The sequence below is a fragment of the Vombatus ursinus genome, unplaced genomic scaffold, assembly GCF_900497805.2.
Source record: "Vombatus ursinus unplaced genomic scaffold, bare-nosed wombat genome assembly UNPS02014799.1, whole genome shotgun sequence".
Lineage (NCBI taxonomy): Eukaryota > Metazoa > Chordata > Mammalia > Diprotodontia > Vombatidae > Vombatus > Vombatus ursinus.
Genome location: NW_020954577.1, coordinates 39933149 through 40005237, shown reverse-complemented (window position 1 = coordinate 40005237; position 72089 = coordinate 39933149). Strand labels below are relative to the sequence as shown.

General features: G+C 41.0%; 1 pseudogene; it reads right to left on the bottom strand.

Moving 5' to 3' along the window:
- Nucleotides 1-14857: 14857 nt before the first annotated feature.
- On the bottom strand, nucleotides 14858-42177 carry LOC114050339 (annotated as a pseudogene).
- Nucleotides 42178-72089: the final 29912 nt, after the last annotated feature.

Genomic DNA, 72089 nt, shown 5'->3' with positions numbered 1-72089 from the left:
AAGGGTTTTTAACCTGGTTGGGTGAACATTTAAAAAAATTGATGACTGTATTTCAATATACATATATGTGGTTTTCTTTGTAACCATCATTTTTTTTTGTTTCATAAATTTAATTTGTTATTTTGAGGAGTACATTGGCTTCATCAGACTGTCAAAAGGATTTATAACGTTAAAAAAAACATTAAAGATCTCTATTCTGTAGAGTTTATCAGTTCACAGGAACTGGTCTCATCCCTAGATGGTGGCCATGAATCAACACAGTGGTTTTCTTTTTGGAAAGTGAATATGCAAGAGAATTCAAGGGCATAAGCCACCTTCTCATCCAAATCAACCTCTTAATTAGTAAAATATATTCAAAGTAACTGGTTCCTCATAAATAGAATTATCAGCCAACAGAGCACTTATTTTTTGTTTTTAAAGTATGTTTATCTTTTTTAACTAGTATTTTATTTTTTCCCAATTACACGTAAAGACAAATTTTAAGATTCATTTTTTAAAATTTTGAGTTCCAAATTTTCTCTCTCCTTCCCCTGCCCTTTCCTAAGAATGGTAAGTAATTTGATATAGGTTATGTATACGCAATTATATAAAACATTTCCGTATTAGTCATGTTGTGAAAAAAGAAACAGATCAAAAGAAAAAAACATGAAAGAATAAAAAAAGTGTAAAAAAAGTATGCTTTGATTTGCATTCAGGCTCCATCAGTTCTTTCTCCAGATGTGGATAGCATTTTTCACCATGAGTCCTTTGGAGTTATCTTAGATCATTGTATTTCTGAGAAGAGCTAAGTCATTCATAGCTGATCATTGTATGACATTGCTGTTCCTGTGTACAATGTTCTCCTGGTTCTGCTCACTTCACTTTGCATCAGTTCACATAAGTCTTTCCAGGTTTTTCTGAAGTCTGCCTATTCATCGTTTCTTATAGCACAATAGTATTCCATTATATTCATATATCACAACTTGTTTAGCCATTCCTCGATTAATAGGCATTCCTTCAATTTCCAATTTTTGCCACCACAAAAAGAGCTGCTATAAATATTTTTGTACATGTAGGTCCTGTCTCCCCCCTTTTTGTAAATCTAACTGTACTTCTAACAAATAATCAATCAGCCCAGATATATCCATGATATTTCATATTTTCCCCCACAAATAAATTCCCTGATTTCCATTCAGAGTTAGTTCATTCATTCAATTAATCAATAAGTTTTATTAAGCACCTGCTACATGCAGGCACTGACCTAGGTGCTGGGGAAACAAAGTAATAAATAAAAATATATACACATAGGTAGAAAATAGTTTGGGAGGAAAGGTCCTGGAAATTTGGAGAAGAGGAAGATTCCATACAGTAACTTTGATGCTTGAAGTGCTATGGGTCCGATTTCTGGGCATTTCTCTGCCTGAGAAACTTCCCTGTATGTTCCAGTGACTTATAAAGTTTCTCCATATATCCTGAAGCTGGCTCTTCATGATACCAATTAGTATTTGTTCTTCAAACTGAATGAAAAAAAAAATGGAAGTCTTCACAGTCCCTCTGCCTTAGCTCCACTACTCTAACATTAAACGGAACAGTAAAACACAGGCGCCTCCTGGTTCCTCTTTGCTTCTGTGATCCATTCTCAAGTCCAGTCAAGGGAAGATGGGAACAGAGTCAAGAACTCAACTCATCGCTGTTTTGGTCAGACAAGTTTTAGTTGCTCAGTCTGAAGCGGAGTTACTTAGTGACTTCTGGTCCTTCCCAAATTGACAAGAAAATTGGTTACCTAGAAACCACACAGATTTCCTTTGACCCACACAGGCGTACCCATGCATCAACATTTTAGCAGATAACGATCTATAGTTTTGTCTCATCTGCCCTGACCCTTGCATTAAGATGTTGCTGCAATCCTAGGCACACGGTCTTCATTTCCACTGACACTAACAAGAACAATGACGCCAGCCAAGACCCACCTTGGAAAAATAGTTCAAGGTCAGGAGTCAAGTTTCCTTCAGTATTTCCAGGCTTGGAGCATAGGCTCTCTATGTCTTAGTTTCCATATCAGTAAAAGAAGCTATTTTCTAGTTCAAATTGGGATCTATTTTAAGCCCAAAGAGCAGCTTGTGTCATGTCTTCAAGTTATTTTCTTCTTCTTCCCAAGATACCCTTGCCAAAGAGTTTCTTCTTTTAAAGTACCCAAGACCATCCCTGTATAAGTCATTTCTTTTCATCGAGATGGTGATTTTGGTGAATTATTTTAAAGTCTCTGAAGTGAAATTTATCCATTAGGCCCCGGGATGTTTCCTGGGATGCAGTTTCCAGGGGTGGGACGGCAATGCCTTGTGTTCAGAAAGGATTGAGATGTTCCAGGTGTGTGGATCTGTTTGTACTCTCTGAATTAATGAGGCCTTACAGGAGAGCTTCACTGTGTCCGTGTAATTATCAAAGGTTTTATAACTCAGGAAAGAGTTATGAAAAATGGACATCTATGCCTATAGGCAAGAGGGTCCTTGCTCTAGAACTGGAAAGGAGTGCTGAGTTCAACCTCTCATTTTGCAGGTGAGGAAACTGAGGACCAGGTGAGGAAGTGACTTGCCCAAGGAAAAGCGTCCTGCAGAAGGTAAGACTTTAGCTGAGACTTGAAGGAAGCCAGGGAAGATAAGGAACACATATGAGAAAGGAAGGACATTCCAGGTATGGCAGGCAGCCAGTGAAAAAGGCTGGACATCAGGTATCTTGTGTGATGAACTACAAGGAGGCCAGTGTCACTGGATTGTAGAGGATGTGGAGGAGAGGAGAGTATAAGGAAATTGGAAAGCTAGGGAGGAGCCAGATTACAAAGGACTCTAAAAGTCAAACAAAGGATTTTATATTTGACCTTGGAGATAAGAGGGAAACACGAGAATTTATTGAATTGGGGGAAGAGGGTGACATGGTCAAACCTGTACTTTAGGAAGATCACTTTGATAGCTGAGTGGAAGATGGACTGAAGTGGGGAGAGGCTTGAGGCAGGGAGGTTAACCAGAAGGCTAATATTACAAGTCTCGAAATTAGATGATAAGGGTCTTTACCATGGTGATGGCAATGGCAGAGGAGATAAGGGGGTGTAATGAGAGATGTTGCAAAAGTCCATTGGATATGGGACATGAGAGGGAAGAGTCAAGGATGATACCTTGGTTATGAGCCTGAGAGACTGAGAGGATAATAGTGTGCTTAACAGTAAACAGGAAGTTATGGAGAATGGAGGGTTTTGGAGAAATGATGAATTCAGCGTTGGACTTGTTGAGTTCAATATGTCTATGGGACATCAAATTCAAGATGTCTGATAGGCAGTTGGAGATGTGATCCTGGAGGTAAGAAGAGAGGTTAGGGTAAACTAATTCATAATACCTTCTATAATATGCACATTTAGAGGCTGAATCACTTCTGAAAAGTTCTGATGGTGAGTTGCTGTTTACGCACATTATCTATGATCTTCATGATTGATAGAGGCCCCAAAGTATAGACTGTTATAAGCCTATCCCCATGTGGAAGGACCGTTCTCAATTTATTTGGGTCTTTCTGCTATATAATTGTTGGCAGATAGCTCTAACCAACTTTCCCCAGGCTCTCTCCTATGGTTGGAATACTCCTTATCCTTACTTCCACCTCTTATAATCCCTAACTTTTTTAGAGCTAAGCTCAGGGGTCATTTCCTACATGAAATGTTTCCTGATTTCTGGATACAAAGTAATGAAAAGTAGTGTTTCCTTCGTGTGTATTTTACATTTACATATTTGCATATCTATTCTTCTCTTGAAATCAAATGTAATCTCCATGATGGCAGGAACTATCTTTGTTTTTGTCTTTGTGCCCAGCTCATGGTAGGTTTTGTAGAGGCTTATTTTACTTTAAGTTGTCTCAGTTTTATAGATGGAACACTGTGGTCTAAATGACCTCAAACATGGACTTTGATAAAATGCTTAGATTAGAAACAAATTTTGCTGATTTGCTTTTTAGCTCTAGATCCAGGACTGGAAACCCTACCAGGTATGATGGAGAGCAGCATGTGAAGCCATCCTGCTTGGCTAACAGGCTACCTCCAATATCAGAAGAGACCTGGATTGTTTTCTTCCACCCATGTAAATGAGTCCAATTTCTCTTTAGAAGGAATGTAGGGGATCAATGTTGTCTAGCCCTAAAAGTGCATCCAGCCTACATTACTGAAGCATTGGGAGGATTCATGAAAGAACATGCACAAATCAGCTGAACTTTTCGAGGTTAGGATGGGGAGCAAGGAGGAAGATTAACAAATCTAACGGTTTCAACATAGGCCTGTTCCCTCCATGGTAAAGGGCAGAAAATTATTTATTTCTATTTCAAATTGGAGAAAACAAACAGTAGAATAGGGAGTCTCCATGTCCCTAAAGACCTAAAGAAAGCTGGCACAAAAGAATAAGGCAATCCTTTCCAGGTGGCATGGCTACCCAGCACTGTCTGGACTGTCTGCACAGTGGAGAGATAAATGGATATTGTGTGAGGTTGATCTGTAAGCTTTAATGGTCAATTATGTTCTGCAGTGCTTGAAATTGGCTAACAAATGAATTGCCATATAACTACTGAAGCCAGAGGAAACAGAAGGGAGAAAGTTGCCTGGGAATGTTCAGGATGAAAGGAAAAGTTTAGGGAAGGGAGAGTAGAATTCCCTTCCAAACAATGACATTTCTCTTGCCTGGCAAATGCTTTGCTCCTTATGGAGTCACTGAATCTTAGCTGTAGCGTGGGAAGGACCATAGATTAGGGAAGGAAAGGACCTTACAGATTATCTAAGACTAAGCCAACCTCCTCATTTTATTAACAAGGAAATGGAGACCTAAAGAAATTAAGTGACTCGCTCAGATCCACATAGTAAACAATGAAGTCAGTATTTAAACCTCCATCTTCTGACTCCTAAGCTAATACTTGATCACTTGGCTACTTGCCAATTTAGTTCCCCTTCCTAAAATCTTGGTGAAAGGACAGAAATCCCATTGTCCTTACCATTCCAAGATTGAAAAGTTGAGTCCTTTTCTATTGTTTTGGACATCAAATGTAGAGTAGCCTTGGATAAGAACTGCATAGCTTGGAAATATGCTAAACACTTTACAAATATGTCTCATTTCATCCTCACAACATCTGTGGAGAGTAGATGTTATTCTCTCTGTCTTACAGTTGAGAAAACCAAGGAAGGCAGAGGTTAAGTGACTTGTCCAGGGTCATACAGCTAGTAAGTGATTTGAACTCGTCTTCCTCACTCCAGGCCCAGGACTCTATCCACTGTGCCATCTACCTGCCTCTATCATGTTGATCTCTGTGTGTTGTATGTCATTCTCCAAGGGTTCTACTCCCTGCCTTCCAGACCCATCCAGTGATCTTGGACACGATAATTTTGGGTAAAAATGGCTAACTGCATCACATGCAGTTATATATATATGTATATATATATATGTATATATATATATATATATATATAACTTATTCTAAGATAACATTGAATCTTACAGGCATCTCCTTCAGACAGCACCTGGACCTGAGGGAACATCATTATTTCAGGGGATTTCAGGCCATGATGGGGCTACTGGGGGAATAATTTGGGATAAGGCATTAGTTTGGAGCTATTACAAATTACAATGCATAGGTGATCACATGATCAGAGTGGGAGAATAATGGGAGAAAATGGTCATGGCCAACCCTCCAATTTGTAGCCACATACCCAGGGCTACCTGGTGCTCTCAGCACAGTTTTGCATGAAGTTGGTTATCCAAAATGATTCTGAATCTTTGTGCCTCTACAACCTTTTCTTCATGTTATCTTAAAGCAGAATCTCCAACAATGAACTTGGCCTAAGGAAATATCTGGGTTCAAGGGTAAGCTCCTTGAAGGTAGGGTCAAGTTCACAAAGCTGTCTTTGTATCCCAGGTTCCTAGAACAATGCTTGGCACATAGTAGGTGCTTAATAAATACTTTAAGTAAATCCTGCCTGTTATACTTACAGACTGAAACAAGGAGGAAGTCACTTCAAAGAAGTGAGCCTCATTATCCTCACCTGTAAAATGGGTATAACAGCACCTACCTCACAGGGTTGTGAAGCTCCGATAGAATGTAAAATGTTTTTCCAATCTTAAAGTATTATATAAATGTCAGTTGTGATTATGTTTATTTTATTCCTTTTGTTCTTTTTCTCCTTTCCCTTCTTCTTCTCCTTCCTCCACCTCTTCCTCTTCTTCCTCTTTTTCTTCTTCTTTCTCTTACTCCTTTTTACTTTTTCTATTTTCCTTTCCCCTTTTTCCGCCTTCTCTTTTTCTGCCTAGGTCTCCCTATCTTACCAAAGCTGGAATGCAATGGCCTTTCATGGCCTTAACCCCACTGCTGATCCTTATGGAAGGTTTGACCTGCTTCATTTATGACCAGTGCTTCTCCTTAGACATACTAGTGACCTCCCCCACATTCCCAAGGGATCGCCATATAAATGCTAAACTGAGTTCAGACATCTGATCTTTAAAGCTGATATTTTAGCCCTACTGTAGCTCAGAACTCCCAAACTCAAGGGATTCACTAGCCTCAGCCTCCCCAAGTAGCAAGGAATACAGTTATTAGCCACCGTATTTGACTTCTTCTGGTTTTTGATGAGATTCATACAGAAACAGTGCTGAGACAAATCCTGCTATTTTTCTTTACTATTTGATGGTCTGCACTATTTCACATCTGGTTGAAGTAACTGGTTTTTGTAGTATAATAAAAGGATTAGGATTTAAGTTTATTCTCAATTGGCTCCTTGAAATCATCCTTGAAAGCACATACACCAAGAGGACAAGAGAGGTGAGACATACCTCCCACTGCTTCCGTAAGACTTTGGCAGCCTTTTCTCAACCTCCATATTCTGAAAGCTTCTCTTTCATTGTGTCTTGCAGATTCTGAGTAATTGCTGTGGTGATATTTATGGAAAACATTGTTCTTAAGTTTTTATGGATCTCCACTCTATCAAGGCCTTCACTGGCAACAGTTCAGTCTGTAATAATGGTGCAATTCTAGGATTCTTTACTGATGGAGTGTGGGTTTGTTATCTATCAGTCCATGAAAGATAATGAGAGCCTGGTGTATAAGTCTATAAGATCATGTCTTCCTTAGTATTCAGCAAGTGCTAAATGTTTATAGACTGTAATACTGGGTGCTTATAATGTATAAGACATTGGACTAGACTGAGAAGACCATTTGTTTTTAGGATCTCCCAGATAGAACCCAAGCGTTTTGTTTTTCTAACTTTGAAAATCCACAGAATTTTGACATAGAGTAGGAAGGATGGTGTTTCCCAGTTTTACATTCTGTTTGCACCTCTAATTCCTTCAAGGATCTTTTAAGATTAGAAATAACTCATCAAAGCTTGGAATATTAGAGAATGCTTGGATTACATTAAATTGCAATTGACTTTGATTTGAGCGAGGGAGAGCTGGGCAAGGTCACCAGCCTCACTTTCTCCTCCAGGGCTATCTGATCCAGTGGCCAGATTTTCATCAGGATGACTGGAGATGGCCCCAGTGAGTCTCCAGCCTTTCAAAGAGGACATAGTATGAATATACCATCATTCCTGCTACAGTGCTTGCTCCTCTCCTCCCATTTTGGTCCCAGAACCAAGGCAATGGGTGAGAACTTCTAAACAGCGGCAGACAAACTAACCCCTATTTTCTGTGAACAGAATCTCTGGGTTTCTGGCAAGAGCTCCTTGCAAACTTGGAGGTGCTTGATGAAAATCATGTTTATGCTGCTGACTTGGAGGAGCAGGATGAAGATGGTAGCTACTTCCTGGCCAAATTAGAGGCTAGAGTAATAAGTACAATGTTTCCCAATTTTTACATTCGGTTTGCACTCCTAAGTCCTTTTAAGATCTTTTCTCAACAATAAGATTTTCTAAGATCTTAGGATTAGAAACAACTCATCAAAGCATTTTATCCACAAAATTTATGGATAAAACCCAGGTCAGTGAATCCTCTCCAGATCCCTTTGATCTAAGCTAAAGGTTTTTCCAAAATAAGCTTTAAAGTCCACTAAGACTTTTACTGGTAATTATAATAAAAAAGAAAATTCATAGTACTTTGTATGCTTAACTTTTTTTAAACAAAAACCACATTATATTTCTTAAAATAATAAACAAACTTGCTTTCATCTTATTCAGCTAAGCAACTTTTGAGACATTTTCAATCCTCAAATTGCTAGAGGTAGGTTATTTGGAAACTGCAGGGAGGATGGCTTAGGGAGAAAGGAGACAACAGGGAGACTGATGTGGGAGTCACTGTGGAAGCAACAAAAATTCCACAAAGCCATTGGCAAACCATGAAAAAACTTTATTAACAACTTGGAAAGGCTGGGTGTCCTATGTGTAGGCATTCCTTACCGATGGGAGACAGAGCTTTTTATTCCTAGACCCAAATCGCAGTTCCCTCCTCTGTTTCCCTGTTGGCTGGGTAATGTAGGCTTTACAGCCTATCCAGAGCTCCTAATTCCCCACCCCCCCCTTGAGTCTCTGCCCCTAATTACATCTCCCACTCCCTACATTTCCTTGTCAACAGCCTGCAGTTGTCAATACCCCAGCAGCTTCTCATCACCTTGATGAGTGATATGCAGAATCAATATTCCCAATCACATTTCCTACAATCTGCCCTTTTATTTTTATTTACTCTGTTGCACCTGCATCTTAATTCATTCAACATTTCATCAAGTGGTTTTGGGGACATAAAAATATGGGAGATGGGAAGGAGAAATTGATCGATGCATTGACAAACCCAAAGGGAAAAAGTTACAATAAATAGTTCATTTCAGGCATCTCATGCAGCAGTCTGGTTGGTGTTCTGGACATCATTCAGTGAAGTTTTCTGGTCTAAGTGCTGTTCAATCAGTGTCCAGCTGACTGTCTTCTTGTAAAGATCCTATTTCTTGTGTTCACTCTCCTACAAGATTGATCTTAACACAATTTTAAATTACCTTGCCCTTATGTCTATATAAGATCAAAAATGTTGTATATGAGATCAAAATTGGAACCTCGACCAATTGTCATGTTTAAGAATTATTCATTCTTATTCATATTCTCCATCAGGAGGATGAGATTCCACTAAGAAATTAATAACAGGCTCCAATATATACATAACAAAACAATTCCAACTTCTGGTCATATACAAATAGATAACCCTTAATTAAAATGAATGCTTCTTTTAAGGCATTTACAAGATAGACCACAAGCCATTCTTCTTTTAACATTAACTAATTGTAACAAACTGAGACAGGTAAGATATTATCTAAGTAACAAAATAATATCTTGGTTTCACAAGCCCTTGGCCTAATTATCCCCATACCATTATGAGGAAATAAAGAACCCTAACTTATTTAAAATTCTAGGCCAAATAGCTCAATCTTATATTTACATCTTGTTATAAATAACCTCAGATGTTTCCATATTAATCTTACAAAACTTAGGAAATTTGTCATAACTAAAGTAAGGGAACAAAGCTTTCCTAAATTCATGTCAATCCCAGGCAGAAGTTACATAATGGTCAACTGCGTTGAGCCAGGCTTAAAGTCTGCCAGGTATCACAGCAGGGAAATTGAGTCAGGAGAATCCTACCTCAGCTCATGCAGAATAGTCATTCTCCCCACCTTCCCATGAGAACACCCTCTGCAATTCATAGATGCAGCTCATAGACCGCCCCCACCCCTACAGGATTGCTAGCATCAAGGGTCAGTAGCTCAAAAAGTTCTTTGATAACCATGCCTGGAGTTAGACTCAGAATAATAGTTATCTTGGACAGCAAATTGCCGTCATCAGGACTTCAGGTGTGACTATAATCTCACAACATCATGGTCAGATAGAATGACCTAACAGCTTCTTAAAAATGCTGAAAACATATAGTACCCTAAGGGTTAAGAGAATATTAACGTTGCTTTTGCAGTACTTTGAAATCCCAATTTACTCTGTTAAAATCCTTCTTTGACCCATTTCTGATCTTTAACCCCCATAAAAAAATGAGACAAAAAAAAAACCTTCTCAAACTACATCATCCTTTTGAAACTTCTATATAAGCATAATTTCCCCAAATATCAGGGTCTTAGCCAGTTTTCTGGCTAAGGAGACCAGTGAAGCTTTCACGAAATAAAGCTCCCATTGGTTAAGAGTTAAAGTGAGCTCTTATGCACCTGCAACATTAGCCCAATTCTTCTCTTTTTAATGATAAACATTTTAAAACTTTTTTAATCCAATACTTTTGCCCCTTTAAAAGGAAATATTCTCACAAATTCACATATTCCCTTTAAAAGACACGTGGTGACAATTCCTGGCTCTAATTAATTTACTTCCTTAAGAGAGCTGAAAAGTCTCCTTTTTAAAGCTTATCAGATAAAAACTACCCTAAGCATTTCATCCTGCTGGGAGTTTCAGGCTGATACATATAAATTTTACAAACAGCTTAAAATCACCTGTAATCATTCAGGTTAGCTAAGAGTTTGACTCAGACAACCTTAGGAATTTGAATCAATGCTGACAGACTGTGGTCAGTTTTCCCCCTCAGGCAGCAAACCTCTAGAGCTCCAATAATTAATTGCACCTATTGAAATCTGGAGGGAATTAATGCCTAACAATTTACAAATCAATAGAGCTGTATTTCCCCCATACCCTTCACAAATAGCTTTGAGATCTGATTAAACCTGAATTCAAACCCTTAGCTTTTCCCTCTCTCAGTTCTTCCTATTTCAGGCTGTAAAGGCTATTTGCTACACCTTCCACTAACCTCTGAGAGAGTCTTTCCCTACTTTTTGATTCCAAGTGTTCTCTCTAATCACAGACCATAGTTTTAAATCTTTCACCACAAACATGAAGCATTTTACAAACATACACAGACAGAAACAGCTGGACAAGACAAAGTGTGCAGGAATCTCATTTTCTTATTAACTTTTTAGGCTATCTTCAGTTAAGTGACATCAGCTGTGATCTTTTTCTTATCTTTCTATCTTCTATCTTCCCAGTATTTCCACATCCTCCCTAAGGGACTATCTGAGGGAATGTCCACAGGGGTCTCCTTATTTCCCCTGGTTTCCCTGGTGCCTTAGCTAATTCCCTGTCTTACTTATTTGTCCAAGACTTACTTGGTCTCTGGAACCCAGTAAGATGTCCCACCAATGTAGTACTTAATAGTCCTCTTTTCTTACCTTGGTTCCAACCACCAAGGCAATACACAATAATCCTCTTTTCTTATCTTGGTCTGTGCACAGAGTTGCCTGGTTGCCACTAGCCTATTTTCCCTTTCCCCTTTTTGCTCCTGGTTCAGCAATGGCCTCACTCATTAACTTGGTCCTAGGATATTGAGCAATCCATGATCTGGAACACCAGTCTAGGATACACTGAATTATTGAAATCAATGGGTCACATATTCCCATCCTTAGTCAGCAATTGCCCCTTACTTAGGATCTTTGGATCCCAAACGAGCCCCCATTTGTAAGAAACAAAAGTTCCATGAAGCCATTGGTGAACCAGAAAAAAAAAAAAACTTTTTATTAACTGCCTAGAAAGGCTGGATGTCCCATGTGTGGGCCCACCTTACAGAAGGGAAAGCAGAGCTTTTTATTCCTAGGCCCCAAATAGCAGTTCCTTCCCCTATTTCCCCATTGGCTGGGTAATGCAGGGTTTACAGCCTATCCAGAATGCCTAATTACACACACACACACACACACACACACACACACACACACTCCCTGAGCCTCTGCCCCTAATTACATCTCCTACTCCCCACATTTCCTTGTCAACAGCCTGCAGTTGTCAATATCCCAGCAGCTATTTGTCACCCTGATGAGTAATAGGGAGAATCAATATTCCCAACCACATTTCTTACAACGGCAATAGAAAAGAGGTCATGAGAACCCCAATGTGGGGGGTCACTTTTGTCCTGCAGCAGAGAATGGACAGTCACTTCTTGGATATGTTATCAGGGGGATGGTGTGGGTAGGACTAAATGACTAGAGAGGTCCTTCCAGATGTCAAGTTCTGTGACATCCAGTGAGGGGATGGAAAGGGAAGGATGGAAAGGATTCTCGAGAAGACTTGGGAACTGATTGGGGGTCAAAGGGGAAAGGGAAGAACCTGCCCAGAGACTCTGATATGTCCACAAAGGGTCAGTGGACAAGTCAGATTTGAAAGTCCATTGAGCCAATCCTCCCTGTCTTGGTGACACTCCTGCCTCCTTACACACAGGAGCAGTCTCAGCATGGTGAAACCTGTCCACACAAAGGAGTCAACCAGAGGTGTGAACTCTGGGGTCCCCAGGGCTGTGCAAGAAGCAAGCGTTAACAGGTTGAACTGCTGTGGAGTTGACAGCTTGTCTGGGAGGCCCTAAAGGGGTGGGGCTACCTCCTATAAAAGGAGGGCTCCCTGCCCCTCAGAAGCACTGCCTCCAGTGGACCTGCAGACTCTTCCTCTCAGCCGCTGTCGAAGAGAAGCAATTGGAGAGAGAATGGCTGCTGCTAGGGAAACGCTGCCGGAATGGCAGTGGGAAATCACCTGCAGCATCTGTTGGAGCTGCTTGTCTGAGCCAGTCACCATCAGCTGTGGGCACAGCTTTTGCAGAGCATGCCTCTCCCGGATCTGGAGACTCGCAACTGCAGCTTTCCCTTGTCCCGAATGCAGGCGAGTGTCCCAGGTCAGAGAACTCCCAGCAGTCGATAGGCGCCTCGAACAGCTGACCGAGCTGGCCAAACGGCTCTACCCCCAGCGCAGAGCCGGTGTGCCAGGCACGAGCAAGAGCTCAAGCTGTTTTGTGAACTTGACCAGACACCCGTCTGCGTGAGATGCTCCCAAAGCCCAGAGCATGGCGCTCACAGGCTCTGGCCTGCAGAAGAGGCTGCTGACAAGTACAGGGAGGAGCTCCGGCGCATCCGCAGTGACTTGGGGCAGCATTTGGAGGAAGCAGAGAAACTTCTCTCTGAGCACAGGAGATCTGCTGCTGCCTGGGCCTGGATGGTCCCGGTAGAATATTACAAACTTGGCTACTTCCTGATGCACGAAGAACACCTGTGCTATGAAAGGATTGAGGCAGACGAAAAGGCAAGCCGCGCGAGACTCTCCCGGTACAGGCAAACCCTTCAGGACCTCGTGCTGGAGCTGCAGGAAGCAGGCCGCCAGCCCACTGCCGATCCGCTAGAGGAAGGCAAGCGGTTGCTGGAAAGGAGCGAGGCAGTGCTGTCCCAGAGGGCCAAGGCTGTCACCCCAGAGCTGAGGGAGCACCCCATCCCCGGCGTGATGGAGATGCTCAACCGCTCCAGAGTGGACATCAAGCTGGATGCCACGTCAGCCGGTCCCTGTGTGGCTGTTTCTGAGGATCTGAGGAGTGCGCAGGCTGGAGAAGGCTGGCCCGTGGAGACCCGGCACCCCGCGGACCTTACTGGCCGGTGTGTCTTTGCTGAGCAGGCTTTCAGCTCAGGCATTCAGTACTGGGAGGTGGATGTGACTCAACTACCTCAGTGGATACTGGGGATCCACAGCCCACGCTCGGGGAAGAGGAGGGGCAGGAAGGTGAACTCCCGCCTCTCCGTGCTCCTGCTCCTCTGTGTCAAGAAGGAGGAGGGTTACTATTTCCAAACGTATCCCGGGTCACTGAACCATCGAGTGAAAGGCCCTGTGCCCAGGGTCGGGGTGTGCCTAGACTACAGCTCTGCCGCTCTTGCCTTTTACAACGTCCTCCAGCGTTGCCTCATTTATAGCTTCCGCCTCACTTCCATCACCCAGCCCGTCACACCCATCTTTTCTCCTGGCCCCCCACTTCCAGGAACAAAGGCTGGGCCCATGACTCTCTGTCCAGTGGACTTTCATCTTTGTGCTTGCTGCTATTCGGCTCTCTGAGCATTCCTCCAGGGAGGAGTCCTCCACCCACCACCAGGCTCCCTGGCCTTCAATTTCCAGCCTTCCCCTTCAACAGGAGGAGCATCACCTACTTCATGATGGAGAGGCTCCCTGCTCAACAACTGAACACTTTTCCGCCAGTGCAAGCTGATGTGAACTTTGTCCAGTCCCGTCCCTTTGGAATTTCTCTAAACCCGACTTTGAGCTCTATTTGATACACAATGAAATAAATTTTATCATTCACTGTGCTTACACATGTTGTTGTCGTTTTTCATTTCATTTCAGTCCTGTCCAACACTTTCTGACCCCATTTGGGTTTTGGATTTGGCAAAGATGATGGAGTGCTTTGCCATTTCCTTCTCTACCCTATTTATGGATGGAAATGGAGGCAAATAGGGTGAAATGACGTGTCCAGGGTCAAAGAGCTAACTATCTGAGGCTAGATTTGAAGGAAAAAAAATAAGATTTCCTGACTCTTGGTATTCTATCCATTTCCTACCCATCTAGCTGCCCCCTTATGAACATCAGAATAAAATTAATTTTAAAGGGATAATAAAATTATTTGGTAAGTATTGCCAATGCCCTGTGACCAACTTCTTCTACTCCCTTGGAATATTCATATCCCAAATTGGGAATTCCTGATGAATATATGGCTAATACATATGGGTGTGGGAATGGTTATTTTAAGAGCAGTTAACTCTTGAGTGTTTGCTTTTTCCAGACACAGTGACAATCTAGGTAGAAAGTTCTAGTACAAATTTCAGAAAGAAATACTCTTTCATCATCATTAATTTGGTTTGAGGTTCTATTCTCACTTTTCACTCACCTCTCTGATGAGGTTCTAGCCTTGGAAGGAAGAAATAATATGAATACAACATCATTCCTGTTACAGTGCTTCCTCCTCTTCTCCCATTTGGGTCCCAACACCAACACAAAGTGAGAACTTCTAAATGGTGGCGAGAAATCCACCCCTGTTTTCTAGGAGCACAATTACTGGGTCTGTGGCAGGGGCTTCTTGGAAACATGGAGTTTCCTGATGAAGACGATGCTTCTGCTACTGTTGCTGCCGCTGCTGCTGCTGCTGCTGCTGCTACTGCTGCTGACTATGAGAAGAAGGATGAAGATGGTGCCTGGGGAGCATTAGCTACTTCAAGTTCAAAAGAGAGAGTTGAGTAGGAAGGACGAGGTTTCCCAGTTTTACATTCTGTTTGCCCCCTGAGTCCTTATAAACTCTTAGGAGTAGAAATAGCTCCTCAGAGCAGGGTCAGTGAATCCAGGCTCTCCAGATTCCTTTGATCTAAGCCAAGAGTTTTGCCTTTAGCTTCTAGGGGTCAGAGAAGTTGGAGGACTTGCTTAAGGTCACAGAGGCAGAAACTTGATCCTTCTTCAGGATTCCAGGTCTAACAAGCAGTATTGCCTCTCCTTGCAGATGCCGTGAAGAGGAGCTTGGCCTCTGTCAGGAAGACCTAGGTCCAAATCCTTTCCTAGGCCACATTTGGGTGTATTATCTTAGGAAAGTCATTTCACATCTCAGGGAATAGAAAAACTCTTAGAGACACTGTGTCTCAGAGGAGATGCCCATTACTGTTGGTGGAGAAAGTTGGAAAATTCCTTGCCCTGAGGTGCCTGCATCATAATCCTGGTCGTCATTTGCATATTGCTTCAAATGTTTGCAAAGTGCTTTTCCTTTGTTACCTCACTGGATCCTGACCACAACCCAGTGAGACAGGTGTTATTCCAATTCCCATTTCTCATAGTTGGAGGCTGAGGCTGAGATAAACTCGGTGATGACTTTGCCCAGGGTCCCCCAGATAGCAAGTGCTTGAGGCAGGATTGAGCTCAGGATTTCCTGACTTCAAGGCCAACACTCTACGCACTGCAACTGATAAAAAAAAAAATACTGCTTTATTATAACATCTGTGACCTGATGCCTTCTGACGTCACTTCCTGATTGTAATTTTGATCCTCTGTGCACCGGGAAATGTAGATGCCTCCTTGTATTTTGAGATGCATTCCAATAAGACTGTCAGTGCAATAAAGTGGTTGGATTTTTCACCTCTTTCTAAGGCGTATTTATTTTGAGGAAGACCGTAAGTGAATGAATGGTGAGGTAGATAGTACATCGGACTCGGCCTCCTGAGGGACCGGGGTTCAATCCAAACTCCTACTTCTCGATGACATTACCACTTAATCTTTCCAAGGTTTAGTTTCTTCATCTATCAAATGGAGGTAAGACCTCTACATGCCATTAGCCTCACAGGATTGTGGTGTAGGTCCAAGAAGGCGATGTACATAAAGTGCCTGCAAATCTTGCTACAGAGGTCTATAAAACCATCAAAGGAAATCTCTTGAAATTCAGTGACTTAATACATGTAATACAAAGAAAAATCACAAAATTTCGGGGTGAGAGAAATGCTTATTATACTATTATATTAATAACTAAATATTGTGTTTGTGATCCACTCTTTTCATTTCATTTCTGTCATAACCAGATCCCTGAAAAGTCACAGATTGTTTTGTCCTTCTTTCTCCAAGAGGGCTAATGGCATCAGGAAGGTGATGTCTTGACTTGCAAGTGATTTGGATTTAAGTGAGGTGGGCCTGTGCAAAGTCAGCCACCCCACTCTCTTTTCCAGAGCCATCTGGGTCCAATGGCAAGATATAGATCAGGAAGACTGGAGATGGCCCCGATGCAGTGAGAGACGTTGGTCTTTTAAGCTAGGGTCTTTCCTAGTTCTCAGTTTGTCTGAGGCTACTCCTATTCAGTGATTAAAGCTGGGTGAAAAAACAAGGCAAAAGAGGCCTCTTTTACTTATGAAAAATCAGTTTGGGAGGGGAAGATCCTCAGGGTTTAGTGCCCCAACAGAAATAACTCCTATTTATACTCACTCTGAGCTGTCAAAACCCAAACAATGGCCAACCAGGACTTGGGCTGGTAAGTGTTATTGGCCAATTAGTAAGAGTCAGAGCCATTTGAGTTAAGACATACTTAAGTAGCTCAACTTGAATCACAATGGGCATTACTATTTTTCCAGACTCTATTTTAAGAAATCTTTTAAGAAAGAGAACCCATATGTAAGTGCATGATTCCCCATGTGGACACAGGGAGGGAGGAAGAAGGGAGGAGAGAAGGAAGAAAGGAAGGAAGGAGCAGCATTGCTCAACTGGAGCTAGCCAGTTGGGCCCCCAGTGGGGCAGCTACTATTACTCAAAGATTGATATTTGTCCTTCTTTCTCAAAGAGGACCGATGATATCAGGAAGGTGATGTCTTGACTTGAAAGTGAATTGGATGAAAGTAAGGCAGGGCTGTGCAATGTCACCAGCCTCACTGTCTCCTCCGGAGCCATGTAGTACACTGGCAAGATAGAGAGCAGGACAGCTGGAGATGGCCCCAGATGCAGTGGGAGACTGCAGCTTTTTTAAACATAGGTCTTCCCCAGGTCTCAGTTTGTCTGAAGCTATATCCATTCAGTGAAATAGTTAGCCTAATTAACAAATGGATTAATAAATACCCAGAAACTCTATGTCTTTTCCATTTGACTCAAGGAGTCAAGTTGAGCTGTGATGCGCCAGACACTTTCTGGGGTCTTCTTCATCTGTTCTGAGATGCCTTCTGAGGTCACTTTCTGCTAGTAATTTTGATCCTCTGGGCATTGGTTAGTACCTGTTTGACTGAAATGAGGAACACCTTTGTTGTTGTTTTTCAGCTGTTTTCAGTTGTGTCCAACTCTTTGTGACCCCGTTTGGGGTTTTCTTGGCAGAGATGCTGAAGAGCTTTTCCATTTCCTTTTCCAGATCATTTTAAAAATGAGGAAACTAAGGCAAACAAAGTTAAGTGACTTGCCCAGGGTCACACAGCTAAGAAGTTTCAGAGGCTTGACATGAACTCATGAAGATGAGTCTTCCTGACTTCAAGCCTAGCACTCTATCCACTGTGGCACCAGGCTGAACCGAGGATCACCAAAAAGGTAATAATGTAAAAATAAGAGGCTAAAAGACAATAATACTCAGCATTTCTAAAGTGCCTACTATGTTCCAGGCTCTATGCCAAGGGCTTTATAAATACCTCACAACAATCCTGGAAGATGGGTGCAGTTTTTACCTCCATGTTACAGCTGAGGAAGAGACAAACAGAGGTTAAGTGACTTAGCCAGGATCACACGTCTAGTTTTGCATCAGAAGCCATATTTAAACTTCAATCTCCCCGCCTCCAGGCCTGGCGCTCAGTTACTTCTATTTCATTTGAGGTAGATCCTATAAGACTTTTAAGGCTAAGCTGAGGACGTCATATGCAGTCTGTCCCTCATTCACTCAGCTATGAGAAAATTAAGAATCATGTTGGCTCATACTTGACTAAGAGAGCTATATTTTTCTGGCATCAGTAGCTACCTTTGTGTTCCTAACTGTATTATGGGCACTATGGACATAGAGGAGATAATGAATAAGCACTGGACCTGTGATTTCATTAATATGTGGACACTACTTCAATGCAGGTTGGAACCTTCTCTGTCACATATACTCTTTTTTTTTTTTTGGAGATAATAGAGGTTAAGTGACTCCCCCATAGTCAAACAGCTAGTAAGTATCTAAGGCCAGATTTGAACTCGGGTCCTCCTGACTCCAGGGCCAGTGCTTTACCCACTTTGCCACCTAGCTGCCCCTGTCATATACACTTTTTAAGAGTTGCCTGGAATGACGTGAGAAGTTAAACGATTGATCCAGATCATACAGAGATGGCACAAAGTAAGCGCTTAGTAAATATTCGTTGAAATGATCTAAAATAATGAGTAATTTTCTGGTGTGGTCTGTTAGAACCAGTTTCCTTATGTTATAATTATTTCCCCATATTTGGAGAAAAGTTTAATAAATTTCAATTTTTAAACTCCCAGAGCCCATTATTTGCTGTTTGTGTGTGACTTTGGAGTCATCCTAACTCCTCCCTCTCCCTCCCTCCATATTTTAAACAAGAGGGCAAGTATTGCAGATATGACCCTTACAACATTCTCTTGTATCTTGTATCCGTAACTCAACCACCCCGGTCACTCTCACTATTATAATGGCCTCTTAACTGATATCTCTGTCTCTAGCGTCTCTCCTCTCCAATACGTCCTCTACATATCTGCCTTTTTTATACTCCTAAAGCACAGGTATGACCAGGTTACTCAACCCCCTCCAAGAAACTCCAGTAGCTCCCTATTTCCTTTAGAATAAAATGTTACCTCTGTTTAGCATTAAAAGTCCTTTGAAATCTGACTCCAACCTACTTTTCCAGGCTTATTGTACATTATTCCTTCTTTGTGAAGTTTACATTTTGGTCATTTTATTTCCCACCTCTGTGACTTTGCCCAGACTGTACCCCCTACCTGAAATGCATTTCCTTCTTTCCACCTCTTAGGCCTTGATATTTAGTTCCCTTCAAAGTTCAATGGCTTCCTCACAAGGTCTGTCCTAAAGCATGCCAGTTGCTAGTGCTACAGCCTGGGAATTCCTTTGGTACTAATTTTGTATATACTTTGTATTTACTTATCTATGTTCATGTTGTTTCACTAGATAGAATGCAAGCCCGTTGAGGGCAGGAACTATTTAATTTTTGTCTCCGAATCTGTTCCCTGGAGCAGCTAGAACACCAGGCCCAGAGTCAGGAAGACCTGAGTTGAAATCTGACCTCAGACGCTTACTAGCTGTGTGACTCTGGGAAAGTCACTTACCCCTATTTGTCTCAGTTTCCTCATCCATCAAACAAGCTGGAGAAGGAAATGGCAAACCACCCCAGTATCTCTGCTAAGGAATGGAGTCCCAAAGAGTCAGACGTGATGGAAATGACCGAACAACAAAAATCTGTTCGTGTTCTTAACGCAGGTCCTGGCGTAGGGAAGGCTTGTATTAAATTAAATTCATTGACTAAATGAATCATTGAAGTACAATTTGAGGGTCAGTTTATGACCCCCGCCTCCTCCTGTCACATCCCCTCATCAGATGTAGGTTGAATGTCTCAGGGATACTTGATCTTAACGTCCACATTGGACTTTCCACACTTTCAGAATCACTTTAGAGAGATAAGGGCCTGCTTGTTCCATCTCATTAGTGCCTCAAACCGTCTGGATGTCATCTTTACGCTTCTAATTCCTCTCCCCAGCAGGAAGCATTTCGAAAGATCCGTCAAGTTAACATCGACGTTACAAGTGCATTGTCAAGTAGTTACAACAGTCACATAGGTCGGTCAAAACAGCAGTGATTTAATGAAAAACACACATACGTGCAGGCCTAAATCAATGCAGTCTTACAGCTGAGGTAAAAAAAAAAAAAAGAGCTTGGGAAAAACCTCTTGCAGCTGATGAACGAAGGCAGTACAATTTAGTGTATACAGTATGGCATGTGGAGTCAGGGACCTGAGTTCAAATCCCTACTCAGCCATTTACTAATTACAGGGTGTTGGCACCATGCACCTCTCTGGACCTCAGTTTTCTAAAATCGGAGGGTTGGATTAGTTGACTTCTAAGGTCCTTTCTAGCTCAGAATCAGCGATCCCATGATTCCATGATGCGGGTTTACGTGCCAGATTTTGCTGTATATTTTCTGGGTGAACTCAGCTCAATGACTTCCCTTCTTTGGCCGGGTCTTGGTTTCCTCAGCTGTAAGATAAAGAAGCCAGACTAGATTACTGCTGACATCCTTTCTAGCACCAAATCAGTGATCTCTGAAACCCAGGTTTAATCCTGACAGCTTGTCATCAGCCCCAGGCTATGGTCTCCATTGCCTAGGCTTGTGTGAGAGCAGATATTCAAGGTCCGGCTATAGCCCAGATTGTGCAGAAGGTGAGATTTGTCTTAGGCCCAGCTCATAGTCTGTCTCTCTGGCCTTCTTCCTCTGGCTGATGACCCCATGAGATAGCATACCTTTGTTAATGTGAGTTTTCTCGGCAGTTAGGTGGTAGAGAGGATGGATCACTGAACTAGGAGGCAGGAAAAGTTGAGTTCAAATCTTGACTCTCACACTTACTAGCTGTGTGCCCCTGGGCACTTAACATCCATCAGTGAGCCTCAGTTTCTTTATCTATAAAAGAAAGCTAATATCAATTGTACTAGCTCACAGGATTGTTGCGAGGCTCAGATAAGGTGACTTGTAAAATGTTTCTGAAACGTTAAAGGGCTAGATAAATACTAGATATAATTAGCATCCTTGTTATTATCACCTTTAATACTTCCTCTGTTATTCCAAATCCTACCCTTCTCCAGGATCCATCCCAAATTTCAGCTCTGCTGGGATGATTTTCTCCATAATTCTGACCCACAGTAATCTCTTTTATTCTTAAACACTCAGACACAAATTACTTCTTTCACACAGCTTGGCCTTTCCTTACTTTTTGCTTTTTTTCCTGGTCTCTTTTCCTTCTCATATATTTAATTTTCACTTACCCATCAATACTGTAAGTTCCTTGAGGACAATTAGTCAATTGAGAAGCATTTGTTAAGCACCTACTCTGTCCAAGAGTGTGTGAAGACTTTCCCAGGTGAAATGGGTGGATAACCATTTGTTCCATTTACCATGAAGGCAGCTGAAGTAGGTGCTGTGGAGCTTAGCGCTTGGTTGGACATCAGATGCCTAGGTCATCCACTGCATTCCAGACCATCACCGGTCATTCTGACTTTTGTCTTTCCACTGGACTTGATGACACATGGAGAGACAGTGAGGCTGAGAACTTCACACAGCTCTTCCTGACTGAAACCTAATTCACATTCAAGTCCTTGCTCTGTGGTGTCATTGGTCCTCTTTGCAAACAAAAGATGAACCACAGCTCCAGGTTGGGCACTGTATTGGCAATGGGTGGCTAGGATAAAGAATGAAACAAATCCTTATGTAGCGAGGGCCCACATCTTAAATTTCTGTTGTACTCGTGCCTATCACAATGGAAAGAATGTTGAACATGGGATTAGGAGGTCTGGGTGTAAGTCCTAACTCTTTCATTTGCTAGCCATAGTCGTGAGACATTGGGCAAATTATTTTATATCTCTAAGCATCAGTACTTTCATCTCTAAAATGGGAATGATAATACTACTTACCTTATAGGACTGTCATATGTTTAAGTGAAAATGTGGAACATGATTGTGATACACTATGTAAAATGTAAGCATTTGTTACAGTTGTTATTAGTATTGAATAGGTACTTGTTGAGTTGAATTTAATTGGGACCCGATGAGAGAAATGACAGACTTTAGAAATGCATTCTAGCTTGGCTGACAAGCCATAAGAGATCTGGAGCACTTGACGTCTTCTTTGCTCATTAAAGCTGCATGTGACCAGAGATGAGATAGAAAATTCACATCTGTAGGAAATAACTTGAGTCTGATAGAACAACAGATAATGTGACTTGGATATGGAGGAATAAATGTGGAATAAGCAGAATGATTTTCTTTAGCAGCCTCTACACATCCATGGAATGGTGTTTACATACTCTTGAGAAGAGTTAACAAACCAATAGACAGTTGTCTAGAATTGTTATGGCCAATAGGCATCAATTTTATATTTGCTCAGAATTTTCTGGTAGTTTTCCCAGAAATTTCAGACAAAAAAACCACTCCTTAGAGCAAATGCTGGCTGGTTGAGAGGCAGAATGCAGTGATATTTGAGCTTTTCTCTTCCTACTCCTACCATTATCTATGAATCCTTGACCATATGGTGACTCTATTCCTTGGCCCTGAAAACTAAAACATTCTATTTATAAGGTTTCATCTTTAATCCTAAAACTCTATTAATTCACTAGTCACTAATTGATCACTAATAAATGCTAACTGATTGATTATCATTTGTGATTATTCGGACATATGGTTGGAAATCATGGAATAGCATGATTACTGAAGAATAAAAATGAAAAGAAGTGTTTAACAAATATAGTCATTCATTCATTCATCAAGGATTTTTTAAGTATCTGTTATAAGCTGGACACCACACTAGGCTTGGGAATACAAAAAAAAAAAAAAACCCCAGCAACATAGCAGGTCCTGCTCTGAAGGAACTCACATTCAACACAGAGGGAATGGCATGTGCACAGATAAGTACGTACAAACAAAAATATGCAAAGTAAATATAAATGAATATCAGGATGGAAGACAGTAGCAAGTGAAGGGACCTGGTATGAGTAGGCTATCACATATAACCTAATGGGACTTATCTTCAGGAAGTCATATAAAAGACATTGAGAAAGACATATACATATTGGAAAAGGAAGTAGTCCAGTCATGCCTTGAGAGCAAGGGATGGCAGATGACCAATGTAAGGGCTGACCTGGGATGTGTGAAACATTAAAAGAACCATTGGAAGGCCTCTAGGATGTTGAGCACTGAAGTCCTAATCTGGAAGATTTGGGGAAGAACATAAAGTCTACAAGATGACAAAGCATATTGGGTCATGATTAGAACAAACAGAATATCCATACTGATGAAATCTTTTGTGAAACATTTCTGGAAATGTCCAAATATTTGATAGGGTTATGGGGAAGTTTCTATCTTCAATAAGTGTCTACTCTCTATATTTCAATCCCTTTGCACATCTATTTTCAAGTTAAAGGATTTGGTTGGCAAATGGGGAGGATGTCTCTATTCAAACATTCAGTCCAAGGGAAAACTTCCTAATTAGAACTTTCCAAAAGCAGAACGGAATACCTGAGGAGGTAATGAGTTTCCAGTCACTTGAGGTGTTCAAGTAGGGCCTGGATGACCACTTTTCAAATATAGTGCAGAGATTCTGGTTTGGGTACCAGGCAGCTTCTGAGAGCCCTTCCCCATCATCGCTGAGATTTGTGGACACTACTTAAGAGTGAAGGCCAAAAATGATCCTCAATTACATTAGTAGTTCTCATTTCTGTCATCTATGACCACTAGGGAATAATCCCTATGCATTCATTAAAATGTTTACAAAGTTTTTAAAATCAAGAGCCAGGCCCTCCTTTTCTCTGCTCCTGCCTGTGGTACTTCTGGCCACACATGAAAATAACAAAAGTACATTAAATTTTTTTTGACAATTTGGACTTTTTACTGTCACCTTAACTCTTTCTTTTGAGTGCAATAAAATAAGATTGGACTTTGTAAATTTCAGATGAATAAAGTTCAATGTAAATATTTAGAAAATATCCCTATGTTCATCCTTATAGAAACTCAAACCTCGCAACCTGATATTTTCAATCCAATGAGAAGTGTAGAATTATACTGATTTTCTGAGTGACCTGTAACCTTTCTAAAGGAAGAAGAATAGCTTCTATTTCAATGGTACTTTATAGTTTACAAAGCACTTATCTTACAACAAACCCATAAGAGAGGCACTGTTAATATCCCGATTTTAAAGATAAGGCAGTTGGAGCTCAGTGAAAGGAAGAAACATAAAAAACTCATGGTTGCACAGCGGAATATCAGCCTCATTAATCACCAAAGAAAAACAAGTTAGCTTTGAAGATGAATGGCTTAAAGCCTAGGGTTCTTAAACATTGGAATGACCCATTGAATCAAGCTTGAGAATTCTGTTTCCTGGAGGTAGATGTTTACAGAGACAGATTTCTGTCCATGTGTATTGGAAGAAAGGAGCTGTGTTTTTAAACTAAAGAAAGCAGCTAGGTGGTGCTATGGTGCATAGAGCACTGGGCTTGGAATCAGGAAGACTGATCTTCCTGAGTTCAAATCTGGCCTCAGACACTTACTAGTTGCATGATTCTGGGCAAGTCACTTAACCCTCTTTGACTCAGTTTGCTGTTTTGTAAAATGAGATGGAGAAGGAAATGGCAAATCACTCCAGTATCTTTGCCAAGAAAACCCCAAATGGGATCACAAAGAGTCAGAAATGACTGAAAAATGACTGAACAACAATTGAATGTAGCTTGTCATTGAGAAACCTGAGGTATTGAGTGATTTGCCTAAAAATCCACAATCAGATATAGATTTATTGCTGGAACAAAACAAAATAAAATGAACAAATCTTTTATTCAGACACTTTATTTTATGATGAAGAAAGCTAAAAGCCAGAGAAGTCAAGGGAATGGCCCAAGGTCACACTCATTTATAGCTTAGTCCAGAGGTCCTCACCACAATCAGTGAGTTAATCAGGAATTATTTTATTTGGTCTAGATTTATAGTTAGAGAACAGGATTCAAGCCTGGGCCCTGACACTTAACATCTGTGTGACCACAGACAAGTCACTTAACCTCTCTAGGACTCAGTTCCATAAAGTGAATATGTTGGAAGACGTGGCTTGAAAGCTTCTTTCCATGACCTTTTGATCTGAGTGAACATCTGCCGTGGTCTACCTTGGCTTTGAGGTGCCATAGCTAATACAAACTTGGTATGGTATGGTAGAATGAGTATTGGATCTGGAGTCACAAGGCATGGATTCAAATCCTGTGTCTTCCATTCATTACCTGTGGGCCTTGGGGAAATCACTTCACTTCTCTGACCCTCACTTTCTTCATTCATAAAATGAGGAGATTAGATTATATGACCTTTATGATCTCTTCCAACTTGAAATCCATTATTATTCCTGTAATTGTTCTCTCCCCTCAAGAAACTTATAATACAATCATTAATACATCAAACCCATTGCATGTATCTTATTAAAATAGAAATAATAACATAACTATCGGTTGGACAGGTAAACACATTGACTACGCCATTTCTTAGGAAGAAGACACAGGAGGGCTTCTAGCATCTCTCTCACTAGCAGGTTTGCTTTTGATCCAGTCAGTCAGGAAGACAGGAATGGAGTCATAATAAGGGGTTAAATAAGCTTTCTTTATTCTAGTCTGGTCTTCTCAAAGGGAGTTTGATGATAATAGGAGCACCAACCCCTACAGCATTCCCTAACAACTCTTCTCACAGGGGCTGGCATGAAGGGGCTGGCATCGTCTTGATGAGACCAGCACAACTTGTGCTCTCCCCTAAACTCCCTCAAACCTCAATGGGCCTGGCTGAGGCAGACACACAGATTCCCCCTCCCAAGCCTTGATGGGGACTGATCAAGGCGTGCACAGCATTCATCCTGCACACTCACCCTTACGGGGGTCCCCACTCACTGACCGGTGCCCACTTGCTTTACAGGGCAACAGACAAAGAAAGCATATTGCCAGCAATAGCCTCACAATTTTACATGATTCACCCCTATATTTACCATGACTGCACAGTAGAAACTCATCGTAAGAACTCATATCTAACACCTGGGAAGCAGAGATTGTTATGGCTATGGATCCTGGAAAGAAAACTCAAGAAAGAATAACCAAAAATTCACTTTACACACACTAAAATTCACCTTGCTTGCATTACCCCTTTTCCCATCTTCATCTCTATGTCTCCTCTTTTGAAAACAAACAAATAAACAAAAACAAAAAAAAAACATAGAAAAAAAGAGAAAGCAACCATTCCAGTTAGGCTTTGGATTTATAATTAGGGTTCAGCTTTTTTCCATTCAGTGCCTTCTCTTCCCATCCAGTTTTAGCTATCATTGACAATGACTTAGCAATATGGTGTACTAGGCTTGAACCGAATCATCTGATCTCAAGGAAGGTGAGTAAGTTCTTGTAACTGAGCCAGGGGCTAATAAACAAGCAGCCCAGCTGGGTCCAACACCATTTATCATGAGGAAGAGGGTAAGGCCGCTTCTCTTCCTTTTAGTGAAAATGATACCTACTGGATCATTAGTCTTTAAGTGACACTGGCCATCTCTGTCCCAAGGTAACCTTGGATGGATTGGGAGCAGGGTCTGGCATCCCTTTTTTCTTCCACTTATCCAACCACCCTCTTCCAATATCTTTACTCAGACTTGGTCAGACCACTCAGGTGAGTTCATTGGTCTTAACTGAAGAGTTGACTGTCTAATGGTCTGTGTAACAAAGCAACCCTAGTGTATAAGCTAGAGGGCGAAACAATCATTGTCACCACTTGAAGCAGATGCCTGAAGGTATTCTGATAGGAGACTTCTTAAATGAGGTTTGGGCATCATATATCTCTCAAAGTTTCTTCAATGGTACAATGCTTTCAGGATTTGTGAAAATAACCACTGTGATCTTGTGCTGGGGTTTCCCCTAAAACATTAAGTACACACAAAATCATGAAATTCCTCTTGTTATGCCTTTGACAAACCATGTCACTGAAAATCCCCCAGTTTGTGTTTAATTTGTGCCTAATTAATGTGGTCTCTGGTTTGATGTGTGTGTGTGTGTGTGTGTGTGTGTGTGTGTTTTGCTTGGAATTTCACTCTTTCTGAGTTTATAGATCCAGATATTGGAGTAGGAAGTATTGGGACAAATTATCAGCTTCTGATAGGAGTGGATCTGGGCTTCCTAAATCATTGCACTATGGGTTATTCCTGTTTATGTGTTCTTTCTGAAAGAAGTCTGAGGTTCACACATGGTCAATATGTTAACGTGTTTTCCTTGACTACATTTCATATTAAAAAGGTGAGCTTCTATCGGTGGTAGAGGTAGTTGGTAGGTAGTGATGGAGATGCAAAAAAAAAAAAAAGAAAAAGAAAAGCAAAAAGTGTCAAGAAAACACCACAAAAAACCTACAAAGAAGAGCAAAAGGAAATGTAAGAATGAGGACTTTAGAGAAGCAGGGTAATTTTCTTGCTGCTGTGTTATATTTAACATACATTTAAAAAATCTGGACATACCAGAAGTTCAATTTTGTATACAGTTGTCTTTTTGTTCTTTTCTAGAAATATTTATATTTAATAAAAAGAAAATATAATTAAAAAATAAAAGTCATTTGTCAAAGTAGTTGTGTGACCACCATATTTTTCCTGAACCATTAGAAAATAGGTGGTACTGGTCATGTTTCTTGAAGTATCAACATGTAACAAAGCCAGAATTCTTCTCTATTACAGAAGCAATTGAAACTACATGCTGCCCAACAATTAAATTATGTAACAGCTGGTGAAAAGTGAAGGTGCTATTAGGTCTGTGTATCTCTGCTTTAACCAATTTCTTTTTTTTTTTAGTCACCTAGAAATGCTTTTATTCAAACTTTATTTCCCTGGCACACTTCCCACAACAGTAATCCCAAACCTCTCACCCTTCTCTTCCCCACCACACTTAATAGTATTTTACTTTTTCCAGTTACATGTAAAGATAGTTTTCAACATTCTCATTTGTTAGATTTTGAGTTCCAAATTTTTTCTCCCTCCCTACTCCCCAAGATGGCGAGCAATCTGATATAGGTAATACATATACAATCACAGTAAACATATTTCCACATTAATATTAAACAGATTTCACATTATAACCAATTTCTTAAAGAGAATAATTAATTCGTGATATTATTTTAAGAGCTATTTTCTCTAGACTGATGGATCATGTGTAGTCATCACTTCCATCTCTCAGTCATTGACAATGGGCTCTTCTAATTTGGTTGAACCTATAACAATAAGCTCCCCCCTCCACCTGGTGGCACTTGCCTGAATTTCTAAGCATAGTGCCTAGAATAAAAAAAGAAGTTAGCTTTTAGAGAATGTAATTTGAAAATTCTACTTTTATTTTGGTATCTGAGAAATCGGAGGGGATGGGATAAGTCAGGGAATCTAACATCCTCAGTTTAGTCATGGAAAAATTGAGGCCAAGGTCATATAGGTAATAAGTAGTTAACTCAGATTCTTACACTCAGAGTCCAGAGGTCATGTACTAAACAAGGGGTATTATGGGACTGTGAAAAGAATGCTGACTGGATGGAGTCTGAGGGCCTGTGTTCAAATCCCATCTCTTATGGGTACTAGATATATGGCTTTTGGCAAGTCACTTAACTAGCCTCAATTTCTTCCGCTGCAAAAAAAGGAGGTCTCTGAAACCCTTTTCCTTCCTAGGTCTATTATGACCCAAGTTGCCTTAATAAATGATGACAAACAATACTGGCTACAAGCAAATGTCAGCTCATTTATACATCACCTTCATGCACTCATTGGATTCTTAGATGACCATTTACATCATGACCCATTAGCATTTCTGATAGTAGAAAGGCAAGGAAAAGGGAAGGAGCCATATTATAGCATCATTTTTTGGCTTTGTTTTGTTTAGGGATTAAAAGGTAGAGATTAGAGGGAGATGATAAAAGTTGGGCAGAAGGTGAGGGTAATGTAGAAAAGAGATTAGCCATGTTCTTCTTGGCCCCAGAGGGTAGAATTAGGAGCAATGAGCAGATTTCCACTCAATGTAAGGAATAAAGAATGAATGAAAAAGTACTTACTATGCGCAAAGCATTGTGCTAAGTGCTAGGGATACAAATAGAAAATTTAGACAGCCATTGACCCAAGTCAGACTCACAGTCTTTTTTTTAAAATTTTTTTATTTTTCATTTTGGCTAGGCAATGGAGTTAAGTGACTTGGCCAGGGTCACACAGCTAGTAAGTGTTATGTGTCTGAGGCTGGATTTGAACTCAGGTCCTCCTGACTCCAAGGCTAGAGCTCTATCCACTGTGCCACCTAGCTGCCCTGCTCATGTTCTAAATAAAGGAGACAACATAAATGGGAAGGCTCATATGCAGAGTGAATGCAAGACTCTGACGGTCCTAAGGGTGCCGTTTTATGGTGAATGGCAAGGCATGGGGTCCTTAGGGTGCACTGGCAGGTAAGATGGCAGGTCTAGAGGGCATAGTGACAGGCATATAGTAAGGTCTTTTTGCCTCCTAGCTAGATGTTGATCCCTATCCCTACCCTCTTTTCTATGGGAGGGAACCCATAGTCTTTGTATTGGCAGGAAGTTTTGGGGGAGGAAGGGTTTCTGAGCATGCCTGCTTGACCCTGATCTCCACTATCCTAGGACCAGAGGTTGGGCTAGGGCAGGGCAAGGAAACAGAGAGGGAAGCCAATTGGGTGGGAAGGAGAAGGAGAAAGACAGATGTTACAATTAGAGCTATACCAAATGGTTGTCATTTTGGAAGCATTGAGGTCAACATCACTGGAGGCTGGCCTGCTGGCCTGCCACTTGGGAATGTTGTTTAGGGGATCCTGTTCAGGTAGGGGTTGACAAAGAAGGACTTTGAGGTTCTTTCCAACTCTGGGTTCCTTTCATTCTAGAAACCAAGTCAAATGTAAGTCAATTAAAACAAAGGCTTGTGGCCTTGAGTGTTCAAAGTACTGGACAAAATGAGGCTTCTGTTGATTTCAAAGAATTTTGAGCTGTAAAGGTCAAGATTTAGTTCAATCTCCTCATTTTACATAAGAGGAAACTGAGGCCCAGAGAGCTTAAATGACTTGTTAAGGGAATGCCACTAGTTAGTGATAGAACTGGAATTAGTATCCAGGTCTTCTGAAACCTAATGCAAGGAACTTTCCACCACCCCACTAATTGGGCCATTCTCATCTCCATTGACTTGGTTAATTGGGAGTACATTGCAGTTTTCCTCACTGCTCATTATATTACAGCTGCATTTAAAATAAACATTTGCACTTGGACTGAGTTCCCACCGCCCTCTCTTCGCCTGCATTCTGGGCATTGAGCTCCCTTGCCTCTGAACAACAACAACAACAATAGCAGCAGCATGTCTCTGCCGATGTGATGAGTAGGGCACTAAAGGGAGTAGGAGAACTTGGCTGAGCGCAATGTTCTCAGGCAATCGGTTTATTGAACACCTGTGGGCTGCAATCTCCTTTGGGGCAGGGCAGGGAGAGGAGATGCTGTGGTTCCCATAGCTTTATATGCTAATAACCAAGATGCCAGCTCTCATTTTCACCGCTATTATTTAGGACCACAGCTTGTAGAATGACCAAGAGCGTAAATGGAGACCTGCCTAGACTCATCTGGTTATCGTCTGACTGCATAGGACAGGTCAATGACTAAAGGGCACTGGTCCCTGATGGCTCAGGACAGTAATTCTATTCTGATTGGTAGCTAAACATATGAACCAGGTGGGGTGGGGTAGTGTGAGGCAGCATATGAATGTCATCTGGCTTTTCTCTACCACTCCCCGTTGAGTGGTATTTTCCAAAGTCATCCAGGCAGCATTAGTCTTGTGGGTGAATGTTACCCTGAGCCAGTTGCTACCTGACTGGGCATTCAGAAATATTGTAGACTCATAGGGTCCTAGATTTAGAGCTGAAAGGATCTTTAGAAGCCATTGGCCACAATCCTTTTAATTTACAGATGAGGAAACTGAGGCCCCAAAAGATTGAGTGACTTGCTTGCGGTCACACAGCTAGTAAATGTCTGAGGCAAGATTTGAACCCAGGTATTCCTGATGTAAAGTTCATGTCTCTATGCCCTCCATCTCCTATAATTATTAAGATTTGCAACCAGCCGTGATAGGCAAGTTGGTGGCCTATCACCGCCACCCTAGGGTTTGGAGTTCATTCCTTCTACTATTGTTCAACAACCTGCTCTTATCACCTGTGTGACCTGAGGAAAGTAGTGTACTTCTCTGGGCTTCCCATATAAAATAAGAAGTAGGGACTCAATGTCCTCTCAATTCCTTCCCAGATCTAAAACTAGGATCCCATGATGCTATCGATAGTTAATGGGCACACACTTGACTTTGCAGTGCTGATTGTACTGGTAGGGCTCCACAGGCAACACGATTCTTGTTTCAGGGGCAGCTAGGTGGCGCAGTGGATAGAGCACCAACCCTGGATTCAGGAGGACCTGAGTTCAAATCCGGCCTCAGACACATAACACTTACCAGCTGTGTGACCCTGGGCAAGTCAAAAAAAAAAGTGCATGTTGGTTAATTGATTGAGTCAGAAAATTGACTTAAGTATCCACAAATGAAGCCATGAATATATCTTGCATATAACTTTATGTCAAGATAGTAGGGAGGGAATGTATTACTCTTAATTAACCTGAGAACTCTGTAGATTAAAAGCATCACTGAGGTCCCACCTATCCAGGTCATACCTCTAATGTCACTATATATTGTAGGTCAGAGTTCCAAGGAAGATGGTAAACCATCCAGAGCCAGAAATATGACAGACTTTCTAGCCTTACTGCGAGAATGTGTCTTGTGAGAAATAGTTCAGTTGGGATCCTATTCTCTCTTATTCCCTCCCGTCCCAATATTCACTTCCTGCTTATTTCTCCATGCTGAATGTGGGAAGGAAGTCCCACCCACACGAAAGAAACAATGGAAGAAGTGATCGGTGTTGTAAGCAAAACTAAGGAAGAAGATGGTGGTGGGAACCTGGAATAATCCTTGGGTTTTGTTCATGATCGTTCAGGTTCAATTAAAAAAGAAGTGTGTGCTACTTTGGGTGGAGTAGAGCACTACCTGAAATCTTTCAAGTCCTTTCAGGGGAATATTGTAATTGCTGTGTCAATCTCTAAGCTGGCTAGCATCCTACCCAGCTTTGCTTTGGACACTAATAGCAAGAGGAAACTTGTGCTCTGCAGTTTTTTTTTTTTCCATTTCAAGTTATGGTAAGGAACACTAAAATGAGGCCAACAGCATTGTATGGATAGTAGTAGCATAATCTTTGGGGTAAATCTACATTCACCCCAGAATAAAATTATCCATTGAGTGTCCATATTTGAAAATTCATTTTTTAAAAATGTTTTCCTGCTGCCCATTGTTTATTCCACAATCACTTTCCACTATCCTCTTCAATCCTCCGTCTTAAAAAAAAAGTTAAACAAAATTGTCAATTATGACAAGCTCTATTGATATAGAATGTACCATTCTGTACCCCTAGAGAACCAGTTTTCTACCAGAAAGAAAAAAAATAAGAGAATGTTTTAATGTCAGTCCTCTGAAACCAGGGCAGCTAGGTGGTACAGTGGATAGAGGCCCAGGTCTGGAATCAGGAAGACCTGAGTTCAAATCCAGCTTCAGACACTTACTAGATGTGTGACCCTGGGCAAGTCACATCACCCTTTTTACCTTAGTTTCCTTATCTGTAAAATGAGCTGGAGAGGAAATGGCAAACCACTCCAGTATCTCTGCCAAGGAAACCCAAATAGGGGTCATGAAGAGTTGGACACCACTGAAAAATGACTGAACAACAACTTTTGAAACTAACATCGGTCACTTCACTTAATCTGAATTCTATGGTGTTTTAGTGTGGTCTCTATTATTCTAATCATAGTATGTCTTGTCCTCTCGGTTCTCCTTTCAGTGTTTCTGCATTAATCCATATGTTTTCCCAAGTCATATTCATAATTCCTTGTGGTACAATATGTTCCATAACACTCACATACCGCAATGTGTTTGCTAATTGTTCAGCCATTCCCTAATTGATGATAACCCATTTTGTTTCCAGGTGTTTTTTATTCTTTAACTATAGTAAGTACTGCTACAGCCTTTTGGATATTTATTCATCTTTTCTGTCTTTCACCTCCTTGGGGAACATGTCCTATAGTGGCATTGCTGGGTCAAGAGTATGACCAGTTTAGTGACTTTTCTTGCATGATTTCAAGTTGTTTTCCAGGATGGACTGACAATTTTATAGCTCCATTCAAAGTGCATTACAGAGTATTTCTATATTCTTACAGCCCCGCCCACATTGCTTTTGTATGCCATGTTTTCCAGTCTGATGAATGTGAGGTAAAACTTAATTTAAAAAAATGCATTTTCCTATATGATTTGAAACATTTTTACGTGGTTGTTATAATAAGGATTTCTTCTTTTCAAAACTACTTGTATTCTTGACTGCTTATCTATGGGGGAATGACTCTTAGTCTGATATATGACATTCCATATGACATTTTGGATTTCAGACTTTTAACAGAGTTATTCATTGTAAAAACTCCTCCCTACCTCCCAATCCATATCTTCTCTTTTCATTCTGGCTGTACTGATTTTGTGTATGAAGAAGCTCTTTAATTTCACATCGTTCAAACTTTCTTTTGTCTCTTATAAAACCCATTCCTTGTTAAGTGTGAATTTTTCCTGAACCATAGTTTTAAAACAACTTCTTATTCTCCTTTAATTATTTTTAAAGCTATAACTTTTTATATTTAGATTTCTTACACATTTGTAGTTTACTAGTTTGTGGTCTGAATAGCTTTTCTAAACCTACCCTCCAACAAAGTCCTTTCCAATTTTCCCATCAGTTTTTGTCAGGAAGCAAGCATTTCCCCAGTAGCTTGTGAAGATGTTGGTTTTTCTGGAACAACAGACAGTTTGGTGTTCAATAGATGGCAGACTGCTGAGTCTTTTTAAAATAGCAATGATGAAAATGTCATTTAAAAACAATAGTTTGTGGCTGTGAGGCTTGACATTTTGATAATGAATTTGTTGTCACAAGCAATTAAATGTGGTACTATGAATATTCATAAATTCCAGTAGAATAGCAAGGTGATTAAAGATTTCAATTAGCACCAGATAGGGAAGGAAGAGAGACAGGTTCTCAATGTCCTCAAAGACAGTAAGCATGGGTGATGGGTATCTAGGGTCAGAACTAGACTTGGATAATAAGTCAGCCATGCCCCAACCTTCACCTTGACATCCAGTCTTAAGGGACAAGGTAGAATGGGTGAGGGAACACTCCCACTTTGTCCATTAACCAATGGAAAGGACTAATGACCTACCTTTGAATCACGATGTTGTATTAGGTTTCAGGTTCTTCTATGGTCTACAAACTATGATGGGTGGATCAAATTCATCCTTAGCTAAGAATGATTTTTATATTTTAAAATTGTTTTCTATACACACACACACACACACACACACACACACACACACACAAATTCTTAGCTCACTTAGGCAGCCTTGGATTTGGCTTTTGGGCCATAATTTATTTCTCTGGAGATGATCTTGAAGGCCTTCCCCAGCTTTAAAATTCTGTCATTCTGTTATTCTTTGGAAGTAGATCCTTTTGGATTCATGATGGTTGTTGATACTACCTTCATGGAGCGCACATGGCTCAGTATATCTATAGGAGTAGCAGCTCACGAGTCTTGACTTTGGGCACTGAGGTGGAGCGAGAAGACCAGTCATGTGATCATGATAAAGCAGCAGCAATAAAGCTCTCTACCAGGGTCAGTGTGGGGAAATGCTACGTATGCCGTAGGTGCTTAATAAATGCATTTTGAGCTGAATAATATCCTAAAGCTCCACTGTGTGTGAAGTCGAGTTGTTGGTATTTTTAATTACAGCTCTTATTGATGGAGCGCCCTTCTGCCCTGGGGCCTGCTGTCCTGATCGGTGAACCCCTGCCCTGGGCTGCCATTTCCTGAGGGACGACAGTCTATTCACTTCACTCCTGACTAGACTCCGTCTCTTGATTTTTTCTCCGCCTCCCGGACAGCAGCTTTTTCTCTACAAGGATACCCTTCTTCCTCCTCTTCCTCCAGCCCCCTTTTATGCATTGTCTCACCCCATCAGAAAATAAGCCTCTTGAAAGCAGGGACTGTTTTGTTTACTGGCATTTATATCCCTAGCTCTTAGCACAGTGGCTGGCACATAGTATTAGCTTTCTTGCTTTCTTTCTTTCTTTCTTTCTTTCTTTCTTTCTTTCTTTCTTTCTTTCTTTCTTTCTTTCTTTCTTCCTTTCTTCCTTTCTTCCTTCTCTTCCTTTCTTCTTTCTCTCTATCCTTCCTTCCTTCTTTCCTTCCTTCCTTCCATCATCTCTATGCTGCAAGATCCTTGAGAGCAGATAGAGTATCTTGTGCATAGGATAGGCACATAATAGTCACTCCATAAATATTATTTATTGAATGAATGGTTGAAACAATAGCCACTCAATTTTTATTTTTTGCTTTTTGGTGTAGCAATCAGGGTTAAGTGACTTGTCCAGGGTCACACAGCTATTAAGCGTCAACTGTCTGAGGTTGGATTTGAACTCAGGTCCTCCTGAATCCAAGGCCGGAGCTCTATCCTCTGTGCCACCTAGCTGCCCCCACCACTCAATTTTTACAAAAGCATTTATCAAGCACTTTATGCCAGTCATTATTGTAAGTGCTGGGAATACTGATACAAAAAGCAGCAAGACAGTCTGCCCTCAAGGAGCCTACATTGTAATGGGAAGACAACACATGGGCAGCTTAAAAGGGTGGTGGTGGTAGTGGTAGTGGTAAGATATGCCCAGTGAAGGGGGCATTGTGGAGAAAGTTCAAGGGTCAGGATTGTAGCCTGGAGAGGAGAAAAGATGTTTCTGGCCTGGGCATCCTCTGTAAAATTGAGGTTCTGGAATTAGCTAATTATAAGGAGAGGCTGCAGGCATGGAAGATGCTTCCAATCTGTTAAGTCCAGGGGTACATTAAACTTTCAGCATGAAGAAGTTTTGGGGGCATTATAAAGAAATCCTGGAGAGTCAAGAGAACAGCTTGGAGGGGAATGAAAAAAATATTTGTTGAATGAATGGTGGGTATATTGAATTGTCACGGCATCTGTTTGCCAGGACCTTCAAAAGTTTTGGGGACCACATTTTCATTCACCCCTAGAGGATCTCAGTGGAGCAGCATAAGAAGCATTTTAGTAAATCAACACTGTGATGTGTCAGCCAACAGTTAGTGTGAACTTAGACATCATTTAAAAAAGGCTTAGCTTTCAGGAAAAAGTAGTTTCTAATCTTGCTATACTCAGGCCTTACGAGTCTACATCTGGACTGGGTCCCAGTTGTAGCCTCCAGGGCACACCTATTTCTTCTCTTTCTCTTCTCAGCCCAATTGCACACCAAGCTCCCCAAACTTCCCTTCTCAACAGTGATTAATGATCTTTCAAAATTAATGACGTCTTAATTACTAAGTCCCATGACCTTCTTTCAGGCCACGTGCTCCCTGATCTTTCTGCAGCATTAGACACTACTGATCACCCCCTTCTCCTAGATATTCCCCCATCCATTGATCTGCAGGGCACTGCTTTCTCTTACTTCATTTCCTACCTGTTTAACCACTCCCTAACCTCCTTCACATTGGGATCTGCCCTAGCTCCTCTTTTCTGGTGCCTTGTGATGTTATAAGCTCTTCTAAGACCACAACCACACTGATGATTCCCTTTCTATACATCCAGACCTAGTCTCTCTCCTGAACTGTCTCCAATTGACTGCTAGAAAATTTCACCTGGGAATCCTTCCTATGGGCTCCCCTAATTCAGTAACTCAAAACTGAATCTATCCTCTCCCCACTTAAACACGTATGTCCTCTAAACTTCTTTATTTCTGTGGATGAAACTGCCATTCTTTTTTTTTTGCTTTTTAGTGAGGTAATCAGGGTTAAATGACATGCCCAGGGTCACCTAGCTAGTAAGTGTCTCATGTCTGAGGTGGGATTTGTACTCAGGTCCTCCTGACTCCAAGGCCAGAACTCTATCTACTGTGCCACCTAGCTCCACCAGAACTGCCATTCTTCCAGTCACCTAGGCTGGAAACCTTGACTCCTCTCTCCCTCTCATCCCTCATATTCAATAAGTTACCATATTTGGCCAAATCCACCTCTGCAATATTACTCTCATCTATCCCTTTCACTCTATGTATGCTGCCCATGACCTAGTTAGATCCTTACACCTGTCACCTGGGCTATTACAATAACCTCTCCCTTGGTCTACCTACCTCTAATATCTCCCATCTCCAATCCATTCTACACACAGCCGCCAGAATAATTCTTTTTTATTTTTTTTTTTAGGCAATTGGGGTTAAGTGAGTTGCCCAGGGTCACAGAGCTAGTAAGTGTCAAGTATTTGGTCTGAGGCCATGCCAGAATAATTCTTGAGAAACAATTGTGATCCCACCATTTCCCTGCTCAAAAACCCTTCAGGGTTCCCTATAGCTTCTAAGGTAAAGCTTTCTACCATCTTGCTGTAACCTAACTCTTTTACTTTATTTAATATTATTTTTCTTCCCACCTTTATGTTCTTGTCAAATTGGTCTACAAGCTCTTATCTATATTAGACAGGCCAATGCCCACATCCATACATTCCTACATGTTTAAAATGCATACATTCCCATCACCTGTCTAGCTTTCAAAATCTTTCCAAGCTTAGCTCAGGGCTACCTGGCTCAAACAGCATGGTATAATCCAGAATGGGGAAACTGTAACCTCAAGGTCATGTGTGGCCCTCTAGGTCCTCAAGTGTGACCCTTTGACTGAATCCAAACTTCACAGAAGATGAACTTTGGATAGAAGTTTGGATTCAGTGAAAAGGCTGCACTTGAGGACCTAGAGGGCCACACGCAGCCTCAAGGCTGCAGGTTCCCCACCCCCGTAATTGCTTCTCCTCCTCCTTAGATTGTCTGAGAGCACTTTGTCTGGGTCTATCCTTTGCCCTTATTACAACTTACCTTTGGCCTGTGTCACCTCCCTTCAGAAATTATTTTTCGCTCTGTTTTAATTATTAACTTTACCATCAACAAGCACCTTCATTACAAAGAATAAAGTAAATTAAATCAATGAGTTCTGTCATGGACAAATTTTTTAAGTCTTTGTGAAATTTTGCATGAAAATAATACCAGCTAGCATTGATAGAGCACTTGGAGGTTTACAAAGCACTTTCCCTATGTTTGATTCTCCTAACACCTGTGAGGTAGGGGCTATTATTTCTCACATTTTATTGATTAGAAAAACGAGACTGATAAAAGTTAAGTGACTTACTCAGGATCAATTGTTCAGTTGTTTTTCAGTTGTGTCCAACTCTTCATGATCCTATTTTGGGTTTTCTTGGCAAAGAGACTAGAATGGTTTGTTATTTCCTTCTCCAGTTCATTTTACAGATGGGGAAACTGAAGCAAACAGTGTTAAGTGACTTGCCCAGCAACATACAGCTAGTAAGTATCTGAACTCCAAGTATCTGACTCCAAGTCCTGCACTCTATTCTCTCTTCCCCTTTTGTTCATGTCCTTTTCCATACTTTTTGTTTTCTTCTGTATATTTTATATCATATTTATATAATATGATTTATAAAGCTTTCATCCTGAATATATTAAAATACATAAAATATATTTTTTTAATTTTGTGCATGCCATTTCCACCCAGGATAATGTGAGGGTAAGGATTGGACCATTTTTAAATATTTGTGTGCCCAGGGTCTGTAAGAGTCTTCTGCACATAGCAGGTGCCTACATGTTTGTTGGGATTTGATTTTGAGCATGCTCTGTGTGGGAGATAGGCTTTGTGCAAGATGACATTCAAACCATTTTCCAGTTCTCTGGGGATGCAGCAGGACACATCAGTGCCACTGGACCCAACCTGGCAGCCACAAATGTCTCCATTGCTGTCTCTCCTCATGCCCTACCTTTTCTCTACTTCTAGCCTCACCTAGGAGAGAATCAGCCATCCAGAAATAGTATTGGGCAGGCAAAGCAGGCCTAGCCTCACACTGGGCCCATTTAGGGGCAAAGGGGAGTAGCTGAACATTCTGTCACAAATGAGCCATTTCAACTTCATGAACTTTGGGGTCACAATGGGCTCCTTTCGCAGGCGGACTCACCAGGAAGCTCAGGGGTGGGGGTGACTGTGTGAACGACAGTTTAGTGGCTTTTGGTGACTGCTGGCTTGGCTTTCATTAGTTTTGTGTGTGTGTTTGTACATCTGTGCTTCCTAAGGTCTTTGAACAAGGAGCAAAGGTTTAAGAAGAAATCTCACAGTTCCCACCCTGGGCGTGAGGAATCAAAGGCGGGAAAACAAACTCCAGATTCAGGTTGGTTTGTTTGGTTTTATGTGTGCATGGCTTAGATGCTAAAGAACATTTTCCCAAATTCTCTGGCTTCTCCAAAAAGAATATTAAATATTCTACATCAGTCCATGGACCCGTGAGCATCATGTTTGTTTGGAATGGAATTCAAATTCCATTTACTTCTTCACCATTTACTAGCTGTCGGACCTGAGGAAAGTCACTAAACCTCTCTCAGGCTCACTGTCTAGGCCTACAAAATGGGATTAAAAATACCTGCTCTAACTCTCTGATTGGCTTGTTGTGAGAATCAAATGAAATAATGCTTGTGAAAACATTCCTTTTTTATTTTTAAACTTTAAAAAAATTCAGAACAGCCTTTTTGTATCATGTACATAAATTATAAATACACACACACACACACCCATCACTCCGGGAGCCTTCTCCAGGGAGCAGAGAGTGGAAATAAAATTTATATCTAATTAAGAAACTTGAAGGTTAAAGATAAGTACCTCAAAGTCTGAGGATTACTGTCCCTCCAAATATCCTTGACAACATCTCCAAGGCTCTCTTTTGTAAATATATGGAATTTTAGGCCAGGCTCTACTGCAGCAAACTCTGTGTCAGATGTATCCAACTTCTCCATCACTTGCCTGAGAGTGATGAGGGTGGCCTTGCTTTCTTCTTTCAGAATCATAGCTTCTTTTTTTTTAAGGATTTTTTTTGGCAATTGGGGTTAAGTGACTTGCCCAGGGTCACACAGCTAGTAGTTAGTAAGTGTCAAGTGTTTGGTCTGAGCCTGGATTTGAACTCAGGTCCTCCTGACTTCAGGGCCGGTGCTCTATCCACTGCACCACCTAGCTGCCCCATAATCATAGCTTCTTGCAAAGATCTCAGTGTGCCTTCTGAAGCAAAACCAATGACCAGAGCATCACATTGAACAAATATTCCTGGAGGGTCCACCTGAAACAGCTGTGGGCCTTTCTCCTTGCCTCCTCCAAATAGCAGCACCACTCCAAATGGATGGCACCTTGACAATAGGAATCTGCTTCCCTTACTGGAACTGCAAAGCCAGCTTGGACATGGCTCAGGTCGTATTGCCCACTCTCATGGCCCCATTGTGTGTGAACCAGTGGTTTCATGCATCTGCTCTGGCTTTATCAAAGTCTGTTTGCATCAGCCATTAACTTGCTTGCGGCACAACTTAAATGAGCATTGATCCTAAAAAGGGCAGCTACGTGGCTCAGTGGATAGTGTCAAGCCTGGAGTCAGGAAGACTCATTTTTCTTGAGTGGACACTTAGTGGCTGTGTGACCCTGGGCAAGTCACTTCACTCTGTTTGCCTCAGTTTCCTCATCTGTAAAATGAGCTGGAGAAGGAAATAGCAAACCACTCCATTCTCTTTGTCAAGAAAATCACAAATGGGGTTATGAAGGGTCTGACGTGGCTGAACAAGCAATACTTACAATTTTCTCAATGCTGCTGGGAAGCGGGGAGGTGATTTAGTTGTTTACACCTGGACATACACCATCTAGCATCTAGATCCTATGGTTATGGCGCCAAGTTTGACAGCTTCAGTGGCATACTCCACTTGGAGTGGGGGGCATCTCCAGTTATCTTGATCTATCTCATGCAACTGGACCCAGATGGATCCAGAGGAGAAAGTGAGGCTGGTGACCTTGCACAGCCCTCCCTCACTTAAATCCAACTTACTTGCAAGTCATGGCATCATCTTCCTGATGTCACGGTCCTCTTTAAAAACAAAGGACAAACAATAACGACAACAACCATTTGGAGTCATCTTCCCTCAGTAGAGTGTTCACACTTCGACTGGGTGGGGAATAGCGAAGGCAAGAATTGGTGACTATGCTGCAACTCTAAGGTCCAGTGGACCTTCACCAGCCCCACCCAAGAGAAGTCTATAAAGTGTCTTGTAAAGCAACTTTTTTTTTTTTTTTTACAAATAATCACGGACACATGTAGAATTTCAAAGTTTACAAACTATTTTACATAAGTTACCTAATTTGATCCTTAAAACTGCTGCATGAGGTAGGTGTAATAGATATTATTAGCACCACTTTATAGCTGAGGAAATGTAGACTCAGGGGTTAGGCAATTTGTTCAGGGTCACACGGCTGGCAGCTGTCTGTGATGGAATGTCGGCTTTGCTTCGAGACTCATAGCACAGTGATGGTAGGCACCCCCCATCACCATCCATGGGCACAAGACTGGAAAGAGGACAGCAGGACCATGTAGATGGTGGAAGCCTAATTTGGGGGATAAATCTGGGCTCCAGGTTTTCTGGATGGGGGATATGGGTGAAGGGTCATTTACACCATGTCAACCACTCAGTGAAAAAGTTGCTTCCAACCGAATGAGTTTGAAAGCAATAGTCACTAGTTTTGCATTCTGGGAACTCTCCCGTAAGCTCCTTGTGGGCAGGGATTGCTTCATCTTTGTTTTTGAGTCTCTAGGACTTTGTATGAAGTCCAGTACATAGTAGATGCTTAGTAAATACTTGGTGATTGATTCTTTGATCATAGGATCATAAATCTAGAGCTGGAAGGGACCTAGAAGTCATCTAGAATAGCTCTACATTTTCACAGATGAAGAAACTGAGGCTTAGAGAGGTTAAGTGATTTGTCCAATGTCATGTGAGTACTACGTGGCAGAAGAAGTATTTTAACCCACTTCCTTTGCCTCCTGGTGCTATTTCCACAATACCGTTGTACTGCCATTTGCTGATCATGCTACCGCTGTCTCCTCTCACTGCTGCTCCAGGATGGACGATGTATCCATTTGGATACATCGTACCAAGGACAAGCACTACACAACTCCCCAGGAGGACTGTGTCAATCCTTCTGCCTGCTAACAGATCAATTCCTCAGAAAGTCAGACTCCATTTCCTTTTAAAGTGTTAAATTGGGAGTAGCATGAGGCAGACAGGGCTTTGCCCCTGACACTGGCATGGCAGGTCCCTTCCTTCTCAAGTGGGCATGTATCCCTGCTTCTTCCTCAAAGCAACCGTAGTCCCACAGTCCTTGAACCTTCTCTTACAGTCTTCTTGACTCGTCCTTCCTGTGAGTGAACCAACCTGTAACCCACTTTGTGCTATCCTTAGCTATCCTGCACAGCATTACACACCTCTAAAAAACCCCTGCTCATTAGCCTTCCCTATCCATCCCACCCCAAGTTGGATTTGCTACAGATATAGGATGACCTACTTACAATTCTGGTTGAGAGCTCTGCTTCCCAAGAAACTCTTGCCGGGTATCCTAATGATTGTTTTTCTCTCCTTAGGATCCAAAGAGGGATTTCATGAAAACACCACTGGACCAGGAATCAGGAGACAGATTCTCATTCTGGTTTTGCCCCAAATTCACTGTGTCATCCTGGGTAGATTATCTCCCTTTTCTGGGCCCAAATTTCCTCATTTATAAAATGGAGTGAGCTAAGGTTTCTTCCAGCTCTGATTTTTGTGGTTTCATCTTTTTGTTGCTCCTTGTCTGAGATCAGATGAGGCATGTTGCTGTAAAGAAAGGTCTTTGATAATCTGTTAAGTCCCATTGAAATGTGAGGTGATATTTCTTCATGCAGAGAAAGTATTGGGTTGGGTATCAAGAGATCTGAGTTTTAGTCCCAGCTCTTCTACTGGGCTGATTATGTAATCTTGAGGAAGTTACTCTATTTCTCTAGAACCCAGTTTCTTCATCAGTAAAATTAGGAAGACTGATTTATTTAAATCAGACGCTATTTAGCATCTCACAGGACTTCCACACCTAATGGTCTATGATTATACTCTCGAAGGACAAATGAGCATTGAGATGATGGCATTAGAGGTGACCAGCTCTTTTCTGTGTTTAAAGACTGTTAAGCCTCGGGAATAAAGATATATTCATTGATAGGTTTATTGATATAGACCTAAAAGCAACTTCAGAAATCATTCAATATAACTTAGATGAGGAAAATGAGGCCCGGAGAGGCTGTCACTTTACCAAGGTCACACAGGACCAGGATGCGAACCTAGATACACCGATTCCAGAGTCAGCACCCAGTGTCAAAGGATGCGAATTCAAATTCTGGTTCTGACACTTATTATCTGTGTGACCTTGGACAGACAACCTCTCTGGCCCTCCGTTTCCTTACCTATAAAACAAGGGAGTTGGACTTGTTGTCCTCGGAGATCCCTTTCAGCTCCTAGTCTTTGATTCTAAGTGCCTGAGCTGGATCTCTACTATGCCATGCTTCTCAGTTGGCCATGTGGGTATTGTCCACCAGTGCCCTTCCTTCTGATTTATTCTGTGCTTAGCATGTATGACTTTTGCATCGTTCACATTTCAATCTCAACAGATTGATTTCATCTCATCTCCCTAACCTCCCCTGAGCCTCCTGCTTTTTCACCATCCATCCTCTTTACAATCCCCGGACGGCAAATGTTTAAGCAATGAATGGATGTTAGCATTCACAGGTGTTGGGCTGCAAGAGGCATGCTAAGGACATTGGGTTATTCACAGGAGGCTTTGGTGAGACTCTGTAATTCCTCAAGTGGACTTGGGAGGGGGGAGGCCATAGTGGTTGGTGAAGGAGCAGAATAGGCTTATCTGTCACGATAGCCATTATGGACCCTTGTCACCTGCTGTTTATAAAGTTATGGAATGAAACCAATATGGAGATAAATGAATTCTGTTATTCTTCACCGGTGTACTTTACTTTACTTTAATAGTTATTTTTCCCTCTTGGAATCACCTTCAGAATTTCAAAAAATCCATGATTTCATTAACATGGTTATTGTCTCCACTGATGAAAATCTCAATCTGTGATATAAGGGCATTTTTTGTTTGCTTGTTTTCCTGAGGTGCCATAACTTGGTGGTTGACTTTCTGGTTAGTATTGAACCTTTTGCACTTAGCTAAGTCTTTTCCTCACTCAGTTGGTGGATGACTTGGCTTTGGGCCTGTCCTCAAAGATGGGAGCCACTACAGTGGTCTATTGTCAGACTTTAAGAACCCGGGGTTACCTTCATGCCACCGGAAGCATTGGAAGCAAGTTTTAGAAAGGAATCATAGTCAAAGACTCATAGAATTTTAGAATTGGAATGAATGTTTAAGATTATTTACTCCAAGGATTCCCAACCTATGGGCCAAGAACCCTGGGTGGAGCTCAAATGATCTATGATTTAGAGCTGAAGGGGACCTTAGAGGTCATCACTTTTAAACCTTTTATTTTATAGATGGGTCCACTGAGGCTCAGAGAAGTGAAGCGACATGCTCAAGGTTACGTAGGTGGAAAGGGCAGAACTAAGATTTAAGCCTAAATATTTGAAACCCCCAGCTCATTCCACTGAACCACATAAAGGGAATAGTGTATATTAAAGCTAGAAAGGTAAGTTGGAACCAGTTTGTGAAGGACTTTAAATACCAAACAGAATTTTTATTTTAACCCTAGAACCTCAGATAATGACTAACTATTTTACATTGGGCAAATCACATGACCTTTCTTATCTTCAGTTTTCTTTCCTATAAAATGGGGATAATAGCAGCACCTATTTCACAAGGTTATTATCCTATCAAATAAAATAATGCTTATACAATACTTTGTAAAACTTAAGACATTATAAACATATGAATGTAACTTCTACAGTGCCTGGTACAGAGGGTACAGAGGAGACACTAAATAGAATCTTATTGATCAGTCATCATTATCATCATCATCATCATTATTCAAGGTGGTACGAAACTGAATTACTGTGTCAATCAAGTGGTACCTTACGTGCCTATGGAGCCCATCAGAAATGATCAGTAGTGGCTCAGCTGTTTCCCTGGCCAGCTCTTTAAGAACTCTGGAGTCTGTAAGCCCTAGTTCTGCCTGGCACATATGGTAATCTCTGCCCAGAACTTCTTTCTCCCTCTGTATCCTAGTCTTAACAACCTGCCCAATCTGCTTTGCACTATTAACTCCCTCTCCCTTCTGTTGCTTAATGTCTAATCATGTTTAAGTGCTAATGAAAAATAAGTTGTGAGTGGTCCAAAACCCATCATGTCTGATGCTGTTACTTAACCTTTATGAAGCATTTCATGTTTGTGGAATGCTCTATGATGGTTCAAGAGCTCCCTCATCACAACATCCCTTGGAAAGAAGCCACGGTTATTATTTCTAGGACCTAAATAATAGATTTATAGAGAAGCCTAACAGGAGGTCTGTTGACATAATCAGAATCTTTCCCTATTTCCAGGTGGCCGCTTCCACATTACCTGAGCAACCTCTCTGTCAAACTGTAGTGCCATCCTACTTCTTCTGATCTCTTGGGCAGTCATTTATTCCAACCTCTGTTACTGACCCATCCTTTGCCACACAGGAATATGTGCCTTATAATGTTTTGTTTTGTCTTTTTCCTTTTGGCTTTGGAGACCAACTGATGTAGTGGAAAGAATACTGGAATTGGAGTTAGGGGACCTGAGTTCAAATCATGACTTTGATACCTAATGGTTGTGTGACCTTGATGATGTTATTTAACCTCTATAATTATCAGTTACCATCTGTAAGATGTGGATAATTATATGTGCACTATTCACTTCTTAAGGTAGTTGTGAGGAAAGCTTGTGTAAACCTTAAAGTGATGTTAAACTTTTTTTTTTGCATTTTTGATGAGGTACTTAGGGTTAAGTGACTTGCCTAGGGTCACACAGTTAGTAAGTGTCAAGTGTCTGAGGTCAGATTTGAACTCAGGTCTTGACTCCAAGGCTAGAACTCTATCCACTGCACCACCTAGCTGCCCCCTTTTTCTTTCTTTTTTTTTTTTTTTTTGGTGAGGCAATTGGGGTTAAGTGACTTGCCCAGAGTCACACAGCTAGTGAGTGTTATGTGTCTGAGGATGGATTTGAACTCAGGTCCTCCTGACTGCAAGGCTGGTGCTCTATCCACTGTGCCACCTAGCTGTCCCTGATGTTAAACTTTAACAACAGCTAGATGGCACAGTGGATAGAGTGTTGACCTAGGAGTCAGGAAGTCCTGAGTTCAAACTTGACCTCAGACATCTACTTAGTGGTGTGAACATGGGCAAGTCGCTTAACCCTGTTTGCCTCAGTTCCTCACGTGTATCTTTTCCAAAAAACTCCAAATGGGGTCACAGAGAGTCAAATGAGTGAAATAGCTCAACAACACACCTTAACTTGTATGTTAGTTGAACTCTTGACATAATAGACCTGGTTACAGTTTTGTTTTATTTGGGGTGAAGCTGTCACTCACAAAATCTCTCTAGCTCATATCCCCATCCAGGGAAATTCTAGAAACCTAACCATATGTTCTCTCAGTATGGGCCCTAGATTCCATTGCGAGTGCTCAGGCTAACACAATATTTAATGTAGATTTTTATTTCACCATACAAAAAATTTCAGCATGGGCTTTGACAAAGCAAGCTTTTCCTGAAAGCTCTGGGCAACCCTCTCTTCAGGGAGAGCCTACCTTCCTTCAAGACCTCTACAATCCACATGGTTTATAATACTGGGATAAGTCCATGTTCCTGATTTGCTGAATTGTTTATCCATGGGTCTGGTTGATCCTTGGTGTGCATGGTTCCTGCTACACTAATCCATTTAATACCTGCAAGGACAGTGTCCACAGATAGGTTCCTCTTAATCATAACTCTACCATTTTAGTATCTGTGTAGCACTGGAATTACGACCCTCCCACATATACAATCGACATAATAACCTACAACATGACACAATAAATCTCTATACTCCAAACCCTACTCTGTTAAGAACATTCATTTTTCTTCATCTCAAAATTTTCCCGAAGTAGAATGTATGCTATTCTGTGTAGGAACACATTGATGTGCAGATCTCTTTAAGACTAGTGTGACTTCATCATAGAGTGTGCGGAGGGGAGAGAAGTGTGAGAGGAATGAGAAGGGAGGAAGGGATCAGGTGGGGAGGAGCTTTGAACATGAAACAGAGAAGTCTATATTTAATCTGGAGGTGATAGGGAGCCATGGGAGTTTATTGAGTAGGGGGGTGGGGAGGGTGACATGATCAGGCCTATGCTTCCATGGCAGCCAAATGGAAGATAATTTGGAGTGGAGAAGTGACTCGAGGCAGGGAGACAAGATTAGAAGGCCATTGCAGTGTTTCAGGTGAAAGAGGGTGAGGGCTTGAACTAGTGTGGCAGTTCTGTGAATAGAAAGAAGGGACCTCAAAATGCCTGGGGTCCGGAGGTACTTCCTGCTTAGGATCTGGATTAAGTTCAAGGAGAAGCTCCATGTTTACCTTGTTCCCCAGTATAATACAAGCTGATTGGAGGTGGAATCTTACCTTTCTGTTTGTATCTTCAATACAGAACTACTTCCTTACCTTTCAACAATTTCAGATCTTCTAGTTTTGGGGGTGTGGGGTGGGAGTGATTGATGCCCTGAGGTGTCTATGAGCTGAGCTAGACTGATGCAGACCAATAGCTCTTGGGCAGACTTGGGGCTCCCCAGAACCCCAGAGGGTCTTGGAAACCCATGTCAAGAGCCTCCATGACTCAGCAGAGGACACTTCAGTTAATGGCCTTCTGGCTCCCTAACGAAGAGTCGGATAGGGCTATAGGTCTTGGCATCATATTACCAAGGAGACTGAAAATAGCATTACAACAGCCCAGGTACCATGTGGACTCGAGACTAGAGAGATGCTAACCACTTCTATGACCCTGGTGAACATGGGCAGGGTGGTGCTGAATTTGGGAGATATCCAAAAATCTTTATAACATCACTAAAGGTGAGTAAAACACCTTTCTAAATTCATCATTAGAATTTATGCTTCCAGATTTCCCTTTTGCATTAGCTCTATGGAGCTCTCTGGATTTTTTAAAATTTCCATTGCCCCAGGACCAGAGGTTAACTTTATGTTCATTACTCCCGCCCTTATCTCCTGTACCAGCTGCTAGGCAATTTCATACTATACAGAAGAGTTCATATTTTTCCTCAGCAAACAAGACATCTAGGCAGACAGGCAGCCTTTCAAGTGAATGTGGTCATAATCTGTTTGGCAGTGGTGGGGTGTCCAGATTTTTTTTTCATTGGTAGAAGGAACTCCTGGCGTATAAACTCCATTCACTATCACTGATTAGAGACTGTGTAACTTTTGGTCTTAAAGTGTTGATGGATACACTGAGGGATTTGTCCATTTTCATACAATGAGTATGCATCAGAGGAATGCCTTGGATGAATAGTCTTTACCTAAGGCCAGTACTCTATCCATTATGCCACACTGCCTTTCTTGTACTGTGGAATAAATTGATACTCTGAGTCATTAATATATTAGAAGCCTAAAACATTCATGCCTACGTTATTCCCCCCCAAAAAGAGAGTCTTATGGGCTCCCAGGAATAATGGATTGCTGGTGGGATCTAGGGACTCTTACAATCCCATGGGAGAACAGTGATGCTAAAATTGGCAGAGATCATGCAGTGAGTTCCATAATAGAACCACAATAAGCATTTATTTCAAAGTTATAATGTTCTAATGGTTGTTCAAATGATAATCTATACATGTTACTTTACAAAAGTAAAAAGAATCTAGAAATCTTAGGAATCATGGCAAAGATTATGAGGTAAATGTGAAACTGATTCCAGATAACCTCAAATTTATGGTGTTGGAATATAGGAACAGTCCAGAGTACATAAACCTGATTGCTATGGGACCGTAGCACACTTTCTATTTGCTAGGTCAATGAACTTGGAGTTAGGAAGACCTGGGTTTGAATCTAGTCTCAGAAGCACACTAACTATGCTATCCTTGGCAAGCCATTGGACCTCCCTAAATCTGGATAATGAGAGGGTTGGACTAGATGACTTTTGGTCACCTCTGGCTGTGGTGTTATGAACTGTGACCTCAAAGGGGCATTTGAGAGCATCATCCCTTTTGGGAAACCAGAATCCCAGGGGGCAGTTTGACAGCTCCCACCAGGAATCCTTTCATTTCTGGGTGGGGTGAGGGTAGGGGGAAAAGTGACACAGAAGATGACCCAGTAAAGGGAAGGTGGGAGGGTGGTAGCAATCACACCAAGCGCAGTGTGGGATGCCATGGCAGCATGGAAAATAATACTCTAGTGGAGGGGCAAGGAACCTGTGGCCTCAAGACCACGTGTGGCCCTCTAGGTCCTCAAGTGGGACCCTTTGACTGAATCCAAACTTCCAATCCAAACAGTTTTGTGAAGTTTAGATTCAGTCAAAGAGCCACACTTGAGGACCTAGAGGGCCACATATGGCCTCAAGGTCACAGGTTCCCCATCCCTACAGTCTAGCTACAGGGCTTCCTATCCCTCAGAGGTGAAGATGGATGGCCAGAAGCAGGATGCCAAAGCTACTGCATCCTAGGGGTGGACACCAGCAAAAGAACTGAGTCATGGCATCACCATTCAGGTGGATAAGGGTCATTAGGTAAGGACTTGCTGAGGCGGAAGACTGACTTCCCCAGAGGAAGTGCCTTCCCCACTGTGGCACTCTGGGACAATGTCACAGAGGTGCTGCCCTGGTTACCTCTCTATCAGACTCCCAATTAGTGGTATTGGGATGTACCAAGCAATCCAGAGCACGTAACCCTGGTTGCTATGTGATCACAACACACCTTTTACAGAATTATTTACTAGCTACTTTAAAGGTGCCTGTGGGACAGAGTTCTTTCCCTCTGGGCAACATTAACTGGCTTTTATCGGAATTGCATCTTCCACCTTGATCTCATCAGCACCATGTTCTAACCTCTGATCTAACCACTGGGAATGAGCTCACAATGAAGAAGACTCCCTTCTACCGACTTCGACTTGCCTCAGTTTATTTTCGTGGATGGTGTGTTTATTTGGATTTTTTTTGGGGGGGAGGCAGGAGGTGGAGCAAAGATTAGATAATTTAGAGCTAGACCCTTAGTGATCATTTTAGTCTGGGATTCCCTTATTTTATACCTGGGAAAATAGGTCCAGACAGATTAAGTGACCTCCTGAGGTCACACAGGTGGTCCATAGGATTCAAACTTAGGGCTCTTGGCTCCAAATCCAGAACTTTCTACTACAATACCCTGCCTAACATGAATGAATGGGGATTGAGAGTAGCAGGGAGAAATCTATCCAAAATTCCATAGAAAGGAGAAGCAAAACTCATTGCTTCATTGAAATGGATGCTTTCATTCCTTTGGGAGTGTGTGTGTGTGTGTGTCCATGGAGAGCTGAACTCTAAAAATGCTGTTTTTCAACAGCATAGATGCTCCTAACTTTTCACAGCAAAGAGAACAGCACGATGAGAAATGAATTAAAAGAGGATCCAGGAGCCCTGCCTATGTAACTAATCAGCTCTATGACATTAGGTAAATCAACATATCCTTGTGGGACTCAGTTTATCCATCTACCAAATAGGAATGCTCACCTCACAGATATGTTCAGTCAGTCAACTGGCACTGATTAAGTGCCTACTCTGTGCCAGGCATCGTGCTAAATGTGGGATGATGTGAAGCTCAACTAAGATAATGATGGAGGAAAATATTTATCCTGGTTTCAAAAGCACAGTGTAAATACAAGATCTTACTCCCAAAAATTTTCTGTAAAATCAATTTTATTTATGTTTGTAGTATTTCTATATAATATATAACCATATATCCACATGTATATATATATATATTTATTTATATCTACATGTAGATATAGCCATATGATATTCACCAAGCACTCAGTGTCAAAGGACTCTTATGGTAGTTCTAGTTGTAAAGTAAATAATTGCCCCTTAACTCATCCTTTTAAAAATCTAGATTTTCGAGGAAAAAACTGCCTCTGCCCTAAAACTGGCATACTAACACATTCAATGACCTCTATCTTTGCTGTCCAAGCCCAGGGGAAGGCAGATGATCTCATTTTGTGTTTTTACCCCCCAGTACTGAACTCATTGCATTGAATACAGTAGGCACTTGATAAAGTCTCCTTGAATGTAATTGACATGAACTAAATTGATCATTAGAAAAGGTGAAGATTTTTAAAAAAAAACTTTTATAAAAAGAAGTTTTCATTCAAAATAAAATAATCCAGATTGAAAAGAAAACATTTCCCCCATGATTTTAGTTCTACAGAAAATGAAACTCCCACATAAAGAGGTAAATGTCAGATTTGGTTGGAAGAGAACAAAATATGGATGCTCATTTATTTTTCTTTTTGTGGAGAAGGGGGATTTTTGCCTTTTTTTTTTTGAAACCATTATAAAATGTCATAGACTGCACCAGAGGCTTAACAACCTTCTCAAACAATCTAGGAAATGTCCTTTTTACTAGGCAGCTGGCTAGTAAACAAGCATTAATTAAGCACCTACTATGTGCCTAGCACTGTGCGGTGTGCTGGGTATACAAAGAAAGACACAACAATCCTTGCTGTCAAGAAGCTCAGGGTCGAATGGAGGAGACAGAAAGAAAAGAAACAAGCTATATACAGGATAAACTGGAAATGATCAATGGAGGGGTGGAGGAGTCACTGGAATTAAGGGGGATAAGGAGGGGCTTCATGTAGAAGATGGGATTTTAGCTGAGATTTGAAGGAAGCCAGGAGATGGTGAAGAGAAGAGAGAGAATTCCAAGCATGGGAGATAGTCAGTGAAAATACATGGAATTGGGACATTGTGTGTCTTATATGAGGAACAGTGAGGAGGCTGGTGTCCTTGGATTGAAAAGTATATGGGGTAAATTGTAAGAGGGAAGAATAGAAAAGTCAGAAGGGGCAAGATTATGAAGGGCTTTGAACTCCAAAGGGAAAATTGTATATTTGATCCCGGAGGTGATAAGGAGCCACTAGAGTTTAGTGAATGAGTGTGTAGTGTGATACAATCAGATTTATATTTTAGGGAGACCACTTTGGTAGATGAGTGGAGGGTCGATTGGAGTGGGGAGAGACTTGAGGCAGGATGCCAACTGATGGGCTATTGCAAGTCAAGGCAAAGGGAACAGATGGCTTGTTTTATCTTACAAAATAAAAGTATTACAGGATTGTTTGATTGTTGGGCTTTTTTGCTGGGAAGGGAAGGAAAGTGAGAGGTGTGTGTGTGTGTGTGTGTGTGTGTGTGTGTGTGTGTGTGTGCTCAAATACCTTGTTGAAATCCATATACACTATGTCCAAAGAAGTCACCTGACCTCCCAGTCTAGCATCTTCACAAGAAAAGAGAGTAGGATGAATTTGCCATTAATTTCCTTACCTGAAAGTAGACCATTCCCCATATTACCCATTGTGCTTTGTGCTCTTGGAGGCATCCCTCATAATTGAATTGTATCTGGGTATATGGTTCAACTGCCCTTGAAGACAAGAAGCTTCTTGAGGGCAGGGACAATATGTGTTGGTTTTGAGTTCTGCATTCATAACACCTTTCACATAATGAGAACTTGATAAATATTTGGCACCTTTAATTGAGTGAATGGAAGAATGGTGTTCTTAGTGAACTAAACTATGCTGTCTTCCTGGATTCCCCCTTTCCTTTCTAAGTGTGCTTATAAACCATTTTTATCATACATATTGGGGGGGGGGTGGATAAAGCATCAGCCTGGAGTCAAGAAGACCTGGGTTTAAGTCCTGTCTCCAAAGCATGCCAGCTGTGTGACAGAGTAAGTCACTCAACCTCTCAGTGCCCCCAGACAATTCTCAAAGTCTGTAAGTTAACGGTGATTGAGCATTTGCATTGAAGGAAGAGTTTTGTCTACCTGCTTGATCTCAGTCAAGCCCCTTATGTCTCGGTTTTTCCTCCATCCAGTGTGTGTGTACGTGGCAGGGAGGGTGGGGAATCAATGAGTGGAGCTAGAAGAGCCGAAGAAAAAGACAAATTTGCCAGGAAGTGACACCAAATTCACTAGTTGACAGTTTCCAGAATCCATCTCCCTTCCTGCCCCCTTTATAAAATCAGGGCAATATTGACCCATCTTTATTATTTTGTCATGTTATACAATCAGTTCCTTCACTTCATTTATGTTCCCCAGTCTACCTCACATAAACTTGGGGACTTGGATTCATTTAATGCAGCTGTGTGCTCTTTTATTATCTTCTACCTTCTCTGGGACTTCAATTTTCTCTTAACTAGCTAGATCTTAGAAATACTCATTAGTTGCAGGGTTAGTCACAGTATACCCGATGCACTTGGACCCCCACACTGGATTGCTTTATTAATGATTTTGTGATGTTTGAATGGTAGGTGCTTGGTCTCCCTCTTCCATTTCAAAGATCGTTCTCCTTGTTAAAGAAAATAGGATTAGGGACAGGAACCATGATTTCATTGATAGAGGAAACTTCTAGCTGAGGAAATTCAACACAAAGTGAAATACAAGTTGGCCAGTTCTTCTATGTATTTCAAGATTACATCTGGTATCATTAGCCCATATATCCCAGTAAAATATAATAATAATAATAATAACAAAATAATAATAACCAACATTTACATAGCAATTACTATGTGCCAGGCACTGTGCTAAGTGCTTTACAAATATTATCTCACTTCATGCTCACAACAACGCTGGGAGACAGGTACTATTATTATCCCCATTTTACAGATAAGGAAACTAAGACAAACAGAGGTTAAGTGACAAGTTCACAATGCTAGTAAATGCCTGAGGCCAGAATTGAACTCAGGTTTTCTGGACTCCAAGCCTGGCATTCTATCTACTTTGTTTTTCTTTGCTCCTTTTGTTCTGAACATACCTAATAAAATATTTTTTGCTGTCTTAAGCACTTGTGTAATACTCAGATCATTCTTGACTTTACCATGCCTGACCTGTTCTTAACAGTTCATATCATGCTTTTTTATTTGTCTTTAATTACTTATCATTCATAAATCTGGGATTATTGGAGAGCTCCTTATGTGGCTACATTAGTCTCTTTAGACACCTCTACAATTTTCTTCTTCTTTTGCAATTCTATTATCAAGATTTCATTTTTTTAAACAAAATTTCCCATCTCTATCTCTTTCCTGGGTGTTTTTGAAATCTATTTTTTCTAATGGCTAAGGTTTCTATCTGACTTGGCCCATTATTTCCTTTTTTGGATGATTACCAACTCTAAAATAGGATGGTTGTATTCTCCCAAGGTTCTGCTCTACTTCTAATTTTCAACAAACTCTTCGTGGTTGGTTAGAAATAAATCATGTAACAGTCCTACTGTTGTGATGATTCTGCTATCTTTTGAGAGATGGAATTGTCAACATAGCAAGTCATGAATTCAATAGATGCTATCTTTGGAATGGAGGAAGACACTAGATGTCTGGATAGTTGAATTTCTCCATCCCCCTGCCTGAAAAAAAGAAACCTTTTAGATATTTCCTTGATATTAGTTTTGTGGTCTGTTATGAGGAAAATATAACTCATATTCTCCATTTTCTTAGCAGAGCTATAGATATTTTATTTCACTATCTTCTTCTCTGTTTCCACATGATCTCCAAAATAATTCAGCCCTCAGACTCATAGATTTTTTCCACATACATACCTTCTTGAATTTAGAGCTATTCTGATGCCATTTTTATCAGATATAACTTGGGTAAAGTCAGGACAGCTAGAAAATACTGATGAGCAAATACCCTAGAAGATTTTACTCACCATATATTTTTTAAATGTATACATATATATATTTATGTTTATATGTAAATATATGAAGAAAATAAAAAAGTAGATGTAATGGAAGATGAATATAGACTGGTCCTATAATCATCGTGTCAGCAGTCCTAAAGCTTGGAATAAGTTGAGGCTGATAAGGCAATCCAATCACTGCGATAGAAATGTATATTTAAGATTTGTCAGAGAAAAGAAAAAAGAACCAAACAAGGGACAGGACAGCTGCTCAGGGTGGATAGGATGAAGTTAACATGACAGAGAAGGAACAGCTGCTTTTCTTTTAAGTGATGGAAAAAGTGGTCTTTGGACTGGAAAGCCTAGAACAAAAAGAGCTAATAGGGAAATGATTCACAGTGTAAGTAATGAGATATTAAGAGGAAGCCCACATCTTCAGGTATGGATGAGGTTCATCTAGGGATGCTGAAAGCATTGGCAAATGAGTTGCTGAGTCACTGTCAGCAATCTAGAAAGAGTATGAAGAACAGAAAAGGAACTTCAGGAATGGAAAAGAGTCAACGTGGCCTGGATTTTCAGAAGAAGGAAGAAAATGGGGCCTAAAACTGTAGGCTAATGAATCTGACTTCAATTCCTGGCAAAAGTCTACAATGTATTATTAAAGGAATAAAAATACAGAAATGTTCATAATAATTATTATTATAAATAATAATAATGATTATAAAACAGCTAGCATTTATATAGCACTTTAGGGATTACAAAATGCTATATTTAGGAATTTATCTAGGGATTACAAAATGCTATATTTGATTCTCCCAATAATCCTGTGAGGTAGGTGCTATTATTATCTTCATTTTACAGATCAGGAAACTGAGGCTGATAGAGGATTAGAGATTTTCCCAGGGTCATACAGGTAAATGCCTGAGGCAATATTTGAACTCGGGTCTCCCTGACTCTAAATTCTCTGCTCTATTCACTGCACTGCCGAGCTACCAAGAAAAAGTTAGAATAGCTAATACTATATTGACTCTTTCATTTTTTTCACAGAATTATTGACTAGTAAATTAGGGAAATATTATATAGATATAGGTTACTTAAATTTAAGCAAAAACATTTGATAAAATCTCCAGGTATTTTCTTGTGGAAAAAGATTGAGATGTGTGTTACATGATGGTCTTTAGACCACTTGACTAACTGGACCAAATGATTCAATAGTTTGGTGCTCCAATGATTTAATGAGTACTTAGAAAGAAATCTCTATTGGACTTATGATTGGCCCAGTGTTACTTGGCATTTCCACCCAACTTTCATAGTGATATAGGTAGCATGCTTCTCAAAAGTGCCAATCAGACCAAAGTAAGATTAGCAAACATATGGATGATCAGAATTTCAAAGCACCTTGATTGATTAGAAGAACATTGAGGTGAAATTTAAAAGGGAGAAATTCAAAGTCCTACACTTGCATTAAAAAAAAGAAAAATTTCAAAGTACAAGACAGAGGGGTAAGACTAACCAATAGTTTATCAGAAAGAATTGGAGTTTTTAGTGCATCTTGACTTAGAGTGTCAACCGTATGATATGATAGGCAAGAAAATCAGCACAATTTTTGTGTCGCGAGGAACAGCATCTAGGACTAAGGAAGGTATAGATCAAACTACATTAGTATTACATTCAGTTTTAAGTATAGTATTTCAGGAAGGGCAATAATAAGGTAGAGGTCATTCAGAGGAAGGGCCTTGAGTTCATGCCTTTTAAGGATTGGTTGAAGGGTATGAATCTATTTATCCTAAATGAGAGATGACTTTTAGTGGGAGAGTGGAGAGGGTAAGATAGAGATGATGGCTCCTTCCAAGTATTTGAAGGGAAATCATATGGAAGAAAGAATAGATTTCTTTTTCTTGGACTCAGAGAGAACTAGATGATTAAGAAAAATGGAGAGAAGCTACAAAGAGACAAATATAAACTTGATACAAATATAGGGACAGGACTTGTGTTTCATTGGTATAAAACACTCCCAGGAGAGGAAATTCCCTTCTCTACCACTTACAGTTTTAAAGAGCCGCCTAAAATACTAAAATGTTAAATGGATTGCCCAGGGTCCAACAGTGTAAATGAGGCATCAGAGGCAGGATTCAAACCCAGGAATTCCTGAGGTCATCTCAACCACACCAACTACATTACCTTTCTTGTTTGTCCTTCATTTGTTTTTCATTTTCAAAGATGACTAAAGACACACATGTGAATTGGGTTTAAGTGAAATAGAGTTGCACAAAGTCATCAGCCTCATTATCTCTTTCAAAGCCACTAAATTCCAGTGGAAGGACAAAAGTCTGAACAACTGGTGATGGCCCAGGATGCAGTGGATGACCTTGGCTGCTTCAATGTCTGACCAAGCTCCAAGCACCCTGAAGCAACTGCTTCAGCCACCTTCATTGTTGTTCGAAGAAATCATTCTCATCTGCCCATTCCACTGGGGGAAGTCTTCACAAACTTGGGGTAGACACCCCCTAACTCACTGACAGATTTGAGGCCCATTGGTTACCCTCAACCTAGCTTAGCCTGTCCACCAAGGTGGTTTTACTGGGTTGTGGCCACTGCTTATGCTATAACTTCTTGGAATCACAGGTGAGAGCTGGGTGAAAGGTGGGCACCAAAGGTAGATGAGCAGCCCTGAAAAGGGCTTGGCAAGCCGTCACATTAGAGGTGCTAGTTCTCCCTAAGAGTTAGAGTTCTCCCTGGATGGAATGGGCTGCCACCTTGTTGGCTCCTTGAATCATTCAAACATTAACTCAATTGGCTGGGCCCTCATTTGCTCCCCTCCATTGCTCACCACAGGGTGCGACTCATCCCCTGGGCTATGCAGGTTTGGGAGGGACTACTTGTTATGTATGGCAGCAATCTCTCCCTTTTCCTCCCTCTATATCTCTGTCTCTATCTCCCCTTCTCTCCTCTCTCCTTCTGTCTCTTTTTTTGTCTGTCTCTCCCTATCTCTCTCTTTCCCTCCCTCACTTGGGTTGTGGCCACTGCTCATGCTATAACTCTTCCTCTTCTCTCTCCTCTCTCTCCCTCTTCCTTCAAAGCTACCTGGGACTCCAAGGTGGAAAAGTATACATTACATCTCTTTCTTTATGGTAAACACAGTTGATTTGAAAGGCCCGAAAATGCTACTATTATGTAATGTAAGCTATTATGTAAGCTATTATTCCATTGAAGGAAGACTTTGGTTAACACATCATAGGTATACTCATTATCCCAGGACTCATCATTGAAACCCATTTTGCTGTGGCCAAGGCTTGTGCTGAACTAGGTGGCTGTTGAAGTCTCTTCCAAATTTTTAATTCTGTGATACTCTGGAGACAAAGATGGGAGGAGCATTAAGAGAAATTATTTCCATAGACCTCTTATTGAGAAACCAATTGCCTTCCCTTTCTATCGGCCTTACATCTTTGTAGGAAACAAAAATATGTTAATAGAACTGCCCAAAGTCTTGCACTTGGGCAAAGCTGGTCCACAATAATCAGTTGGATGCTCAGGTCCCTTTGGTCTTAAACAACACTAATGAAACCATTACTATTCTTGCTTTGCTACTGAGCTGAAGCACTGACCTTTTAGATGTGACCTATAGTGTCAGCTGAGTCATTAGGATTCACTTTTAATAGGTGTTCATGGTTGTTCTGATGAGGGTGGTTTAAAATGATTATTATCATAATTGGCATCCTACATTAAAAATCCCATTAAATCACTGTGTGTGTGTGTATGTAATTATATCCCATTACCTTGTAATAAAAGCTGTGAGCAAAGGCAACTATCTACCATGTGGCACCCATAGATAAACCACAGAACCCGGGGGACTTCTCTAGCTCCAGGAAAGAGATGGACAGGTGCATCTCAAGCCATGAGGCTCTCTCATCTTGAGGATAAAGAGTGGGAGAGGGAAATCAAATGTTCTGCGACTGGTAAGCAGAGGTTATTTTCACTTTTACCGATAGTTTCTTTGTTTTCAATGGACACACAAAAGTTAGGAAGGTCAGAAGGAGGGGTGAGTGGGGCTGGGGTTGAATTACTAGTGAAACTTTCTTCTTATTATAGCAATGACATTTTGAATAATAATAAGTGACATTTATATAGTATTTTAAAGGTTGTAAAGCACCTTATATCTTTTTCCATAAAATTACATAGGGTTGTCAAATTTTAAACATATTATTTTCTTTGATACTTGCAGAAAATTTATGGGTAGGTCTTTTTTTTTTGCTTTTCCTATTAGTATAGGTAACTTTTTTTAAAAAAAGTGCATAGATCTTGTTATTCTGCTCTTTACAAACATTTTCAGTGGTTACCTGTTATCTCCTCTCAGTAAATTTCTTTTTTTGTGGTCTTTTTTTTTTGCAAGTCAATCAGGGTTAAGCAACTTGCCCAGAGGCACACAGCTCAAAAGTGTCAAGTGTCTGAGGTCAGATTTGAACTCAGCTGCCCCATGTGGGTAACTTTCAAAAAAGAATGCCTCTCTCTTGCAGAATGTCCTCCTACTTACAGAAACTACTCTGCATTTAATAGTCTTTTAAAAAATAAATCAAATTTCATTTTTTAAAAATTTAGACATTTATTTTCTCTCCCTCTTTCTTCCACCCACTCACTCCCTTCCAATCTATCCCCAAAGCAAAGAAAAACAAGTCCCTGTAACAAAGACCTATACTCAAGCAAATCAAATGTCCAAAATGTGTATTTTGTTCTACACATTTAATCCATCATCTCTCTGTCAGGAGTTGGGGAGTATTCTTCATTTGTTCTCTGGCATCAACAGACTTCCTGTAAATTAGTGTGATTCAATGCAACTAAGTCTTAGGACTTTCCTTGGGCTACTGAGAAACTAGATGATGACCAGGATCACCCAAGCAATATGTGTCAGAGGCCAGACTCAACCCAGGTCTTTCTAACTCAAGACTTGCTCTCTGATCACTGCACCACACTGCCTCTTATGTAAGTACTAAAGGGAATATTGGCCTCCTCGTTTTATGAGACAAGGAAACTGATGCTCAGAGAAATTAAGTGATTTTTCTAGGGTCACCCAGCTAGTAAGCATGACAGACAGGATTTGAACCCAGCTCTATTCCACCTCTGAGCCCAGCACTCTATCCATTACATCACATTGTCTCTAACAGGGCAAGGTCTTCATGCCGTTTGCTGAGATGAAAGAAAATGAAATAAAGTAGCCAGATATTCTCATTTACCTTTGATACTGGCTAATAACATTATTCAACCCCCTCTCACCACTCTTCTCCTTTCTCTCCTACCACTCATCAGGAGGAACCACCACGATGACCAGTGAATTCATAAGATACAGCCAACTGGTTGTATCGATGTGGAACTGTGCTCATAATTAGGGCAATCTGGATGTCAAACTGTATCAAGTTTGATTACGATTGGTCAATTCCTCAAAGTACAGCGTTTTCCTTTCCTAGGATTAGTGTACTTATGAAAAGCTTACCTAAGCCTCTTAGCTTGTTTCATCCTGAACCTAAATGGATGCAAGGCTCTGTGTTTCCCTCAGCTCTGCCTGAGCAGATCCTGGATCGGACATTCATTCCAGTGTATCCCAAGATCAGGCCAAGCTGGGACCCAAGGATGGCTGCCCTGCTGATGTTTTGCCTTCCTCACCTTTCAATGTTGCTTTATTGTGCTGCTGATGATTTATAGCAGAATAAGTCCACCAAATAGAGTCAAATCCCGAATCATAGTGGATCAACCTTACTTCCTCATTTCATAAGCCTTTCAAACAATGACTCACAAGCCATTCTCTGAGACGGACGGCTTAGGTGCTAAATCTGACTGTCCTTTGGTTTTGTTTTCCCTAAGTTTCCTAGGAAGGAAGTATGATGGGAAGGAAAACGGGTCTTGAGTTAGACGACGCGGCTTCAAATTCCAGATCTCCAATGTACTACCAACATGATCTTGGGCAAGACCATTCACTCTGTCAGGCCTTAGCTTCTTCATCTGTGAAATAGAGCAAAGGTAGACTAAATGACATGTAAGGTAGCTTCCAGCTCTAAATCTCTGATATTAAGTTGAATGGATGAATGAAAAAAATTATTAATCACTGGGGACACACATATAATAGCAAGACAGGCCACACATTCATAGGATTTCACATTCATCTATGATCCTTGGGTAAGTTGTGAACCAGTTCTAGACTGGGCTGTCTCTCCATGAAGCGTCAATTAGCATATCCATTTCATGGAATTGCTGAATGGATGAATCCAAGATAAAAAAAAAAAAGAAAGTGCTTTGAGATCTCAGCCCTGGGAGACACAGTGCTCTAGTGAAAGGCCCCACAAGTACAGAACATTATTAACACCATGTTAGTTTTACAAATTATAGTTTGAGTTAGCTATGTTTTCAAATTAGGAGGCTTCCCATCACAATAATTAAAATTTTCTTGTTAGCTTTTGGCAGGCTACTGCTGCTCTTAATTTGAGGGAAAAAACAGGTCCTGAGAAAAGATTTGGAAACATTAAAGAAAAAAAAAAGAATTTGCCAAAGAAGCAACTCCATTGCCAGAAATGGAGTGCATGAGGCCACACTAGCCCTGATTAAAGGAGAAGAAGCTCCAGCGCTCTCTTGCTTTCTTGGATTTTGGCACATTCAGATGAAATCACCACAAAGTCAGTTCTCTTTCTCTTCTTTCAACAAATGCCAACTGGCTTTGATCTTCTTAGTGTTTTTTTTAACCTTCTTACTGTTTTTTTTTTTTGCCCAGCTCTTAGGAAACACTTAATAAATGCTTATTGACTTTATGCAGAATGACTTCCTAATCTGCATATCTGACCTTCACCTCTCTCCTGAGCTCCAGTCCTGCATTGCTAGCTGTCTGCTGGACTTCTCCAGCTGAATCTCCCATAGGCCTCTCAAACTCAACTTGTCCAAAATGGAACTCATATTTCCCTCTAAACTCACCTAACTTCCTGATTTCTACCAAGGACATTACCCCATTATTTAAGATGCCCAAGTTTTGAATCTTGGACCCATCTTCACTTTATCAGATTCCCCTGTTCTATCATTTGACAAGACTTTTGGATTCTACTTTTACCATTTTTTTTTTTACAGTCATCCCCTTTCTCTCAATTTAGTCTTCAAATAACTAAGATCAGGCCCTCCTCAGTCATACCTGTGCTATTATAATGACCTTCTCATTTGTCTTCCTGCTTTTAATCTCCCCCCTCTCCAATCCATCTTCCAATAGCTGCCAAATGAATAGTCCTAAATCAAAAATGTTTGACTTGGCTCCTCACCTGCTCAAGAAATTTTAATGGTTCCCCATTGGCCTTAGGATAAAATGCAAACTGTTCTACTTAATAGACTTCCCAGTCTGGCCCCAACTTCTCTTTCTGGACTTAATGTCACATATCTCCCCATGCATGTCCTCAGGGCTTCAGTCAAATTAGCCCATTTGGTATTTCTCCTAGCATTCCACCTCCTACCTTTGCAAGGTTCTCTCCCTTTGCCTGGAATGCTGTCCATATTCACCTCTGTATCTTTGAAACCCTCACTCCCTTCAAGGCTCACCTCCTGCATGAGACCACCCCTAATACCCTAAAGTCGCTAGTGATTTTCTCCAAATTTAGGCCTTCTTTTGTGTGTATTTTGTATTAACTTATCTGTATACACGTCATTTCTCCTTGGTAGACTGTAAGCTTGTTCAGGGCAGGGGATATTTAGTCTTGGTCTTTGTATCCTCAGAACAGAGGACAGTGTCTGGCACATAGAAGACACTTAATATATGTTTGCTTAATTGAATTGAGTTGAACTAAATTAAATATTGCAGTTGAAGATCCTGAGTCTCAATGAGGTTGATTAATTTGGTATGGCTCTTAAGTATCAGAGATAGGATCTGAGCCTCAGTCTAGCACACCCTACCCTACTACCTTTCCAGTCAAACTGAGTACATATTCTCTCATTTGGATAATTCTGTCCTCAAAGGAGAATTGCTGACCTGAACAATCTGGTGAGCTTTCCATACTTTATAAAACTACCATCCATGCTGTTGAACAAAGCCACATCTAAAGTCAGCCCCTTTGATTTCCCTAGATAGCATCAGAGAAGGTGGGAAGGGTCCCTTTGAAGTATTCCAAGATACCTGATAGAGAAAAAGACAGACATCTTTGCTTCTCTGCTGATGGTTAAAGGGTGGGCAGGAAATTGATTTCTAAATAAAGGTCATTTTCTGAGTTTCAGGCCTCAGTGGGAGCTTGGCTAAGCTTCCCACTTCCTCATTCTGTTTTCCATCACAGATGCTGATTGATTTCCCAGGGATGCTCTGTGGCTCAGGGCATGACTGCAGAGGGCTTTCCAAGTGATTATTTGTTACTACAACAGGGTGCTCTCTATAAATGGGCACCTTTGTTTGACTTTGGATCTGTTATTCACTTGGAGCTGTGCTGAGTTTGATCTTGAAAGGGCCCAGCTGGAGAGAACCATATTGAAGGAGGGTACTTGTAATTAATAGAAAGTTGGCCAAGCCATAATAGACGATGATGCAGGGTGCTCCTCAGCAGACAGATGCTGTCCTTTTGGTGAAAGAAATACAAACCGAGAGCTTGCGCCAGCAACCGCTGCGCCTTTGAAAGCAGGAGACATCTTGTGACTGTCCAGACTTGAAATAAAAGGCTCTGCCTTTTAGTAAACATATCTGGGCTCATCAGTCAAGCTATTTATCAATCAATCCTATCAACATGCATTTATTAAGCACCTAATATGTATCAGGCACTGAAAATAGAGACAAAAATGAAGCCATCCCTATCTTCAGTGAGATTATAAGCCATCGTTGCCCCCAATCCCTGTCTTATTCGATCAAGATTCATTAACAGTTCATTGTCCTATGGGGAACAGAAATCCTTTGCAGACCTATCTGACCAGAAAGCTTTTGCTACTCCCCATCTGCTTCCTTTCAAAGCTCAACTCAGGTAGCATCTTCTACATAAAACTTTTCCTGATTCCAATAGTTGTTATTCTCCTCCCTCTACACTCCAGGATGTCACATTGTACCTACTTAATCTGTGTACTTGTTGTAACCCTTCAGAATGTAAGCTCCTTGAAGGCAGAAGGTGTTTTGTTTTTGTGTTTGTATCACTAGTACTTAGCACAGGGTCTGGCACATAGTAGGTCTTAATAAATACTTGTTGAATTGAGTTGAAGAGTTCATGATGTTCAGGTTCAATTAGGAGAGAACATAATGAGAAGCAGGAATATTATTAACATGATTTAAATGGAAGGGGGAGTCTTAATGGTGGGACTTCCCAGTGAGTCCAGTTCTTAGGAGCACATGAAGTGTGATTGGCTTGCTGGCAATCCAAGTGGAGGCTTGATAAGTCTGTTTCCAGAAATGGGTGATGGTGTGGAAGGAGTGGGTATGGGGGTTGCCCCCAACTGAGAGGATGATGGGTTATCTTTAAACAGTTTTCCATTCACTTACTGTGGAGTGATGGAAAGACTTTTAATTGGCTGCCAAGCTGAATATGCATACAACAGCCAGGGAGACAAAAGTTCACTCTCTCCCTAGAAACTTTGCAGTGAGGAGGGAGAAATGCTGTAAGCCTCCAAGCCGGGAACCCTCTTCCCTACCAAGTTGCCATATGGCTGTGAAAGCATGTTACTTGTTCTTTCTTGTCCTTGTTGGGGTTCTTCATTCCTGACCTCAGGTGAATGAGTCTATATGTGGCGGAACAGATCAAAATCTTATGTGCTTTGAAAAGTCAAAAGAACTATCAGAGAGGCTCAGGTCCATCATAGAGTCTTCTGGCAGCTGTAGCAAAAAAGCCAGCCCTAAGGAACTTATTTGATCCAGGTCGGTAGAGAATTGACCTTGCAGCCGAAACACTGGGTGCAGTGAGCAAAGGGGTGACTCATTCATCTACACGTCACGTCTAGAAGTGAACTTGCTGGAAATGTTTACTGGCAGCCATTTTGCTCTTCCAGGGACTGAGGCAGTGGAGAAGAATGGGCTCCAGGTTTCAGGAAGATCTATATCTAGGTCTTGTTATATTTTCTCAGCAAATAACCCTTTGTAAATGTTAATGGTTTTAATTGGTTAATTGATAGGAGAAATCAGGCTAGCTCATGATCGATATTGGGGAGATGGTAACTGGTGATTGATGTTGGGAGAAATATGTCAGATGGTGCTACCGCTACTGTTCTGCCTAAGACCCTATGTGGGAGAGAACCAGCTGTGCTCTAGGATATCTTTCTGCCAATTTGAGTGAGACTTGAAAGAGTAAATCCTTTCCCCTTCCCCTTTCCCTTTGTATGAGAAGCAGACATTCCAAAGACAAAAATGAAGAAGACAGGTGTTCACTTTGACTGTGGGATGAAGCAGGGAGCCAGTAATTCGTTCCCAAATAATAAGGCTCAAGTGGGAGCTATTCAGGAAAGTACAGTATATATTTATGGCCAGGAGCCCTAGAAATAGCAACTGTGAGCTTGACATGAGCAGATAAAACCATGGGTACCCATTGAATGGACGGCTGTGATTAAAAGGAAATGAGCAAGGCTTAATCCTAGGTCTGCAGTAGTTACCGTTCTGCCTCTGGCAGGACCAGCTCCCATGCTGCCCTCTCAGAGATGGGGTGGGCTAGACTCCAAGTGATCTCTGTTGGAGATAAGGTTGATCACTGAATAAAACAGGGAATTAGAATGATTGCTTCAGAAAGGGCAGAAACTTTCTTTCATTTTCTCTGGAGTGTGATGTCAAGGCTTTGTTTTTCTTGCTCCGAATCTGACAGAATACCCGTCCCAGAATGAGAAGTATTATTTTCAAGCTGATCACTATAGGGATTTGCCCAAAAGTACATTGTTTTAACTTTAAAATTTATTTTTAATTATAATTTTTTAAAGACTGGGTTTCCTTATTATGCCCAGGCTAGAAGGCAGGGATTGCTCAAAGGCCTGATGCTACTACTGATTGGCATGGAAGGTGTGACCCGCTGCATTTTCAGCCTAGGAAAGTTTGGCCTCCTTAGACTTCCTGGTTCCCCCAATCTTTGATGCTGCCCCTAGGGGTTCACTATATTGGTGCTGGCCTTTATGTTTAGTTCATTTTGATTCAGAACTCCCAAGCTCAAGAGATCTGCCAGCCTCGGTCTCCCTGATCTGAGATTATAGGTGTGTGCCACTGAGGCAAAGGCACACTTTTTAATCAGGGAAAGGGAAAATTGTTTTAAAATCACCTCCATCCTTCATGTGCCCATCAATTTCAAAGTTTAAACAATCAACATCCTCCTCTAATTCCTCAACTTGACATCATGGTGACCTGGACTTCTTGTGGTGATGCCACTACAGCACAGGTCCTACCCATCTGGAGAGTGTCCCAGTATGGATGCTGTGGAGGATTGTGAGTGAGTCTGTTATCTGAGGACCAGCTCAGCTAAGTATAAAGAGGATCAAGCCCATAAACCTGGCCATCAGCAGAATTTCTCAGTCACAGTAAGTAACAAATTTTCAATTACTGTTTTACAGAGAACTCTCATAAGGCAAGCACTCACCTGGTAGTCAGAAGAAGCACTATAAGGACAGTCCCAAGGTCTCTCTGAAGAACTTTAGTATTGATTGTGAGACATGGGAGGTGCTGGCACAGGATGCCCAGCATGGCGTGTCTACATCAAAGAAGGCACGGTACTCCATGAGCAAAACAGAATCTCAGTACAACAAAGGAAATGTGAGCTGCACAAATCCAGGGATGTCTCCATCCTAAATGTTCTAACAGACTACTTGTGCCCAACCTATGGTAGAGCCCTCTGAGCTCATATTGGTATGATCAGACACAGTCAAACACACTGTAGCTGACCCCAACATCATGATGTCATCGGTTCTCTTCAAAAACAAAGGATGAACAGGAGTGGTGGCAAACTGGGACCTTGGAGAGCAGACTCATGCTATTGAAATCCCAGATCCTTGAAATATGTAAATCATATAACAGTGACTCAATAAATGCTTAAAATTGTGAAGCCAGGGGTGTATTTTGTATCTCTTGTTTGTTGACATTTCTTTCCCATTCCCAAAATTCAATTCAATCCCATCCAGTAAGTGTTTATTTCATGCATCCTAACTATATGTGCAAGGCACTGTGCTGGACCGGATAGATGCAAAGACAAAAGAATGGAAACAGTTCCTGCTCTCAAGGAGATTAACCACAACTTTGCGGATTCAACATGTGCCAAGGCATATGATGCAAAATACATGCAAAGTAAAACAAAACAATTGCAGCAATTTTTCACTAATTACTGGTGGGGAAGGAAGTGATCAGGAAAGGATGTGGGTAAGAAATGATAATTGAACTTGAGCCATGCTTTGAAGGAAGGTGGAAATTCTAAGATACTGAGTGTGGAGGGAGAGCTTCCTAGATAAAACATAGCAATATACCATTATCATTATTGTTCATCATATTTTTTTAGTGATTCAATGTTTATAAAACACTTTGCATGTGTTATTCTATTTGACCATCACAATAATTTTGTGAAGTAGATACTATCATTAGCTCCAGTTTACAGCTGAGGAAACTGAGGCAGTCAGAGGTGAAGTGACTTCCCCAGGGTCATACAACTAGTAAGTGCTTGAGGCAGAATTTGCATTCCAGTCTTCTTGACTCCAAGTCCAACACTTTATACACCATACCTCCTGGTTGGCCTAAATATTAATTGAATCAATACAGAAAATGCATTTCTCTGATTAAGAAAAGTCTCTCCCATTGAGCTTCTCTTTTCCCCCACACCCCACCCTACTTATATTATTCAAGAGCCCTATCCCTTTAAGAACTACAATTTCCCCCTGCAAATCTGGTCACCAACAGTGTTTCCCCTGGTGATTCATAAACCCTCGAGCAGCTCTCTACAATTCAGCTCTAAAATGAGTATCTATTTGAAGGGGTGATCAAAGGGCAGGGAGTGCATCTTGGCACAAATTGGTTTTTTTGTGTGACCAGCACCAGCCCATGTTGGAGGCAGCCTCAGTGTTGTCAAGGACATTAATGGGAAAAGCATCAACTGGGACCAAAACAGGCTTCAGGAGACATTGGAAGAAATGCCCTCAAAATTGGTTTACACACATTAAGTGGCAGATTCTGTTGCTTCTTTGGGGTTATGGGTAGTTGGGATCTGACTCTTTTCTTTGCCCTGGAATCCCCTTCAAAAGGGGAAAAGTCCTACTGTGTGGCAATGGGCTGGAGGGTAAAGAGTACTGGATTGCCTGACGCATAGTAGACCCTTAATAAATGTTTATTGACATTTATTAATTTAATTATTAATGTTTATTAATGTTTAGTGTCAAATCCCAACTTGACAGCTTATCCACTAAGCTCTTGGGCCTTCCCATCACCCTGTACCTGCTGCTATTTTAGTGCTCAAACTAGAGAATCTGAAACTGTAAGGAACCTCAGAGATCATCCCATGCTCATTTTAAAGATGAGAGAGAAAGAACTGATACTGTTTGAATACAGACTGAAGCATGCAATTTTCCACTTTCTTTTTCTTCTACTCGAGTCTTCTTGTACAAAATGACTAATATAGAAATGTTTTACATGATTGTACGTGTATAACCTATATCTGATTGCTTAGCATCTCAGGGAGGGGGAGGGGAAGGAAGGGAAGAAGGATAGAATTTGGAATTCCAAACTTTAAAAAAAATTCAAATGTTAAAGCAATTGTTTTGATGTGTAATTGCAGAAAAAAAAATTATATATGAAAGAAAGAAAGAAAAAAAAGAAAGAAAGGAAGGAAGGAAAGAAGGAAGGAAGAAAGGAAAGAAGGAAGGAAAAGGAAGGAAGGAAAGAAGGAAGGAAGGAAAAGGAAGGAAGGAAAGAAGGAAGGAAGGAAGAAAGAAAGGAAAGAAGGAAGGAAAGAAAAGGAAGGAAGGAAGAAAGGAATGAAGGAAGAGGAGACTTAAGACCTAGTGAGGTTGATTGATTTGCCCAAGGTCACAGAGGGAATAAGCATCCCTGCTCTGATTTGAAACCCAAGTCTTCTGGCTCCAAATACTTGGCTCCTCCCACTCTGGCTCCACAAGACTCCAGTTGCTTGTATACTTTTGAGATGTGTTTGCGCTATCAGTCAGCTACCACTGTGCTAAACTCTAAAGATTAGAGACCAAAAAACAAACAAACAAAAAAAGTTCCTGCTCTCAAGGAGCTTGCAGTCTAATTAGGGAGATGGATGCAAATAGATGTGTGCAAACAAGCGCCAAACTGAATATGCTGGAGATAAGAAACCAAAGGAAGCCTGAAAGGGGATCAGGAAAGCTAAACCTTTCCTGTAGAAGGTGGGATTTTTGTCTAAGACTTAAAGGTGACATGGAAGCCAGTAGGTAGAGATGAGGAGTGAGAGAGAGAGAGAGGAGAGAGAGAGAGAATGAATTCCAGGCCTGGGGGTACAGCCAGTGTTAGAGCCCGGAGTGGGGGAGATGGAAGATCATGAGAGAGGAACAGCAAGAAAGCAGGGAAGTCAGTGTCACTGTAGTACAGGGTGATGAGAAAGATAGGAGAAACCTCAAAAGGTATAGGGAGGCAGGCCAGATTATGAAAGGCTTTGAATACCAAATAGAGGATTTGGTATTTGATCCTGGAGGTATGAGGAAGCGCTGAAACTTACTGAATGGGAGACATTCCCCTCTCCCCCATTAGAATATAAACACATTAAAATTGAGATGGTAATACAGGATTCAGACAGCCACATGGTCTTAACTACTCTAGGCCAAGGGGAATATAGCCCTGTTTCAGGATACCTGGGTCCCTGTGGAGACCTCTCCAGTCTCCCCCCCTAGGACGAGACACATATTTGATGGGCCCCATAACTATTTCGTGGGATCAAGGATTCAGAGCTGGAAGGGTCCTTAGACCTTCTAGTCCAACCCCTCATTTTGCAGGTGAAGAGCACCAGTCTGGGAGAGGTCAATTAAGTTGTCAAGGATCATACAAGTTAGAGCCTCATAAAATTAGGATAAAATATATGGCATTTCTATGATTCTTTAATATTTAAAGCACTTTCCACTAGCGCTCACTTGGTCCTTCATGTATGGATGCTGCGGTTATCATTAGTCTCATTTTAGAAGGAATTTAATCTCAGAGACACATTAAGTGAATTCCCTGTGGTCACAGTATGTCAGGCAGTGGATAGAGTGCCAGGCCTGGAAGGAGGAAGACTCATCTTCCTGAGCTCAAACCCAGCCTCAGACACTTACTGGCTATGTGTCTAGGCAAGTCACAGCCCTGTTTGCCTCAGTTCCTTCATCTGTAAAATGAGCTGGAGAAGAAAACGGCAAACCACTTCAGTGTCTTTGCCAAGAAAACTCCAAATGGGATCACAAAGAGTTGGACACAACTCAACAACAACAACACAGAGGGTTAGTAGGATTTGAACTCAGGGCTTTCCTTAAGTCAAAAACCAGCCCTGCCCTCCTCCCATAATACTACAAGTATTAAAACAAAATTTCTGCATGTGGCCATGAAAAACTAGAAAACTCAAGTTATCAGAACTATTTTTCAGAGCAGTGTGCAATGTCATTGGAGTAAGTTGATAATCCATAATGTCATGGATGGGACACTGGCCTTGGAGTCAGAAAGATCTGAATTCAAATCCTGAATCAGATACTTACTGGCTATGTAATACAAATCACTTAATCTGTTTCAGCCTCAGTTTCCTCATCCATAAAATGAGATTAATTATAGTCCCCTATACTTAATTGGTTATGAGTAGCAAATGAGATTATATATGTAAAGTACTTTGAAAATGTGAACTATTATCATCATCATCAACTATTTTCTTATACAACTATGTCCTGATTAACAAATTCTGTGAAGCAGTTATGTTATTTGAATTTGTACTGCATATACCCATTGGTCTGAAAGAATTATGATATTTTACATAAACATGATTTTGAATAGTACAAATCTGAATATATGTGAGGACTTCATGGGATCCATTGTTTGCAGTAACTGAAACCTAGCAATACATCTTATTTCCATATAGCATGGATCTGTGGTTACATTTATTGGGTTTTCCCTCTACTAGTGAAGATTGCTACCCCTTCATGGCTCAAAGTGGCTGACTAGAGTTGCCACTAGGGCCAGCCTGGTGAGGAGCCTCTCTGAGTTAAGCCGGTCTGGTTTTCCCACAACAGACACATCATCTCTTCCAGTGTGGTAAGATTGCTCAGAGCTTTTTCCCTACCAGTTTAGCCCTAGGGTTACCTCCATGAATTCATGAGGCTTTGAAGGAGGGTCATAGGCTTTTAAATCATCCTAGACGAAATGATTCTATCATAGTTTTAGTATTCAATGGACAGCATTGTATTATAATTCTTGGAAAACTGGTCATGCTTTTATGACTGATGTAATTCTCATTCCTCCAAGTTAACCATAATACTCAGTTTACCAGATCATCCTATCTCTGAACTATTCTGCATGAAGATCTCATATATTGATATTAGCCTATAATTGTACTTTTCACACAAGAGATATTTAATAAATGCTTTTGGCTAAGTTTATCAGAGGAAGCTCATTTGATCTGGAGTTGCATTTAGATAGAGTACCCAAAATTAAGAAGTTGATAAAGCCACTCTTGTCTGCCCTGGTCTGACTACACCTAGATTATGTTCAGCACTCCAGGTCAAGTGTTGGGAAGACCATTTTTCAACTTTAGAATCTTCAGGGGATAACAACCAAAATGATAACACTCACAAATTAGAGAATTAATTGGAACCAGGAATGTTTAAACCATAGAAAAAAGATTTGGGGGGATATGAGAGATATATCCAAATATTTTAAGAGCAGTTTGGTGGAAGATATATTAGGTCATGTGCTTCTTGGGGGGTAGGAAGAATCTTTTGCTTTTTTTTGCATCCCTAGGGCTTAGGACAGTAAATCCTTAGTCAGTCATTATTGTCTTGACATGTTCCATTTGGACCCAAAGGGCAGGAGTAGAAGCAATAGATAGAGGTTGCAAAGAAGATTTTAGCTTGATTTAAGAAAACTTTCTAAAATGTGGAGCTGTCCAAAAGTGGAATGTGCTACCTCAGGAAGTAGGGGCTTCTCCTTCATTAGCTTCAGAGGCTGGAGGAGCACTTGTTGGAAATGTTGCATAGAGGTGATTCTTGTACAAGTAACAGTCGGGCTAGTGCTTTTCTCTGTGCCTTATATATGATAC